General features: G+C 47.2%; 1 protein-coding gene across 1 annotated transcript; it reads left to right on the top strand.

Annotated features, from left to right (window-relative positions):
* Window positions 1-21,543: 21,543 nt before the first annotated feature.
* LOC103190780 (LIM/homeobox protein LMX-1.2) lies at window positions 21,544-57,144 on the top strand. Its single transcript, XM_007911669.2, has 7 exons — window positions 21,544-21,584; window positions 51,878-52,110; window positions 53,145-53,323; window positions 53,970-54,047; window positions 54,384-54,450; window positions 55,144-55,302; window positions 56,694-57,144. The coding sequence occupies exons 1-7, from the start codon at window positions 21,544-21,546 to the stop codon at window positions 56,849-56,851; spliced, it is 915 nt and encodes a 304-aa protein (XP_007909860.2). The 3' UTR covers window positions 56,852-57,144.
* The last annotated feature ends 14,781 nt before the right edge of the window (window positions 57,145-71,925 follow it).

The raw sequence follows: 71,925 nt of genomic DNA, 5'->3' as shown, positions 1-71,925 counted from the left end.
GAAGAGAGAGAGAGGGAAAGGGTGAGAGAGGAAGAGAGAGAGAGGGAGAGATTGAGAGTGAGAGAGGGAGGGGGAGTGAGAGAGGGAGAGAGAAAGAAAGAAAGAAAAAGAATCTTGCAAGTTTGGGTAGATGTTAGGAAAAGAGAGCTAATTGATGGGCAGTGGACAGCAGTGTGTTTGCTTTAACTACTACCCACTTTAAGGAGCTGTCTGCTTCCTTGGCCTACACTGTTTATAAGGACCTGCTGTCCTCCGAAAAGACTAATTGGTGCAGAGTTTAAGAAGAAACCGAGTGATTGTTGGCAACGCTCCACAATGTGTTTTTATCTTCCAGGCTTGCGATCCGTCTGGACACTTAAACAGGGAAATATCGGATAAACACTTAGCCGTTGCGATCTCGTGCGTACAAAGTTGAACTCAACCATTTTTACACATGTGAGTGGCGTGTGGCTTTTATTGTTTGTTCTGTTGTTTTTATGATGATAATAACAATGAAAATAATAATCCGTGCGCATTTGATTCAGCGCCTTTCACAACAAAAAACCTCAACACGCTTTGCAGGACTTATTATAAAGTCCTGTGCAATGCTTTGAGACGTTTTGAGATGAAAGTGCAGTGGTTGTATTTTGGAGGCCAACAAGGCAGCCAATTTGCACGTAGCAACATCCTACAAACAGCCAGGAAGCAAATGAACGTTTTTTCTCTGGAGTTTTGTCGGCCAGAACACTGGGAGAGAGAAACTCCCTTCTCTTTTCACACAGTCTTTAACGTTCGTCTGAAATGTATTCAGTTCTTTATATTTTAATTTGTCATGACTCTCAAAATCACTGGAGGCATGTTCAAAAACGTCTTGGCTCTCACCAACCTGCGCCTAATACTTTCCGGAATTAGGTAAGCAGGGTGCGTCCCTCCAGGGGGAGAGAGAGAGAGAGAGCATTCCATTCCAACAATCTATCTCTGGGGTTTCTATGTGTAGGTGGGTTGCATGGAAATCTCAGTTGGGTTTGGAGACTCTTAAGCACCGGTGATGGGTTTCCGTGCGTGCCAGACCCATGGCTGACCCCCCCCCACCGCAAAAATCTCTCGGGATGAATTCGGTTGGTTTCTGAATCCACGGTTTCAGTAAATTTGGAAGCTCCATCCTTTTGCTGTGTAACGAGGCTCAAAGCGTTTACAGTGCAAAGCGCAAAGCACTTGGAGTTGGCATGAGCCAGTTTTGCCTCCAGTGCAAAGCAGCGTAATATAAAATAAACCTGTCCTGATCTGTATCGGGAATGGATTCTCTTTGTGTGGAAAAAACACATTCATTGCAATTTTGCTTCAATAATCCTATCAGGAAACAATTGTCATTGCGACCTGATTTAACAGCACAAAGCCAATTGACCTAAATACAGCGGGTGGGGGGTTTGTGGGGGGGTGGAATGGGTCGGGGGGATGTGGGGGGGAGGGTCAGAGGGGTGGGGTGGGGGAGGGCTGGAATTTAACACCATTTTCGAAACTTTCGGAAAGGTTTTGGCCGTATCCCAGGATCGCCATCAAAAAAAAAAGGGCTTTAAGATCGAGTTCTCTTTATTTGAATTTGTCATCAATCTCCCAATTCGCTGGGTGTGCGGTTTATTTTTAAGAAAAAAAGAAGAAAAAACAAATCAGTTTGAGGAAGCAGAACAGGTGTCTCTCTTGTAGAAAGTGAAACGGCATATGGATGGACGGGAAAGTATAATAGGAGCCGAGCAATTCAACTTAACTTTTCCATATAAAAGGGACTTTAGTCTTTTATCCCCCTAATAAGATTATGTCACCAACACAAGTACCTAAGAGAAATGTGATTGACAGTGCCCTGTACTTTTATCAGTAACTGTGACACTAAACCTCCCCAGGCCCTTTGTGCAGTCTGGTGAGCTGACGGAAGCATGCCACGATAATCCTCTTATTTGTGTCAAGAGAAAGAAAAGAAGGTTGGCTCTCATTCAGATGGCACCAGACAATCATCTAACACCCAGCGGCCAAATGAACAGTGGACAGATTTCACCCTGTGTAGGAGGGTGACATTGTCTGTGTGTTTCTCTCTCTCTCTCTTTAACCCTATCATTTAACCCTTTCGCTGCCTGCACGTTCATCGCTCCTCTGCCCAGAAAATGTACAGTCACTACACTTTACAGTATGTTCTGTGAAGGCCTTTGAGAACGTCTCGAAGACCTGATAAGGCGCTGTATCAAATGCGAGGATTATTATTGTTATTATAAAAGGCAAATTCTTAACCTTAACCGTAATTCTCAGTTTGGTTTGGAGACTCTTAAGCACGGTGATGCGTTTCCGCATGTGTCCGATGTACGGCTGAACCTCCCCCCACCCCAAAAACAACAAATTTCATCCCTGTGGGTTCCAAAAAAATCAAACCACTAATTACAACTTCTGTTGGCACTGGATTTCCGCATTGGCGCTGGTGCTATCTGTGCCCACTGGCACCGTCTCTCCTCACCGCTGTAATGCCCTGACCCACTGTCAAATGGAAGCTTTAGGATCAAAGTGAGAGGTGGTGAGGGGTGGTGGGGGATGGTTGAGGAGGGGGTGAGGGGAATGCGAGCCAGGTAGGGTATCATATATCAATAACTTGCATTTATATAGCGCCCCTCATTCAGGGTAGCGTCCCAGAGTCCTTGAGGGGAGGTAACCGTAGGCACGGTCGAATAGGAAGGACTTCAGGCACGACCTGAAGATGGACAAGGCAGAGGGATAGAGGAAGAGTGTTCCATAGCTTAGGGGCATAGTGGCTGAACGGAGGGTGTGAGGGACACGCAGGAGGCATTATATCAGAGATATCAGAATTTGTGTGTGGGTGTGTTTGGGAAATGTGAATAAGTTATCTTTAACTCTTATGGGTGTGGTGGGGGGTGATCTATTTGAAAAAGATTAAAAGGTTAAGCAGGCTTCTTTCTAATGCTGTTGGACTTGTGTGTGTGTTTGTGTGTGTGTGTGTGTGAGAAGAGAGTTTCATTCAGTTAAAAAAAATTATTTCGGGAGTGAATAAAGTTAACTCCTTGCTGCAAAAAAAAACCCTCTGTCCTGTTCAACACGGTCACAGTAATTCACAAAGTGTCGCCCAGTAAAAACTTAACAGCTCTGCTTTATTGGTAACCAGACCAGACTGTATGTAGCACATCTATCAAAGTGCAAAAAAAAACCTTTAGGCTGATGTCAGGAGCCTTGGCGCTGGGGGTGGGGGTGGGCTGTGGGGGGCTGTGTGGGGAGTTTGGGGGTGGGGTCCGTGGGTATGTGCCCTGCACACAGTCTGTGTCCCCAAGAGGTTTTGTAAACTGAAAGAACCTTGATTTCCACATCGTCTGACTGGTAACTCGCTCTGTCTCGCTGTCTCTCTCTCTCTCTTGGAAAGAAAAATAATAAGTCATTGCTAAAGCTTTTTGGGGTTGGATTTCAGAGGCTTCTCCTGCCTGTCCCCAACCCCCACCGGGAATCAGGATGATTTGTGCTCCGGGGTCCCTGACCCAGGCAAGCATCAAACACAAGCCAGGGCAGCGCTTAGCAAGTGGCTCTGACCAGCGTAAGACAATGCAGATGTTTCACATCAGAAGCAATGGGCAGCCACACCACTGAACCACTCGCTCACTCACTCGCTCACTCAATCTCTCACTCACTTACTCACTTACTCACTCACTCGCTCACTCTCTCACTCACTTACTCTCTCGATCACTCACTCACTCTCTTATTCACTTACTCTCTCACTCACTCGCTCACTCACTCACTCACTCACTCTCTCGCTCACTCACTCACTCTCTCACTCACTCGCTCACTGGCTCGCTCACTCTCTCACTCACTCACTTACTCTCTCGATCACTCACTCACTCTCTTATTCACTTACTCTCTCACTCACTCGCTCGCTCACTCACTCTCTCGCTCACTCACTCTCTCTCTCAGTCACTCGCTCACTGACTCGTTCACTCACTCTCTTACTCACTCACTCGCTTACTCGCTCACTCGCTCACTCTCTCACTCGCTCACTTACTCTCTCTCACTGACATGCTCACTCACTCTCACTCACTCTCTCTCTCGCTCGCTCATTCGCTCGCTCACTTACTCACTCACTCACTTGCTCGCTCGCTCGCTCACTCATTCTCCCGCTCACTCGCTCGCTCGCTCACTCACTCACTCACTCACTAACTCACTTCCTCACTTGCTCGCTCACTCTTTCATTCTCTCGCTCACTCACATACTTACTCACTTGCTCGCTCGCTCACTTACTCACTCACTCACTCACTCAGGCACTCACTCTCTCGCTCACTCACTCAGTCACACACTCAGTCACTCACACACAAACACACCCTCTGAGCAGCCCTCTGCAAGACAGACTGTAGCGGCCCTCGCCACCCCCTCCCCCCCCCCCCCCACCCATTGTCACAATGCTTTCTCCTCTCTGCATAAAGATATATACTGCACTAGTATAATAATCCTTGCGTTTAATACAGCACCTTATAAGGTCGATGAGATGTCTTAAAGCTTTTCACAGAATAAAGTGATTTGACCGTGTATTTTGTGGGCGAAATGGATATGTAACTGAAACTGTAAACTGTAAAGAATATTCAGTACAGTGTTTTTTTTGTGTGGGAGAAAAATGACGGTGGATTTTACAGTAAATCCCGTGAAGAGCTTTGAAATCTCTCAGCGGATCAATCTTGTCTTTGGTGACCTTCCCCATCGAGACTAAATCCCCTCATTAGTCTATTAGTGATGGTGAGGGGAGCGCATTGGTAACCTGAGCCGCTCTCCATGGCCTGGACTTGTTTTGGGGAAGTTATACACCCTCTTCCCCCACCCCCGTCCGCCTGCCATGCTTTTAACGGGAAGGGGGTGGATTATCAGCCAGCGCCGTGAGATCTTTAGCGTCCACCTGAACAAGGCACAGATGGGGAACTTAAAGGACGATGCCTCCGACATTGCAACGTTACCCCCCTACTCCTAGCACTGCACTGCACGAGTTCAAAGCACGGTCAGAGCGGGGATGGGGGGGGGTATTTCTTAACAAAAACTTGTCTAGGCCGCAGAGGTATCCAGGTGCTAAATTTTTCTAACGGTTGGCAAAGCTATGGAGGAGGTCTACCCTTACAGGAAACAGCACTTGCGTTCCACAAATTAGCCACTCGTACACTTTATTCATATTTTATTAACAAAAAAACACTCACTGGAGAATTAATGAATATAAACTTGAACTTTGCTCGTTAATAAGGACTAGGATATTACCAACGCCTTGTTAAGAGAACTTACTTTACTTTGCCAGTTCCCCGCAGAACGCCACTGTGTATCCGCGAGTTATGGTGAAGCCTCACTAATAAAAATCTCAGCTTTTAAATATTGCGTCCCCCCCCCCCAGTGAGCGCTTACTAATGAGGTGTTGTGCTGCCAGAGCAAGGCATCGCTTCATATTATCACAACACGTTTGCCGGGGAGCGAGAGCCTAACGCATGCCAAAACTTAAACAACAACTGATTGAGTCTTGCTTGTTTCGTCTAGGATGATTGATTCATTATTCAGAGGCTGCTGTCAACATGCGCTGTGTGTGTCGATATCACCATTAATCTACATCAATCCGGAAATCTCTGGCACGTAATAGTAATCATAATAATATTTGATGTAATGCCCTAATCATGTCCTTGAGACGTCTCAAAACGCTTCACAGAATGTATTGTAAAGCGGATCAACTGTGTTTTGTGGGCGAAAACAGTAAAGTACGGAGGGATCTAAACATTCAGGCCAAATATAGAGGAATATTTTCTGGCAGGGAGGAGGATGTTTGGCGACCGCTTGCTCCTACTTTTCAAACTGGCTTGTTTTTATAATTAATCCCATTCTCCAGTTCTCTCTCTCTCTCCGCCCACATCCGCAGTGTTTTGCTGCTCGGCTGCTTATCCTGTTCCCTTTTGAACTATTCGATCGATCCGGTCTGCGTAGTCGCTCATGGGCTCTCCAGCAACCTTTCCCGCTGCTTGTCCAGTTAGGACCACCCAACCCGTTAGGGCTTTGGTTTGCAGGGTTAGCAGGAGCTGAGCGGGATGACTCCCCGCCCCCTAGTGACTGGTCGGCCCTTCCAGGTCCTGCCGATGAGCCAGACCGGGCTGTGCTGCCATCAGCAGCGAGTGCCCTGGAACACTGCAGACCCTCCTGGCTCAGGACCCGGGCCAGAGACCGGCACAGAGGAATCACTAGTCCCAAACCCTGACGCGTCTCTGAGTGAAGACATTCCTTCTAACCCCTCCTCTTGATTTTCCTGCTAACAATCTCGAGACTCTTGTTACCTCTTCCCCCAAAACCCCTCCCCACCACTTCCCTCCCCGTTACCAACTGAAGGAAATAGCTTTGCCCTGTTTACCTGGTCGGGAATGTGCCGCTTAATATCCTTAACGGCCTTTGATGTGGAGGTTGTGCTATTTCTTGCATCATTCAGCTGTGAAGTGGTATTTCTGCTGTAAGTTTCTTGAGTTAGTAATCGGTTCACTGGGTTCATTCATCTCCAGATTGGTCGAATGTTTTCAATGTGACTTGGGGTTCCTGGCTTCCCCCCCCCCCCCCCCCACTTTGCGGTGACGCACAGTCTTTTGCACAGAGTGGTTGTTAGCATGTGGAACCCGTTATCACCACTCGTGGTGGTTGAAGCCGATCTGAGTTGCGTCATTGGAAAAGGAATTGGCCAAATGCTCGAAGAGCGAAGATATCAAAGAGTGTGGAAAGAGAGAAAGTGGATTAGAAAATCCACACGAATGGACAAAACAATAATAACCATCCTTGCCTTTGATTATATTAATAATAATAATTCTTGCATTCGACATAGCGCCTTATCACGTCGGAAGGATGTCTCTCAAAGCGCTTCACAGGTTTATTGTGAAATGGAGTGACTGTGTATTTTGCCTCCAAACGAGGCAGCAGAACTGCACACAGCGACGTCCCACAAACAGCCATGAAACGAGCCACCAATTTTATTTGGGGGATTGTCAGACAGGACACTGGGAGAGAAAGAGAAACTCACTTCTCTTTATGAATAGCGCCCAGTGGGATCTTTAATGTCCACCTGAACAGGCAGACGGGACCTTGAAGGATGAATTGATACCACATGTTGCCTTTCACCTCAGGAGGATGTCTTGAAGCGTCTTCCCAGTATATAATCTACAGTGTAGTGACTGTGTGTGTTGTAGATGAATGTAGCAGGCCCCTTGCCTCACAGAGATGTCCCACCAACAGCCATCTGTCACTGTTATGCAGAACGGATACCGGGAAGTATTTCTTCAGACAAACAGACAATAAATAGCTGGGAGAGGTGACTGGGAAAGGTGGGGTAGATCAGGACACTCCATAAAGATGCTATGATGGAGGGGGTGGGTGGGAGGGGTCGGGGTGGATCTTGGGAGAAGGAAACCAAATGAGTCGAAGGGCCTTCTTCTTCCGAATCTCTGTCGTTCTCTTGTGATCAAAGGGCTATAATTTAATCTCTGGTTCAGACAATGTAATAAATAATAATAATGCCAGCAAACGTAAAGGAGCACACGTTTTATGGTCTTTCTTTGAACTCCTCGTTAAATAACAGCCGCTTTATTTGCCACCAGGGTCTCGAGCTCAAATTAAGATTTGGTATCAATTGCAGCTTTTTATTGCACATCACCACTCGCGGTTGGTCCTTTTTGTACTAAGTAGCTTTTAGCCCCGAGTCTCCGTACATTAATTAGAGACCTCTCTGTGTGTATTTGTTGTAGGCGATCACAGGAAATACTCCGACCGTTGGCCTCTGTCCGAGAAGGAACCTGCACTGTTATTACATTGGGAGTCCCATAGCGTAATGGTTACCGCACTCGCCTCGCAAGCGAGGGGACCCTGGTTCAATTCCCGGGAGGGTGGTGGTGGGGGGCGTGAAATCTGAGGCAAGTTTACAAGAACACTAATCTTTGCATTTGATACCGCGCCTTATGACATCTTCGAGACATCTCAAAGCGCTTCACAGGATACTCTGTAAAGTGAATTAACTATATTTTGTACGATCCGGATGCCTTCAGCCAGACATCACCTAGTTTGCTTATTGAGGGCTTTATACAGTGGGATAGGGTGCAGCCTCTCTGAGCTCTAGGGTGGATCGTTTGCTCTTATCATTGCGCAGAGTATAAGTGATTTTCTGTTGTTTCACCCCTTCTCCCCAACCCTCTCACCCACCAATTATGTTGTTTGCTCAGTGAAGCTGGTGCTTCGTCTCCCCCAAGTCTGGTTCCCGCTCACTGGTAACCCAAGTTGACAGTTCGAAGACTCACGCCAAGGCCTGGGCGTGTATGTCAGAAAGCTGATGTGGCTTTCTGTAAACACATCCTCACTGAATCAGCTGATTCCTTCACCAGTTTGATGCTTCTCCTCTGTGGAAATGCACAAAACATCTGCTTTCCATATGGATAAGTACATGCCTTGTGGAGACGGTGATTGAAATCTCAGACGATGTAGATGGCTCCCCCCCCCCCACCCAAAAAAAAATATTAACTTTGTATAACTGCTCATATCGTTGAGACGTCTCAAAGTGCTTCACAGAATATACTGTGTAGTGGGTTGACCGGGTGTTTTGTGGGCAAAACGTGGCAGCCAATTGCACACAGCAGTGTCCCACAAACAGCTTGAGTCACCACTTTTTTTTGAGGTATTATTATCCCCGGAAAGCAATCGATTAATAACCAGGTTCCTACTTACTGCTGGGTAAACAGAGGCGAGTGGAGTAAGGAAACTTGCCTAAGGTTTCGTCCTGCCCGGGAATCAAACCCAGGTCCTCTCGCTTGTGAGGCGAGTGCTCTAACCACTACGATGTACAAAGGAACGTAGGAATTGCTAGACGAAAAGAGACCAAGGTCCATCTAGTTTGCCTTCTACCATCCTGGTAGTCGCGCTGTGACAATAATGGATGTCCTATGGAAGTTGATGTATTTCTTATACAGTTCTGCCAATCTCTGGTTCAGTCCCCAAACCCACAGCTTGGCCAGTCTCTGGGTAGTCGTGGTATCGGAATGCTACAAATGGGGAGAAAAAAATCTTTTGGCAGCTTGTGGGATGGGATATTATTTGTGGGGTTTTTTTACAAAGAAAAGGCTGAAGTTAATAAATAATATACAGATTTGAACTTCTTTTAAGCAAACTAATTCACTGCCAGCCTACATGTGTGAAACCGGATCAATATTCTCAAAAATCCTGGATAAAGTTAAGCTTCTGAATCAGAATGCAGATTGCGCATTCCTCTCTCTCTCTCTCTCTCTTTCTCTCCTCACTCTCTATCTCTCTCTCTCTCTCTAAGTATATGCTACCCTAACTGCTGTTCATTATTCTATAGGTTTTAAGTTACCCCCACAACCTCAAAGCAGAACAAGCAAAAAGAAAACACCCAGCACATCATTCTTGCTCAAAAACTCACAAATTGCCTCTGATTTTTTTTCACTTTGAACGGTTTCTGCATGTTGTTCTTATTACGAGACCCAATATATTTTCTTTCGATAATGTCTTCAATTAAGTTTTTTTTCTTGCAGAATATACACAGTATATAAATATATATAATGTCTATCTTAAAAGGTTCTTTCTGTCGATGGCGCTCTCAGTGAAAATAGTTCCTGTAATTACTGTCAAAGCTGTTTCTGGTAAAGGGGCAGAAACCACAGCACTGCGTTTCTTTTCATTTTGCCCCCCCCCCACCCACAAAAAACATTTTATTTTTATTTTCCTAACATTTCCATCAATCGTCTCCATGGATCTGTCTCCCCTTGAACTATGTGCACAGCTGGAGAGTGAACAGGATTCCAAACCATTCACTTTATAATCGCCCCCAAATACACACAACTCCTTAGAAACTCCCAAAAAAGTATATGTATATGTGAAAAGAAACATTTTTCTTATATCTATATAAAACGTTTCTTCAAAAAAAATTCCCCCTTCCCCCAAAAAGTATTTTAAGTTACAACCCGACAACCTCACAGCAGCAAAAAATAATCCAGCAGATCATTCTTGCTCACAAACTCACAAATTGCAATCTGATTATTTCACTTTGAATGGTTTCCGCACGTTGTTCTTATTAATATATATATTTTCTTTCGAGAATGTTGAGGAAGAAAGCTTTCTTTTTCTAGGGGGAAAAGTCAGCCGTGACCCAAATCAACGAACAAAAAAAAAAGTTCATTTCAGTTGACTTTACTTCAAATGGAGAATGGGTGGATCGTTTGGAGGTCGTTTAGGCTTTGAAGGGAGCGAGCTACACAGTGAGGAACTGTTTGACTCTGTCACTTTGAACTAATAGTTGAATCTCCCATGGAGATGTCCACCTCCCCCTTTATCCCCCCCTCCTGTCTCCTCCCCTCCCTCCCTGTGTAGGATCTGATTCCAGTCTGAGATCCTTGGAGCCAGGGTTTGCAGTCTGGCCAGGTAGCCCTACTGTGAGATGGGAGTCCTGATAAGTGGCAAGTACACACTTTATCAGTAAAGATCAAGTATACGCCACATGAACTCCACGTGTTTGAGCACCAGCCAGAGATCAGAGTCAGCACTTTGTGTTGCCAGGGGTAGCTTAAATCATTTGATGTTCATACAGCGCCTTATCACGTCGTGGAGACGACTCAAAGCGCTTCACGGAATATACTGTAAAGCGGAGTGACTGTTGCGTACCTGTGGGCGAATCGCGGAAGCCAATTGACGCACAGCGGGTTCCCACAAACACTCGTGGATTGAGTGACCACATCTTTTTTGGAAGTATTATTTTTTCCTTTGAGGTTGGGATTGGAGGAGGGGGAGTGGGACGGTGGGAGGGGTTAGGTTTAGGAATCTAAAGCAACATTTCGCTCTGTGGCTCTCTTCCTTTTATGAAGGAAATGTCGTCGTTTCTCAAGCTAACCACAGATCAGAGCGTGTGGCCTCGGAGAGTGCAGGGGCAGAATGTTGTTCCTTGAGTGACTGTGATAAAGCCACAAACCACAGACTGTGTGCTGGGAGACCTGCTCACACTGACCTCGCACTGAAGCCTCGTCCATCTCCCAAAGCAGTTTTTGGGACTGGGGGATGTCCGCTGTGCATTGTGTAACCCACACCGATGAACCTTACTTATTTTCGCACGATTGAGTATTTTGAGTCCCATCAAAACATTCCTGAAATCGCTGCTATCCGATCCTTCGGAATAAGGCTTCAATTTGCGATATTTCTTTCCCGGGATTCCTCAATAGGAAATCCAGTTAAGAAATACCGCAAATTACACCCATTCCCACTGCCACACAATGTAAGGCGGTCAGCTCCAGGGTTAAAACAAGGAAGGTTTGTGATTATTTTTCTATTAAACTGTGTTAGGCCGGACTTAATTCCATTGCGCCATTTAATATCACACATTAATTTGTACCCGTGATCATTGCTGAGATTTTAACAATAAACAGGAGCATTTATAGTTTAAGTGGTAGATCTATATCCCTCCGGATGGAACATTTCTTTTCATTTCAGGATTAAATGACTTTCAAAACTAACCTCGGCTTCGAGTACACACCAGTCGTGTGGTGGTTTAGATTTTCTGGAGGTGGGGGGAAGGAAGACAGAGAGAGAGAGAGAGAGAGGAAAGGGGCAAGAAAGAAAGAAGAAAGTGGGAGTAGATAGAGACAGAGAAAGAGAGCGAGAGAAGAAAGGGGGAGAGAGAGAAAGAGAGAGAGACAGAGAGAGAGAAGAAAGGATGAGAGAGAGAAGAGAGAGGAATCTTGTTTTTTAGATTTAATGGTAAAACATTCAGGAGTTTGTGCTGTTTCTCACATGTTGAAAGTGGAGTCTGGTTTCAATTAGTCAGTCAGATTCCCAGTAATAAACCCATTCCCGTGGTCCTCATTCTGATAGAAGGGGTTTGACTCACTCCGCAGTGACCCAGGCTGGGAATATTGTCACGTACTGGGTTGCTATCCAGTAATGGATTCCGGGTTCTTTGTTCAGCGTCTATACCGGATGAACTCGATTTAATCCTGATCTATGCGGAGTCACTCAGCAGTAAACAGTCTACCGACCGCCGCTGCAGTGGGAGGACAGTAAAGTGTAGTGACTGTGTATTTTGTGGGTGAAACGCGGCAGCCAATTGCACACAAACGTTCGTGGATTGGGTGACCACATTTTTTTTGGAGGGATTGTTACCCCAGGCAAGCGATCTGCCAATCAACCAACAATCAGCTCCCTATTTACTGCTGGGTAAACAGAGGCGTGTGTGTGGAGTAATTAAACTTGGCTAAGGTTTCGCCCCGCCCGGGAATCGAACCCAGATCCTCTCGCTTGCGAGGCGAGCGCGCTAACCGCTACACTACAGGGACTCCACACATTTTACGCGTTGGTGCAAAGCCGCGATCCCCTGCTTTCAGCTCAGGCGTCAGAACCTTTGGGGGAAAAAAAGCCGATTAAAGCCAGAGCGATCTCTCCAGGTTCCCAGTCTGTCGCGGTGACGGGGGTGGTGGGGGAGCCAGAAAGTTACGTTACAGGATTATGGTTTCAGAGCAAAAATTCCTCTCTTGACTCTCAAACCCCCAAAAATGTACCAACCGTAATATACAGTACATTGCACTCATGTTGTCTTTTTAACTTACTGCGTTCCATTCACAAGTGGGAAACTAATAGCTTTCAGGAATGGGGGACAAATGGGATGGTTTATTCTCCAAAGTATTTGGACAGTGAACGCAGGGGGTTGGGTGGGGAGGGAGGAATGGGAGAATGAAATCCGAGTAACAGAAACGCAGCATTTTGATAAGCAAAGTGTTGTGGTTCAGTGTTACCGTAAGAGCTCGGTGGCATTCCTGCGCTCTTGTTTTTTTACTCAAATATAAAATGTTCCTTTCGTTATATGGTTTCCAGTATTGCTGAAATGAAATGTTGTTGTAGCCAGAGAGAGAGAGAGAAGTGGGGGGGGGGGAGCGAGGGGGAGAGAGATGGGAGGCGGGGTGTGGGGGGGAATGGGGAGGGGCGGAATTGAGCGCTCTTTTTCCTCTCTTACACTTGTGGTCGGCGGGTTGTTGGCAGTGCAGGAAGTGGTTGGGACCTGGTGCATAACTGGGAAGGCAGAAAGGCGTTGTGGTTAACTGCCCCCTCCCCCCTCCCCCTCTCTCCCCCCCTCCCCTCCCCCACCCACTCCCCCACGCTCCCCAGTGCTCCATAAACTATGTGGCTTGTACAGTATTCAGTACTTAGAGCGGAGCCGGCTGGGGATAAGGAAAGTCACCGGTTACGGGGGGGGGGAGTTTGGAATAATAATAATAATAATTAATAATATTAATAATAATCCTCGCATTTGATATAGCGCCCTATCACATCTTCGAGATGTCTCAAAGCGCTTCACAGAATCTACTGTGTATTTGTGGGCAGAACACGGCAGCCAATTTCGCACAGCAGCGTCCCACAAGCAGTCGTGAATTGAGTGCCCAAATTATTATTTTGTTTCCTTAAATTTTTTAAAGGGATTATTACCCCCGGAAAAGCGATCCGCCAATCGACTAAAAACCGGGATCCTATTTACTGTTGGGTAAACAGAGGCGTGTGGAGTAAGGAAACTTGCTTAACATTTCGACCTGTCCAGGAATCTAACCCAGGTCGTCTCGCTTGAAATGGACAATCAAATTAGTTTTTTTATTTTATTGGTATTTTCTTCCCTGACAAAAAGTCAAAGGAACTCTGCGAGAGGGAGGAGGGGGAAAGAGAGACATAGGAGGGGGGCTACAGAGACAGAGGAGTGGGAGAGAGAAACTTAGTCTGACACAGTGAGCGGGAGAAAGCTTCAAATCCGCACACAGATAAAATGTGCTTGAGAGTAAGTATCACAAAGGGTTAAGTGACTGCGTCCTGTGGGTTTGACTTTATTTGATTTTTTTTGTTCACAGCAAGTCTGTCTGACGCACCCCCTCTCCCACCCCCCCTTTCACCCCCCTACACGCAGGATGAGCAACCTTTGATTTCTCCTGTTTATTAAAGCTACTTATAAACAGGGAAGAGACCTGAGTGTTTGATGTGTGTTAATTAATGTTGTTTCTCCTCTTGGCTGTCAAACCACGGAAAGGAAATTTGCAGTAGCTGGTGTGTGTCTGTGTGTGTCTGTGTCTGTGGAACTGAACTTATCATCCCTGCTGCCATTTAATGCTCTCGGCTACATCTCTGCTCTGGGGAGAAATTCCCCTCAGGACCTGATTTACTCTCCTTATGAAGCTTTTATATAGCAAAAGTGTTCAGTCGTTCCACTTTACAATATATTCTGATAAACGCTTTGAGATGTCTCAATGACGTGATAAGGCTCCATATCAAATGCAAGGATTATTGTTATTTTTATTATTATTTCAGAAGCTCCACAAAACAGGAACGTTTCTGAGCACGGCCTTAATTCTGAAGCCGTTAATTTTCTACAACTCTCTTTTAAAAACAGCAGAAACCCAACTTATTACTGTCATTAGCAATGATACCTGCATTCGACACAGTGCCTTTCACGTCAGCGGGAAGACTCAAAACGCTCACGATTCGCTGTCAAGTGTAGTGACTGTGTGTTTTGTGGGCTAACACTAGTTCTTTGCTCGCTCCAAGTTGTTGGATAGGATGTGCGGGGCGGTGGGGGGGAGGGGTGGCGGGAGAGCATCTTAGAGCTATTGATAACTTCATTAGGTTTGGTCATTTCAGCAAGTTTGCTAAAAGGTACTGGGAACCTTTAAGCGCTGTGATTTCTCAGGGTTTGCTTTGCTGGAAGCTGCAGTGAGTAACTGATCGCCTCGCCTACAGCGTGAGAGTCTCCGGCTGGTCACCAGCTACACAGGGCAGCTGTGTGCGTGTGACAACACAGCGGATAATCAATCCTCCTCTGTTAGGGCAGGTGGTCGTTGGTGTCTGCTCTTGCTTTGGAGAGGGCAGACAGCACATTGTCAGGGCAAAGACAGCCACAGTCCTTCGGATGATACGTTAAATCCAGCTCCCGTCTGTCTGTCTGTCTGTTCAGGTGAATGTTAAAGGTCCTGTGTCTCTATTGGAAAAGAGAAGAGAGTTTCTCTCTCACTATGTCCTGGCCAACAATCCCCAAATAAGATTGGTTACTCACTCCATGGTTGTTTGAACGTAAATTGGCAGTTGAGCTTGCATTTGATATAGAGCCTTATCACGTTGTTGAGACGTCTCAAAGAGTTATATTGTAAAGTTATATTGTAAAGTGGAGTGACTGTGTATTTTGTGGGCGAAACACGGCAGCCAATTGCGCACAGCAGCGTCGCACAAACAGTCATGGATTCAGCGACTAAATTATTTATTTATTGCTTGAAGGGATTATTACTCCCGGAAAGCGATCCTCCAATTGACTCACAACCAGGTGTACCTACTTACCGCTAGGTAAACCGAGACATGTGTGGAGTAAGTTAAACTTATCGAAGGTTTCACCCTGCCGAACCCGGGTCTTCTCGCTTGCGAGCGCGCTAACCACTGATGTTCCGGGACTCCACAAATTGTGACGATGTGATTTACAAGGTTTGCTATTCTGGGGCCCCAGAGCACGGTTGTTTTATCTGCTAATCAACAGCAGAGGAACAATAAAGGCTGGTTGAGCGACGGACTGAAACGATTTGGCATGGATTCACCAATCTGGTGCTCAGATTTGAGAGGCTCTAATTTGGTTACAGGACTGGAAGCTGCCAAAGTGGATAAATCCGCAGGATTAGCCTCACAAAAAAGGATTTCAACAAGTTAAGTGCCTATATTAGCGCACTAGGCACAGCGCTGATCTCTTGGAAATCTAAAACCACTCTCACTTGCACTAATACTATTTTTTTTGACGCTGGAGAAGATTGCGGATTCTCAGCTTCGAAGTGTTAAATGATTATCGCTTCCTCCCTCCTATCCCGGTTATCCATCCCGTTAACAATCCGAAGGGTTCCCGAGATATTGGTGGTCACTTTCAGTCCCTACGCTCCCTCCCTCCAGGCCCCTCTCCCCTCGCCCCGTGCCTGTCTTAAATCCCATCTTAAAATCTACCTCTTCAACCGCGCCTATGATCATCTCCCCCTCGCCCTGGCTGAAGGACGGTGCGTAAATGTAAGTTGTTGTTGTTGTTGATGTTGTTGCTGGGAGCAAATTAACCGTGGAGTTTGCCTAAGAACACACAGTCACTTATTTTTCGTTTAACTCCCCTGTGAAGCACTTTGAGACATTTTGACCTGATGGGTCCTGTGAGGATGGTCATTTGTGTTTGTAGCCTTGTCACACTGAAAATATATTATTATACTATTATTATATTGTAAAGTGCTCCACTAGTGATCACTCTGGGGAAGTAAAATCCTGCCAAGTGCTTTGAGACGTCCTCCCGACGTGGAAGGCTCTGTATCAAACACAGGGAATATTATGACTGGGATACAGCCGATAGAATCCTCTTCCAAGTCAAGGGATGAAGGCAGAGTCCATTGTGGTTTCAGGAGGGAAGTAGATGGGTATAAATAGGGTCGGATGCTTGGAAGAAACAGACAACTTTCAGTCCACATCGTTTTCCTCTTTTGCTCTCTTTCCTCTCTCCTCTTCTCCTTTGGTCCCTTCTCTCCCTCTCTATCTCGCTCTCTTTCTCTCTCTTTTCCTCCTCTATTTCTCTTTATTTCTCTCCGCTCTTTCTGCCACTCTTCTCTTCCCTCTCCCCCGCACCCCCCCCCCCCTTTCTTTCTTCCTTCTCCCCTTCCTTTCCTCCTCCTCATCTCTCTCTCTATCTCTCTCTCCCTCTCTTTCTCTTTCTCTCACTCCTCCCTCTTTCTCTTTTCTCACTCTCTTTCTTCCCTCCCTCCTCCCTCTCTCTGTGCACGCACTGTCAGTCAGTCCAATGATTACTTGTCCAGATCTGGCAGTTTTTAATCATTTTATCTGTCTCTCTCTCCCGGGAGATGGGCAGTAGTGTTTAGCAGTCGGCCACAAAGACCTTAGGGCGATTTTAAGCGGTGGTAGCTCATAGCTTACATTATTAGGTTTGCTGTGAGGGGAACTGCTTCCCATCTCCCACAGGGAGTGGTGTGAGAAATTAACAGCAACTGTAATTACTCCATTGATATTCTCCACACTTATAGCTCTGGCTTCGGTCATTTGCATACACTTTCTACGTGAAAAAGCCCATATACATAATCCCTTAAAAAATAATAATGATTCGGCCACTCAGTCCACGACTGTTTGTGGGACGCTGCTGTGCGCAATTGGCTGCCGCGTTTCGCCCACAAAACACACAGTCAATTCACTTTACAGCATATTCTGTGAAGCGCTTTGAGACGTCTCAAAGAGGTGAAAAGGCGCTTTATCAATTGCAAGGATTATTATACTGTCGTACGACTGTGGGTATAACCCTCACCTCACAGTGTGTACATTACTTACTGCTGCAAAAATTGTCAGCTACAGTGAAATGCAAAAAAAAGTTAAAAAAAAACTAACAATATATATTTTTTTCATTAAATATTTTTTGACAATTGTTTTTTAGTTGTTTTATTTAATTTTTATAAAGTATCGATCGCTCTGATACCTGGTCGGAACACCGAAAGGCTGATGGTTTTTAATATTTTTAATTTTATTTTTTAAGGTTAAAAAAAGAGAAGTATTTCTCGCCGACAAAATGCAGTCAGAATACAGTCATTTGGTACAGAACAAAATACTTTGTGTGTCCATTTAGATAAATCAAAGCTCTTTTCAACGAAGCGAAAAATTCAACACACCCCAAGTCTGGGCAAACCTTAGAAATAAAACGCGCACCTTTCGCTATTCACTCGCTCCTCTCTTTCTCTGCTCAAGACATTCACTGACCCACTCCTGTTCGAAATTATATTCATATCTCACCAGTAACTTTAATTTTAGGGGAGAGTTTACCTCTTTTTGTGTGTGTGAGAGTCTGTGTGTAGTTTGTTACAGAAGAGGAGAGAAATATTATTGTTGCGCTTTTTTGAATGAAGCAACATTAATTCTCAATAATTTATTTGTATATATATATATTCTCCTCCTTGGCTCCTACTCCCTCTCTCTCTCTCTCTCTCTGTGATTGCTTTTAGTATTGGTCTGACACCCAGTCAGAACCCCAAGGGTGATTATTTTTAAGTCTCCAAAAGAAATTAAATGAATAAAATAAGTAGTCGTTCACCTAACAAAATCCACAGTCACTGCACCTCGTGGTAAATCGTGTGAAGCGCTTTCAGACGTACAAGGGCATTGCATTAAATCTTGATAATCATGAGTATTATTATTAACTATTAAGATTTTTTTATTATTATTATCTTTTAACTACAATCGTCAGCTGTATGTAATATCTTAGAGTCGACAGTCTCTTAAAATGTCTCTCCATTGGTATATAATAACTGGTGACTTTATGGCCGGGCGAGGGATAACATTATTATTTGTCACAATAAAAAACCTTGTGAACAAATCTTGTATTTATACGCAGATATGTATATGTGTGTATGTGTGTGTCAGTAAGTGCATATATGTGTGTCTGTATATGTGTGTGTGTGCGTGCATGTATATGTGTGTATAAGTGTATGATGTGTATGGAGGTGTGTGCATGTATGTGTGGGTGTATGTGAGTATATGTATATTTATGTGTGTGTATGTATGTGTGTATGTATGTGTGTGCATGTATGTGTGTATGTATATGTGTGTATATGTATATTTGTGTGTGTGTGTGTGCATGTATGTGTGTGTGCATGTATGTGTGCATGTGTGTGTGTAAGTGTATGGAGACTTTAGTCAAATTTCAGCTGTTGAATATTTCATGTTGATTTGCTCCTCCTTTATAGTTCTGTCAATACTTGTTCATCTGAGACCAAACCCCCCCCAGGAGCTCAATGTCACTCCACTATTTATGCTCCAATTTCTCTTGATATTTCCCCCTGATCTAATTTGCAATATGGGAGGTTATCATTTAGCATTTTAAAAGCAGAACCTCTTTATATATATATAAAATCTATATCATTTAAAAATAAATTGCAACCTGTGCAAACCTTAGAAATAAAACGCGCACTTTCGTTATGTTATTTGCACCCCCTCCTCTCTCTGTATGTATATATATATATTTACACATACATATTTATATTTAAACATCACAACAACACAAATGCGACACAATTAATAAAACATATAATTTCCCAAAATGTATATATATTATTTTTTAACTACGAAAAGGTATTTAACTGTTTGGACGGAAATAAGCAAATGTTTTATTGTTTTATTGTTAATCCCGATGCTTTGCTTTTCTCTCCCCCCCCCCCCCACCCCACTAACAAACCATCCACAACACAAGAAAATACACCCTTATTTCCCACTGATTCGCAGGCAATAATTATTCGAATAATCCCTCTCTTTTTTTTATTATTATTAACACTGAGTTTGCTCAGAACTGCTTTTTATAATGTGTTTTATTTATTATATGTATTTCTTTGGCGAAAGATGTCGAGGGAATGTGTGTGTGTGTGAAAAGTGTCGATTGTAAAATGCGCTATTATTCACATTAATTTTAATCCCAAAAAGGCTTGTTTAAATGAAACAAACGCGTGTGTTTATTTCTGTTCGACCAATACATTTTCGTATTTTCAAATAACATATAGTATATGTTTAAAAAATATATATTTTTAATAGTATTTGATTATATTTTTATTTATAGTATACATATATTAAAAACATATTTTTATTAATAGTGTATATATATTAATATATTTATTAATAGTGTATATATTAAAAATATATATTTATTGGTGTATATATATATTAAAATATATGTTTATTAATAGTACCACACTTTTTTGTTGTGATGTTTAACTCTTACAAAATGTAATGTGTAATGTAACTGAGGCAAACTAAACCCATTTGGAAATATCTTACTTTGCAAGATATATATTTTACAAAAACAGCGAATTTGGGTTTTTTGACCTCACCCCCNACTCCTCCCCAATTTCTCACTCTGAAACCTACAAAAAACAGGGGTGAAAAAAAAACCCCTGGACTATCTGACTGAGTTGGAATCACTTTAACGACTTTAGACATTAAAACTTTGGAAGTAATAATCTTTGCATTTGACACAGCGCTTTATCACGTCTTCAAGACGTCTCAAAGTGCTTCACAGGATACACTGTAAAGTGAATTGTCTGTATATTTTGTGGACGAATATTGCAAATGAATGTTTAGTCCCTAACATACAGAGAATTAGTAGCGAGTTTTGTGGGCGAAACAAAATAGAAAGAGAAAGAGAGAGAGAGAGAGCCTAAATTTGACATCAAAATTGTCTTTAAAATGCCGGGAGATTTCCTTCCTCTCCTTTGGAAATTGACAATAATTCACATTAGCTTCTGGTGATGTGTGTGAGAGTGTGTGAGAGAGAGAGAGAAATCCTTGGCTTTTTTGCACTGTCTTGAGCATCCCCTTAGCTGCGACATTGCAGACGTAGTTTAGTTTGTTTTGGGCCAGATTTGAGTGGGGTGGGGAGGGGGGGAGGGAGTTGGGGTGAGGTGGGGGATGCGGGGGAGAGGTTATTAACTCGGGATAAACTGGTAACTGTGACTGACTGAGAAGAACCTGCATCCCCAACAAGAATAACTTGGCAGTTACACAGCACCCCTCACGCAGGGTAATGTCCCAGAACACTTAAGCGCTTAACACTGGCTTCCAGTTAAGGCGTTCTGGGGCACTGTATGGGGATAAGAGAAGCTCTCTCTCCCCACCCCCTCTCTCTCCTTCTCACCCCCTCTCCTCTCTCTTTTTCTCTCTTCCTCTCTCTCCCAGTCTCTCTCTCGATACCCCTTTCTCTTCCTCTCGCTCCCTCTCCACCTCTCTCTCCCTCTCCATATCTCTCTCCCCTCTCCATTTTTCTCTTTCTCTCTCTCCCCTCTCTCCCTCTCTATCTCTCCTCTTTCTCTTATTTCTCTCTGTCTCTGTCTGTCTGTCTGTCTGTCTGTCTCTCTCTCTCTCTCTCTCTCCCACCAGTCAGTCTTGTCCCATTCTCCAATATCTGTCAAGACGCTAAGTGGCCACTACCATTGCCCAGTGAAACAAGACCTTTGTAATTTGATGTTCCACTTTAGAAAGGAAAACAACATTCCTGCCACTTAACGTGGGACTTTACACCGGTCATCAACACACACACAGCAACCCCCACCCCCCCCCAACCCCCCACCCCTTCCCCTCCCCTCCCAGTGCATTCATTCCAGAGAGCAGAGAAATTTCATTAAAAACAAATCCCTACCCCTCCTTGTTGCATGTATTTATCGTTGCCCAGGCTAACGTATCTATATTTTTATGCGGTCACTGTCTGTCCGCCACTTTGAAGCACTCCGGGACGCTACCCCACGTGAGGGGCACCATATAAATGCCAGTTGTTGTCGTTAGATTAATTAGAATTAGAATCCGTGCATTTTTAATTTGAGAAGCCATTTTCTTTATCGGTGGGGGTGGGGGGAGCACGTTGGGGGGCTGTGGGGTGGGGGGGCTGTGGGTGGGGAGGGGGCAAACCATGCTGTAGCATGGCACGAAGTTACATTCGGAGACGCTGGCCTTATGGCTGAGACCATGGCGAATCGATCGGGTGTCGTGAGTGATGTTTGGAAAAGGTAACCTGTGACCTGAGATGGAGAACAGATGAAAGATGATCTTACAAAAAACAACACCACGCCTGTCGCTTTTTATAACAGAGTCCTCTAGCTCAGTGGTTAGAGCTCTCGCCTCTCAAACGAGAGGGCCCGGGTTCGATTCCCGGGCAGGGCGAAACCTGAGGCAAGTTTCCTTACTCCACACGCCTCTGTTTACCCAGCAGTAAGTAGGTTCCCGTTTGTTAGTCGTTTGGCAGATCGCTTTCCGGGTGTAATAATCCCTTCAAATAATAAATAAATAAATATTTTAGTCTTTGAATCCACGTCTATTTGTGGGGTCGCTGCTGCGCACAATTGGCTGCTGCGTTTCGCCCACAAAATACACAGTCAGTCCAGTCTACGGTATGTTCCGTGAAGCATCTTGAGACGTGATAAGGCGCTGTATCAGATGCGAGGATAACTATTATTATTATGATTATTATTTCCCACCCGACCTGATTTTCAGAACCGAGGAGGCTCTGTGCGCATGGGCTCCTGCCCGCTCACGATCAGATGTTCCCCCACCCCCACCCGCTCCCCTTCCCCTCACCCCACCCACTCAAGTCACCCCAGATTCCTACTTCACATTTCAGAGAGGATTAGGAACCTGTAATCGCTTGCTCCGCACGGTGTTTAAGGGGTTGAGAGAAAGGGGAGAAGAAGTCAAGAGTCAAGCAGGGAATGTGCCATTGGCCTCATTAGGACAGCGACATGGCTCTCTAACACCAGAGACCGAGGCTAGGAATGTGGAGGGATGGAGGTTAGCCACCCGCCCGCTACACATCAGACACACTGAATTCCTTCCTCTAATCCAATAGAACTACAAAAAAAGACGGAAGGTTTGTTTTGGGTTTTCCCTGTTTAAAAAACAAACATTTCTCATGCTGTTCCCATTAAACGGGGGAGACTTCATTTCGGACCGATTTTCAAGGTATTTATGCACGGGTATTTCAAGTGATTTGGAGAGAGGATTATGTGGTTACAACGTCAAAGGGAGTTGGGGTGGTGGGGGGTGGGGGGGAACGTACAGCAGAGGTTATAGCCGCCACAGATCTGTGTCTGTGAAATTGTAAGGCAACAGTTTAATAAAAAAATAAATGAAAGTGTTGGATAAAAGACCACACTGCTCAGTGCACGGCCTGCATTCCAGGAAACACACAGTCACTCTTAAGGCATTGTTCAACGTTAGAAAAGCTTTCTCATAGACTGACCGCACAGGGGCTGCCGTTGTTTGCTTGTTGTGTTGCGGGATTGTAGCTGTCGGCCCGTGGGCTCAGTCCGTCGCGCACTCGCCTCTCAAGTCAAGATTTTGTTTCTAGTTACTCCCTCCCAGTGTCCTGGCCGACATTCCTCCACATAAAATCGATCACTCACTTCACGGCTGTTTGTGGGACACTGCTGTGCGCAACTGGCTGCCACGTTTCGCCCACAAAATACACAGTCACTGCACTTTACAGCGTATGCTGTGAAGTGCTTTGAGACGTCTCTACGACGTGATGAGGCGCTGTATCAAATGCAAGGATTATTACCTCATAGCTGTTTGTAGGACGTTGCTATGTGCAAATTGACGGCTGCGTTTTCCTGTTAACACACAGTCACTACACTTTACAGTGATTCCTGTGAAGTTCTCTGAGACGTCCCCCTCATGTGTAAGCCGCTATTTCTACTGAGGTTCATCACCATTCTCCACAGTGACAGCACGACTGTACCCAGCAAAACAAAGCCATTCAACTAACTTATTTCCTCGTTGAGCTACTGTTCACCATCTTCCTGTATGTTATTTTTTGCCACAGCAATAATAGTCCCACCCGTGTGTTTGATGTATCGCCTGATGTCAAAACATCGCAAAGTGCTTTGTGGTGTAACACAGTCAGGTTACAGGGATTGTTGTAGGCAAAAGTGGCAGCAAAGTCACACATGCAAAGATTTAACGTGACACCACAATTCGTGTCCCGTTAGCTGCTCTCTCCTCACACCGTCACACGTTCTCTCCGAGACTTGAGAACCCTCGATTGTGGAGTCCTGGAGCTCAGAGATTAGAGCACTCGCCTCGCAAGCGAGAGGACCTGGGTTCGATTCCTGGGCAGGACAACACCTTAGGCAAGTTTCCTTTCTCCACACGCCTCTGCTTTTACCAGCAGTAAGTAGGAACCCGGTTGTTAGCCGATTGGAGGATTGCTTTTCCGGGAGGTAATAATCCCTTCAAAATAAATAAATAATAATAATTTGATCACTCGATCCATGACTGTTTGTGAGACACTGCTGGGCGCAATTTTGCCCACGAAATACACAGTCAATCCATTTACAGGGTATCCTGTGAAGCGCTTGGAGACGTCTCGAAGACGTGATAAGGCGCTGTATTAAACGCAAGGATTATTATTATGATCCGTGAGTCTCAACGTTGGCATCCATTGCTCGCGCACTAACTTGTCTTCATTAAACAAGCGAAACCCCACCTCATGATATTGAGGGTGTGAAAGTTCGGCTGTTTTTTCTCAGAAAAGATTTTTTCATTCAAAAGCCGAGTCTCGGGATCTGACCTGTCAGATTGGTCACTGGCTACACGGTTGTTTGCGAGATGTCACCGTGAGCGCGAATTGACTGCCGTCGCATCGCTTTACAGTAAAATCCTTTGAGACGTCCTCCTGATGTGACCTATTTGTTAGGTTGGGGTATTAAAGGATATGGGGAAAGGACAGGTAACGGGACTTGAGGTACAGATCAGCCATGATCTTATAACCTGGTGGAACAGGCTTGAGGGGCTGAATGGCCTCCTCCTGTTTCTATGTTTCCACGTAAAGGCACTGGGTCAAAATTGTAAGGATTATTATTATTGCCCTCGTTAAGGAATCCGATACCATCTAACTTTGATTCCTTTAGAAATTTAGTAAATTGTGTTTTTTTTAAAATAAAATAATAATAATAAATAAATGAATGTGCTCTACCTTAGGGCCTGTGTCACCTGTTAAGACACAGCCTTGCAAGAAGTGGCTAAATAGCAGGCGTGTGGTTTTAGAAGGCTTTTTGTCATATTCACCCATAAAGTGGCTGCGTGGAGTCCTGTAACATATTGGTTAGCAAGCGAGAGGACCCAGGTTTGATTCCCAGCAGGACAAAACATTGGGCAAGTTTCTTTACTCCACACATCTCTGTTTACCTAGTCAGTAAGTAGGAACCTGGTTGTTAGTCGATTTGCAGATCGCTTTCCCGGGGATAATAACCCCTCCAAAAAAAATGTGGTCACTCAATCCACGACTGTTTGTGGGACGCTGCTGTGCGCAATTGCCACATTTCGCCCACAAAATGCACAGTCAATTCACTTTGCAGTATATTCTGTGAAGCGCTTTGAGACGTCTTGAAGACACAATAAGGCGCTATATCAAATGCAAGGATTAATATTATTATTGACGTTCACTGGGCTGGGTTAGGAATCTTGTGGAGAGCAGAGTTATTTCCGTTCAGCTACTGGAGCTGTAGAAAGGAACCTTCGTTGCATTTATCATCTCATTTACCCCTTGTGGGTTTCATTGACCTCCCGAGACTTACCCCAACGCCCACCCTGCCAACATTTTGAAAAGGATTAAATAAAACCTCTTTTTTTTTACGTTTAATCGGAGATCGTATGAATTTATATAAAATGTAAAAAGAAACACTTTGATGCTATAAACATACATCTGTCGTACTGTATTTGTAAAACTCAGCACTGTTAAAGCACGGCTGAATAATATTTATAGAAGTGTTTAATATTGTCAGAAGGCTTTTAAAAGACCGAGGCTATTTTCGAGAACGTTACTTAAGTTGGCTGTCAACTACTTGAAATGGCCAAACACTGGGCAAGGTGGTGATTTAAAAAAAAATCTATAATAAAAATAACCCTTGCATTTGATATAACGCCTTATCACGTCGTTGAGACGTCTCAAAGCCCTTTGCAGGATATATTGTAAAATGGTTTGACTGTGTGTTTTTGCAGAACAAAATCTACATGAGAAAATACATTAAGGAACTGCATCAATTCATTGTTTTTTTTATCACCCTTTCGTCATAAAAATATTTATTATTTTTACACTCCATTCATTCAAAGACACTCCGAGTCTTATTTTCACCCCTTTTCCAAAAAAAAGGCCTTCGGTCAGTCCACTTTAAATCTTTTTATTTTTGCACCTTATAGTAAGTAATGAGGAATGACAATTAAAGTAAGCCCAGGGAATAGGAATCAAAGGGGTGAAATTCCCTTCGGCAAAGGTTTCACTGTTTGAACACAGCCACCCAAACTCAAACCAGATGTTGGGAGTTCATTTACTGTGAGCACCATTGCCAAAACTCTACACAGCCCCTGAGCTCGCTCACTCTGTCTCTCTCTCTCTCGCTCTTTCTACCTCCTCCCTATTTAACTAAGATTGAAATCTGTGCGGCACAGATCACGCTAATGAAAATAGTCAGTTTCTTAAGTGCTGGAACTCTGTAAACCCTGCTCTGCGATAATTACTGCCACTCCCAATCAGCCTTCCCGAGAGATGGCCAGTACGTTTTAAAGAGAGTTGCACTCGGAGAGAGAGAGAAAAAAACGAAACAAATTTATCATTACCCCACTCACTGCTTGTTCCCTCATTGTTACCCAATATCTCACGCAACCCTGGACATAATTTAGCTGCAGAGAAAGTTTGAGCGCAACTACGCAGGCTGTGTGGGACACCGCTGTTTATTGACGGCTGGGTTAGGAGATGGAGAAGAGGTTTCTCTGAATGTCTATATTTTTTTCATTGCGATCATATACAACACTAACAAATTGCAGTTATATAGCGGCCTTCACGTGGGAGGACGTCTCAAGGGGCTGGACAGTGAGGGGTTTGCACCCGAGCTGGGGGTTGGGATCAGAGAGGGGTGGCGGGCAGGTGGGGTGGGGGGTGATTGGAGTGGAGGAAGATGACCGAAGGCGTCGTCCATCAAAAAGGTCTTGAGACCGGCCTTGAAGGAGGTAAGGGAAGGAGTGAGGCGGAGGGGCTCCAGAGGGTGGGGGCAGAGAGGCTGAAAGCCTGACCTGTGATGGTGGAGCGGGCAGAGCAGGGGATATGGTATCGGCAGTATGGAGGGAATGGACAGGTTGGTGAATTTAAAGGGGATTGAAGGATGTTCCCTTTCAGTACAAATGTGCAAATAACCCCCTCCCCACTCAACCCCTTTATCAAAATAACAGGTGAACATATCGAGAGCCGTTTATTGGGATGCAAATATTATACCTTCGATAATTCACTACCCCAGAAGGCTGTAGATGCTCAGTCCTTGAACATTTTCAAGGCTGAGACTGATAGATTCTTGAAAAATAGAGGGATTAGGGGATATGGGGATAGGGCAGGTAATCAGAGTTAGGTGAGAAGATCAGCCATGATCTTATTGAATGGCGGAGCAGGCACGAAGGGCCGAATGGCCTTCTCCTGCTCTGAATTCTTATGTTCTTATGTTCTTATTAAAAGCAGAGGAGCCTGAATTTCCCTCGGAATCCAATGGCAGCCATGGTACCAAGAGGGAGATAGCGTGAACTTGACACTCCATAGTCTGGTAGTTACAGACGGTGTGCATTGGAACTCAATGTACTTGTGTGTGTGTGTTTGGGGTGGGGCAGGTGTAACTCAATCTCTTTTCCCTTTTTTTTCCTCTCTTTTTATCCTCTCTCCTTGTGATCCTCTGGACAGTAGAAGAAAATCACTGAGTGGCATCAAAGGGCAACCAACAGCTTTGGGGGGAGCCGGGTTTGGCTGTGCTGTGTGTGTATCAAATACCAGGCTCTGTCTCTACCCTGCTCTGGGCAGGAATGGCTTAAATGGGAGGGGGAGTGTATATTTGTGTGTGTGTGTGTGTGGGTGGGGGGAGCGCGTGTGTATAGGGTCTGTGTGTGGGGGGGAGTTTGGGTGGGTGAGTGGGGTTGGGGAGGAGGGTGTGTGTATTGCGGGAGACATTTTGGGTTTGATATTGTAGTCGTCTATTTTGTTATTTTGCAGTTACAGTAAAACTCGCATCACAAGTCTGATCTGTATCGATCGTATAATTGACTAAGTGAGTCGTACATCTGACCAAGTCCCGTTCCAGAGTTTATATTCTATGCAAGTTTGACATAACTCATAGTTTGCATAAGTCGTATTTTAAGCACTCTGAGACGCTGCCTGGTGTCGAGGGCACTGTATGAGTGCAAGTTGTTGTTGTTGTAGGTGTATGGTCCCGTCTGATACGTCTTATGTGTGAGGTTCACTGTCCTAGCATAGGGATGTACGTGTCTGTGTTTGTGTGTGAGTTGTGTGAGATTGAGTGTGGGGGAGGTGAGTGCATGTTTGTAAGTATGTGTTTGAGTGTGTGTGTTAGAGTGAGTGTGTGAGTATGTGTTAAGAGTGAGTGTGTGAGTATGTGCTAAGAGTGAGTGTGTGAGTATGTTAGAGTGAGTGTGTGAGTGTGTGTTAGAGTGAGTGTGTGTTTGTTAGAGTGAGTGTTAGAGTGAGTGTGTGTTAGAGTGTGTGAGTATGTGTGAGAGTGAGTGTGTGAGTATGTTAGAGTGAGTGTGTGTTAGAGTGAGTGTGTGAGTATGTGTGAGTGTGTGTTAGAGTGAGTGTGTGAGTATGTTAGAGTGAGTGTGTGTTAGAGTGAGTGTGTGAGTATGTTAGAGTGAGTGTGTGTTAGAGTGAGTGTGTGAGTATGTGTGAGAGTGAGTGTGTGTTAGAGTGAGTGTGTGAGTATGTGTGAGAGTCAGTGTGTGTTAGAGTGTGTGAGTATGTTAGAGTGAGTGTGTGTTAGAGTGAGTGTGTGAGTATGTGTGAGAGTGAGTGTGTGTTAGAGTGAGTGTGTGAGTATGTGTTAGAGTGAGTGTGTGTTAGAGTGAGTGTATGTGGAGGTGGAGGGGTGAATGTTGCCTTTTCTGAAAATACTTACTCAGCAACTGTCTGGAATTTCAATGCACTTTCACTGCAGGGAATGAGAGAGTCTGTATGAGTAGTGGTGGTGGGGGGGAGATAGGGAATTAATTATAAAGGGAGGAAAATAAAATACAATAGTTACCAACATGGATAGGGCACATTTCCCCATTGCTGTTTGCAACGACTCCGCCACACAGCGTCTCAACTCCCGCAGGGAGAGAGACTGGGGCTCTTAAGTTTTGCCTGTTTTGCCGCACAAATAAATGGCTTTATTTTAGGCCAAGGTTCAAAACTAAAACGAGGGGAAGGAGGAAGGGGAAGAAATCTGAATATAAAATAGTGAATGGAAAACGCATCAAGTAGCTTAATTTAAACACAGGAGAAAAGCTTTGAGTGGCCTTAGAGGGTTAATTATCAAACGTTGGATGGTTGGGCTGTTTGCAGCCCTGTGTCTCATGGGTAAGCTTAACAGAAGGGTAATATATATACTCTGATGTCTTGTAGGCAATTTAGTTAATGATTCTGATAAACTGAAATGTGTATTGTAGGTAATTGGAGACTTAAGTGCTGACCAACACTGCAGTCAGATATCAGTGACACTTGTGAAAGCTAAGGACGTCAATGAACTGAACCAAGCTTTGTGGTTTTACCTGGTTAAACTCCAGCAGTTACCTCCCCCACTTATCCTCCACCACCCCACTTACTCTCTCCCCCCACCCCCCATCCTCCCCGACACACACTCCAGGGTCTCTCTCCCCCCTCCACTTTCCCCAGCCTCTCGCCAGTTTGCGCCTCAGGTATCTGGGATTATGTGAGCAGGTGCGTCTCTCGGGGTAGACAGTGCGCATTGCATTTCCAACACTGGGAGATCCACATATTGGGGAACTCTGTCTGATTCGGAGACTCTTAAACACGAGGTGTAGTGTCTCGGAGCGCACAAGCCGGAGTCCGTGGGGGGTCAAGGGGGGAGCTGACCGTCAGCACGGTCGAAAAGGATGGTCTTCAGGTGTGATCTGAATATGGGGGAAGAAGGGGGCGATTGGAAATGTTTTTGTCTTTTAAAACAAACGCAAAGTTACTGCGAAAAGTCTCAGCGTTAGCATTGCATAAGTCGCTGGATGAACCTCATCCGACAACTAACAACTTCATCCTGTGAGAAGCTGCCGAGAGAGAGGGGATGGGGATGGGTGGGGGAGAGAGGATGGGAGGGAGAGGGGGAGAGAGAGGAGAGAGAGACAGGGGGGTAAGAGGGAGGGAGAGAGAGGGGGGGGCGTAAGTGAGGTGGGGGGGGGTAAGAGAAAGAGAGAGGTAGGAGGATAAGAGAGGAGAGAGAGAGGGGGCGTAAGAGAGGGGAAAAGAGAGACACAGGGGGGTAAGAGAGAGGGGGTGAGAAAGGGAGACAGAGAGAGTGGGGGGAGAGAGAGGGCGGGGGAGTCAGAGGGGGGAGCGTCAGAGAGGTGGGGTAGGGGACAGTTGGGGTAGTGGAGATGGGGGGTAGGAGAGCAAGAGAGAGGGAGGGGGGGTGGGGAAGAGAATGAGAGGGGATGGGGTGGTGGGGGGGGAGAGAGAGAGAGAGAGAAAAGAGGAGAGAACTGGGAGGGGGGGAGAAAGGGAAAAGAAAAATGAAGTGTGTCACAGGAACGCCTGGGGAAGATTCACGATTTGGAGAGAGAGAGAGATCACCTCCCGGACACCAGCAGAGCAGGACATTAGATCACTCCCTATAGTAGATTATCTCTCTGGAGATAAAGATGAAAGCCCTTTACTGTCTCAAGTGCGGAATGGTGTCCTGGCCTATTAGGATGTAACAAGATGCAGTGTGCTCTCTCTTTCCCTCTCTCTCTTGCCCAGTGTCTATCAATCACTTGGTGAAATAACCCCTAATTATCCTTTAATTGCAGCCTTCAGCTCAAGTGTCTATCTTCACACCGAGATTAGTTGGGTTAGATGTGAGAGTGTGCGGTGTGGGTGGGGGTTGGGGTGCCACATTCCCTGGGTGGCTAAATTAATGACCCTGCGATTTTCTTTTCTTCCCCTTTCGCTGATGGGCGAGTTTTTACACCTCTTAGGCTATGAAGATGGATTGACTATGACCCAGATAATGGGGGGAATATTCAGCTAACGTGTCTGGTCATCAGGAGAGAAGCGGGCTTCGCTGATCTTTTTCCCCAAAAGTCTGAAAAGCTCCCAACAGTAGATCACTGGTGCATCGGATTAAAAAAACAATAACTTGGTCACTCAATCCATGACTGTTTGTGGGACGCTGCTGCCCTATTTCGCCCGCAAAATACACAGTCACTTCACTTTACAGTATATCCTGTGAAGCGCTTTGAGACGTCTCGAAGACGTGATACGGCGCTATATCAAATGCAGGGATTATTATTATTATCAAACTGGGATTTAATAAGGGTGTTTGGCTCGTGACTTCACTTTATAACCAAACCAACATATGGAGGTAGTGCTGAGATCCGAGATTTGCAACGTGTGGCTATGTATAATGTGTTTGTGTGGGTGTCTGTATCCTCACAGAGTCCTATAGCTCAGTGGTTAGAGCGTTCGCCTTGCAATCGAGCGGATCCGGGTTTGATTCCCGGGTCAGGGCGAAACCTTAGGCAAGTTTCCTTACTCCACGCGCCTCTGTTTACCCCGCAGTAAGTAGGAACCCGGTTGTTAGTTGATTGGCGGATCGCTCTCCGGGGATAGTAATCCCTCCGAAAACAAAATTTGGTCACTCAATCCACGACTGTTTGTGGGACACTTCTGTGCGCAATAGGCTGCTGCGTTTTACCCGCAAAATATGTACAGTCAATTCACTTTAGAATATATCCTGTGAAGCGCTTTGAAACGTCGCGACGATGTGATCAGACGCTATTTCAAATGCAAGGATTATTATTACAATTCTTCTTATTATTATTATTTGGGGAGCAGCGTTCCCGCGGGGATGGCTGGGAATTCTAACGGGATCCCCTTCCTGAGAAGCTCCCGTTTAAGGAAATAGCGCGAGTTGGAGTGTGGCAAAGCCCTGCTATTGATGTGTTGTCGCTGCGGTGATCGGGCTGAGCTCTCTGGCAGAAGCTAACCTGCTTATAATGCGATTATTTTTCCTGCACTTTATCTTTAAGCAAAAAAGACTGACAAATAAGGCCGACCCTAATGAGATAAAAGCTACACGTATCAGGGGCTTTGCCCAGGGACCCTGCCCTTAACTAGTGATGACAAGGTAATGATGTGGCCTGACTCCTGCTCTTGATGTTAAATTGGTTTGTTAAAAACATGATGGATGAGGCCAGCGTTAACCTTATTTCCAAAGGCAGCTCTCGTGAATTTTTTTTAAATCTTATTTTGGACGTATAATGAATTATATTTAATCAGGGAGTGTGGAGGGGGTGGGTGGTGGTGGGGGGGGAGAGACAGAATTTGAACTGTGTAGGTGTCACTTCAGAGCAGATTGTTATTCTTATTGATTTATTTGGTGACCGAACCCGTGACTCAGTCCCTAGTGGCTCGTGCCCCCGAGTCAGGAGATTGTGGGGTTCAAACTCCCCTAGCATCGGGGGGAGGGGGACTTTGAATTCACGGAGTCCAGCTTCTGATGCTCCAGGGATGGGCAATGCCTGAGGTTTTCCTCAATGTCGGAGGTGTTGTGCTTCGGGAGAGATGTCAAATCTTAGTTCACCATCTCTCTCTCTCTCTCTCTCTCTCTCTGTGTGTCTGTCCCTCTCTCACTCTCTCTCTGGTCTCCCGGTTGTTTGAGGGGCCATCGCTGTGTGCAAAGGGGCTGCTGCTTTCGCCCACAAAACCCACACTGGCTACGTTACACATTTAAAATTCCACGAAGTGCTTTGAGCCCTCCTCCTGAGGCGAAAGGTCCTCTATCAAATGCGAGGGTGATTACTTTACCGCCCAATGATGCCGTGAGCTGCGATCTGCGATTAACATAAGAGCTTTATCAAGAAGAGTTCCGCTGTACGTAAACTGGCTGTCGCGTTTCGCCCACAGAAAATACAGTCGATCCACTTGGCGTATTTTTCATAGAGACGTCTCGATGACATGATAGGGTGTTATATCAATCGCAAGGATTATTATTATTATTATTATTAAAAATTGATTGGGTCACTCAATCCGCGACTGTTTGTGTGGGGACGCTGCCGTGCGCAATCAGCTGCCGTGTTTCGCCCGCACAATGTACAGTCACTCCACTTTACAGTACATTCTTTGAAGCGCTTCGAGACGCCTTGACGACGTGATAAGGCGCTGTATCAAAGGCAAGGATTATTATTATTTTATTATTCTGGCACGAGGTTGAGGTGGTTTTTTGAGGGCGGAGGTGGGGCAGGGGGAAGGTGGTGGGTGAGGATTGGTGACCAGTAACACTTTGGCTGTGCTGTGCTGTACGAGGTGAGTGGGCAGTCCTGGGTTGCGAGTGTGTGTTGGGCCTTTTCAAGCTGAAATTACGATTTCACGCCTTCTGTCACTGTGTGTGCTGTGGTGTCAGCCCAGGAGGCTCGATAGAATTTGCCACAATCTGAGGGTGGAAGGTTTGGGATGAATGAACATTCCCGATATCTGTCTCATCAGGAACTAACGAGCTCTCACACCAGCTCCCGAGTAAATCGGTCGCCCATCATCTTAGTCCACGACTGCTTCTCCCGACCAACAATAATATTAATAACAATGATAATCCTTGCATTTGATACAGCGCCTTATCACGTCTCCGAGACGTCTCAAAAAGCTTCACAGGATACACTGTAAAGTGCAGTGACTGTGTGTTTTGTGGGCGAAATGAGGCAGCCAATTGTGCACAGCAGCGTCTCAGAAACAGTCGTGGGTTGAGTTAAGCAAATTTTTTTTGGGGGGGATTATTATCCCCGGGAAAGCGATCCGCCAATCGACTAACAACCGGGTATTTACTGCCTAAGGTTTTGCACTGCCTGGGAATTGAACCCGGGTCCACTCACTTGTGAGGGGAGGGCTCTAACCCCTGAGCTGCAGGACTCCAGTTGAGCAGTGGCGACTATGTAGAGATGTTGGAGGGGGAGGACAGTGTTGGAGGGGTAAGTGTTGTGAGGTGGGGGGTGGTGGGGGGAGGTGTGGGGTGGTGGTGGGGGAGTGGGGGCTGGGAGAGGGGCTGCCGGCTGGAGTGAGGCTGAGGGTCTGAATTCAGCTGCGCAGTTTATGGAGCAAAAGTGAACAATGTGGAGCGTGGCGGAGAGCGGGAGCCTTTTATGCTGCACATTATGGCCGCGACTTGCAGAGGGACATGTGCAGCTGCAAATGGGCAGCGAGCGACAGCCAGACAATCTCTGTCAATCGCCCCAAAGTGGTCATGAATCTCAACATTTCACGCCCCACAATAGCCCATTGTCAGTCGTTGGCGTTTTCCCCCCCCTCCCCCCAATTCCCCCAACTCCCCCTGCCCCACCCCCCCACTCCCATCCCCCCTCCCCCGCCTCACGTACCCGCCCCCTCCCGCTAACACACCTTGCAACACAGCTGGTTGTGCACGTGTGGCTATTGAGAGGGTGGGATTGACGGCCAGACGGGGGGCGGGTTGGGGGGGGGGGGGGTGGGGTGCGTGGTGGCCTTCGTATCATCTCCTCCCTATTCCCCGGGGTGACAGAGGTTTGGTTCCAGGGCAGGGAGCCCCCAGGCCCTGGCCCATATCTCCCCCCTCACCTCCCCTCTTCTCTCCCGCCCCCAAGGCTAACAAAAGCTACCCAGGTGCTGGGTGGGTGGGTGGTTCCATTTCCTAACTCATCCAATTCAGTTGCTGGGCTGTTGAAATGGACGCAGAACAAAAAAAAACACATGACCCCACCAGCATCTCACCAAGACAGTGGCTGTAACAGTGACAAGCCCTCCAGCTAAACCACCTCTCCCCCACCCTCCACCTATTCATTGCTGACTGAGGACGAGATGTCAAACCCAGGCCCCGTCTGTGCCCGATCGGGTGGACGTTAAAAGATCCCTGGGCAATCTCTCTCTCCCACAGACCCCCCTGCCACCCCACCACCCCCATACACAGTCACTCCGCTTTACAGTGTATCCTGTGAAGCGCTTTGAGACGTCCTGATGGTGTGATAAGGCGCTACACCAAATGCAAGGATTATTCTTATTCTTATTCTGTGCTGTAAATCTCTATGAGATGGATCTCGCTAATCACTGTCCACCTCATCCCGAGTCCAGGCAATTTTAGGAAAGCCCCCCAAAAAGTCCTTTCGAGGTCGGCTGAACCGATGATAATCGGGGGGTGGGGAGGAACCCTGAGCAACTAACGTTATTTCAACGACTCGCTTCACGCCAAGCTTCTGAGCTGAGCAGAGAGTCAACGTGAGAGCCCAGTGCAGAGCTGCTGTGTTAAGGGGGTGGTGGGGGTAGGGGGGGTTTGCTTGTTATCACGGGAGCTGGTATTTTATTTTATTAGCGGACAAACGGTGATTGATTGTAAGACGCCAGCAATTATTTAATAGGATTTGATGATCCTTATTTTCCCCAACGATTAGCGAATTATCAAATTGTTTGGGAGCCAAACCAGTGCGATTGCATTCCTGATTGATTGCTCTCCCTGTCTTCTCTCCCTCTCTATGTGTGCCTCTCTCACTCATACTCTCTCTCTCTGTCTCTATCTCACCCCCTCTCTCTCTCTCTCTCTTTCTCGCTGTCTCATGTGCTCTCTCTCTTACACTTTCTCTCTCTCTAGCTCTCTATCTGTCTCATACTCTCTTTCTCTCGCTCTCTCTGTCTCACGCTCTCTCTCTGTCTCACGCTCTCTGTCTCACGCTCTCTCTCTGTCTCACGCTCTCTCTCTGACTCACGCTCTCTCTCTCTGTCTCTCGTTCTTTCTCTCTCTCTCTCTCGCTCACTCGCTGCACACTGAATGCCCCATTTTATTTTTCAATAACCCTCAAGTTATTTGTTTTAAAAAAAAGATTTTTGGTGTGTTTTTTCTTAAAAGAAATGCAGACTTGAGAGGTAAAGACATGAGGTGTTATCAGCCCCCAAAGTGTTCAACTCACATAAAATATTTCTCCAGAAATCGGTCACTCACCCCACGACCGTTTCTGGGACATTGCCGTGCGCAAATTGGCTGCGGCGTTTCGCTCACAAAATACGCAGTCATTAACACTTTACAGCGTGTCCTGCGAAGTGCTTTGAGACGTAAATTAAATGGGAGGGAGGGAGGGGTGTCAATCGATAAGCAAAAAGTTTTAACGAGACAAAAACACTTTAAAAATAACCTTTACAGCACAATGGGGATAGGGGTGAGGGGGGGGGTAGGGGTGGTGGGGGGTGGGCAATATATTTTTTTCTGTGGGTCAGACACAGTCTGGTCGAGAGGAGATGAGGGGTTGAGTTGAACCCGCTGCTGTGTTTGTGTGAGAGGCCACATGGCTCAGTGCTTGCTAAACTTCCATGGCAACTCTCACAGATTCCTATCCAGCTCATCAAAGCCAGAGACATGTTTGTTTTGCCGGCGTAACTTTGCGGCACAAAAGCTCTCTCCGCATAACACCTGCTAATCTCCAGTCAGCCCGTGTGGTGTGGTGGGTGGGGGGGGAAAGGGAGTGGGGGGGGTGGGGGCTGGTCACAGATTCAAATACATTTTTCATGCTAATCTCCCCACTAATCCCTTCCCTCTTGCTCCCTTCACATCCTGTCAGTGAACCTGCGTTCTCTATAAATCACCCCGTTAGACCCCACTGGCCTGAGGTTCCGTGCCGGTGGTGGGAGCATTTGTGTGGGCGGGCGGGTGGGGGGAGAAAAAGAATCCCCATTTCAAAACCTTTCCTGTTGATGTTTTGTTTCCCCCTTCCCCCCACTTTTTTTTTTGGATGGACGGCATCAACACCCACAGCTGGGGGGGGGTTGGGGGTTAGGAGTGGGTGGGCAACACTGTCATGTCAGACACTTGAGACACGACCTATTAGCTGGGTGACACCTGCACCCCTCCCACCCACCCTGCACCCCTCCCACCCACCCCACCCCCTCCCCCACGAACCGAACACCTACTCCATCACGAGGAAAAGAAGGTTCAAGATACAGTCACTCCACTTTAACAATAATAATAAGCATAATAACCCTTGCAGTTGACACAGCGCCTTATCACGTCTTCGAGACGTCTCAAAGCGCTTCACAGGATACACTGTAAGCTGTAGTGACTGTGTATTTTGTGGGTGAAACATGGCAGCCAATTGCGCACAGCGTCCCATAAACAGTCGTGGATTGAATACCCACATTTTTTTTTGCACTATGTCAAATACAAGGATTATTATTTTTATTATTATTGTATTGTAAAGTGGAGTGACTGTGCATTTTACAATATATTTTGTGAAGCTCTTTGAGAGACGCCTCGGTGATGAGGTGCGATATCAAGTGCAAGAAATATTATTATTAGTATTATTATTATTAGGTCCCCAAACCTTGTTCCCGTGTGGTTTGTCTCCCCCCCCCGCCCCTGTGAGGATGTATGTTTTATGGAGATCATGTGTAATTGGGAACAGATGGGAGTGTGACAAATTCATTTCACGGAGAGACAGCCAAATCCAATTTGTTGGTCATTATGGTTTGAATGGCGATGTCATATTTCCATCGGCCCTCGCTTGCGTTTGATTGTTTTGCTGCGGACAGTATGTAAATGGGACCCCCACATCCCCCCTCCCCACTTCCCCCCTCCCTCCCCACTCACCCCGAGGCTCCCCAGACCTCAATGACAGCCTGTGGCCTTATCACATGGTTGCGACGTCTCAAAGAGCTTCACAAAATATGCTGTGAAGTGAATTGGCCGTGTGTGTTTTCTCGTGGGCAAAACGCGGCAGCCAATTGCGCACAGCAGTGTCCCCCAAACAGTCATGGGTTGAGCGAGTGTATTTCTAGATGAGCCTTTAAACTGGTGTCTTGGGTCTGCCTGTTCTTGGTGCTGGATGTTAAAGATCCTGCGGCAAGACAGGAAAGGCGGACATGGATGGGTTGGAGTCCGCAGGAGAACTTACCAGAGGTGATTCAAATCCTAAATGGTTTAGAAACAATAATAATAATAATAATCCTCACACACATTTGACATGGCACCTTTCACGGTAGGAGGAAGTCTCAAAGCGCTTCACAGAATTCACTGTCAAATGTAGTGACTGTGTGTTTTGTACGCGCGCACACACACCATCCGTTCCCCCGAGATCGTGGCACTGCTACGGAAACGCAGTGTTTTTGTCAGGAATCCCTCTGCGCATCAGCACTTTGTCGCCAAGCAGAAGAAAAAGAGAAATGGTCAATAGTCTGTGTTACAGACTGCAAAGCGCCCGGGACTCACTTTATTACCGAGGCCAAAGTGCGAGTGTGACTGCACTGCCCCCAAAACAACAACAACAGCAACTTGCACTTAGATGGTGCCCTCCATTGCAGGTTAGCGTCTCAGAGCGCTCTCCCCCAGCAAGGCACTGGAGTGTCAGCCGAGACTGGGACCTCAATGTGTATCTGGAACCCAAACCCTCCGACTTGGAAGCATGTCTGTGGGATGTAACATCTGCGTGCAAATTGGCTGCCGAGTTTGTCTACCAAACTCAGTGGCAGCATTTTACAGTAATATCCCTGCGAAGCGCTTTGAGGTGTTGCGATGAGCTGAAATGATGAGAATAATATTAATAATCATTGCATTTGATACAGCACCTTATCACACCGTTGAGACGTCCCAAAGCGCTTCTCAGGATGCACTGTAAAGTGTAGTGACTATGTGTGTTGTGGGGGAAACAGGCGCTGTATCAAATGTCGGGAATATTATTCTTATCATCAACATCCACCTGAACTCATGACGAAGCTTCACAGTAATTTGACAACAGAGATATATGTATTTGCTTCGGTTAAAACAAGGTGCGTATTGTGTCTAAACAGCGCGTAAAAAAAAACATAATTTACAAAAAATTGTTTTAGTTAAAAAAACTGAAAGGATTACCCCACCCCCAGGTCTGTGGACCCTCTTCCCCCCCCCCCCCTCCACCCCACCCCACACAGACATATTTGTGCTCCCCCCTGCCCCTCGTGCCAGAGCACAGAATCAAGGGGGGAGAGGAAAGCAATGCTCCCAGCCTCCCTCCTCACTTCCCCCACCCCCCACCCCCATCCACCACCTCCCCATCCACCACCCCCCCATCCACCACCCACACAAGCCGCACATCCTGGAGAGAGTTTCTAGGCGCTCTCCCTGCCTCAGAGCAAGCAGCCTCTGTACACAGTCACAGCTGGTGTCTGCCGTTCCCACATCCCCCGCCTCTAACTTTAACACCGCTTTACATTACAAACACCCCGTAACCCCCCACCCCGTAACCCCCCACCTCACCCCAGCACACCCGTCAACGTCCCCCCTCCTGAATAATCGTGCACCTTGTGAAAGCCAAATATCCCAGAGCACCAAAGGGCAGTGTGTGCGAGTTTGCTTTAAAACTCTACGACTCTATGTTCCTTCATCCGAGCCCTCGCTCCCTCCTCACCCTCCTCCTGCATCCAAGTTTATCTCGACTTTTGTGGAAGATAAGAAGAAGAAGAATCCTTTGACACAGCCCCCCCCACCCCCCACCCCCCCCATCACGTTGTTGAGACGTCTCAAAGCGCTTCCCGGGATATATTGTAAAGTGTAGTGACTGTGTATTTTGTAGGTGAAACACGGCAGCCAATTGCGCACAGCAGCGACCCCCACAAACAGCCGCGGATTGAGTGATCACGTTAATTTTTTTTGCAGGGCGGGCGGTGGGGGGGGGGTGGGGTCGGAGGGCGGAGAGATTATTACACCCCGGAAGATAGCATTTGCTGTGAGTTCATTTCACATTGTTTCTCTAGCCTGGGGCCAGCTCTGGTTTTATTTGCTGGAGGGAGGGAGTGGGTGGCTGTGAAAATAAAATGGGTTTTCAAGTCTTTTCAGCGGAGAGAAAACGAGCAATGGATATTTGTCAAAGACTTGGAGATGTCTCAGACTGTAGTTAAACAGAGCGCCCACGTCTGGGTACACTGAGCCAGCGAGCGAGCACGCTGGGGGTGTTTACAATAGCCTCTCAGCACTTTGTGCTTCGTGTGAACACAGGATAGAAGAATGAGAAACTGAATAAGAAACCGACTGAGTCAAAGGGGAGAAAATATCTCCCATGGCACTATCGGAAAAGAGAAGGGAGTTTCTCTCTCTCTCTCTCTCTCTCCTGGTGCCTGCCCGACAAATTCCCCCAAGTTGGTCCACGCCTTGTTTGTGGAACGTTGCTGTGTGCATACCAGCTGCTGCATTTCGCCCACAAAACACACAGTCACTGCACCGTACAGTGAAGCGCTTTGATACATCTGACGCCTTGATGATGTGATAAGATGCCGTGTCAAATGCAAAGGTTATTAGTATTATTTCGAAGCGTTTTACAGCTTTGAAGCGTCTCAACGAAGTGATAAGGTGCTATGTTATACAGAGTGCATGCGTGTCAGCATGCACGTGTGTGCATGTGTGTGTTTTGTGTATGTGCGCGGGTGAGCGTGTTGTGTAAGCGTGTGTTATGGGAACTGTTAATTTCCCATCACATTTATTGCCCATTAGCCTCTGTTCACCGGGGAATTTTTTTATTATTGAATAAACGGTGCAGATGGGCTCTGGCCTCATGTTATAATAATAATAATAATAATAATAATAATAATAATAATAATAATAATAATAATAATACAGCACCTTATCACTTAGTTGAGACATTTCAATGCGCTTCACAGGAAATATTGTAAAGTGTAGTGACTGTATAGTTTGTGGGATGAAACGCGGCCATCAAATGAATGCAGTAGTGTCCCTCAAACAGTCGTGGATTGAGCGACCAAAGATTTTTTTTCATGAAAGGATTATTACCCCCGGAAAAACAATCCGCCAATCGACTAACAAGCGGGTTCCTATTTACTGCAGTGTAAACAGAGGCGGGTGGAGTAAGGAAACTTGCGTAAGGTTTCGCTTTGCTGGGGAATCGAACCCAGATCCTCTCGCTTACGAGGCGAGCTTGCAAACCACTACGCTACGGGATTCCAGATTCCTTCCCCCCGCTAACTGTCTGTATGTCTAAAACCTAGGCACCGTCTCAGCGACTGTAACCTTTTCAGTTCCAGGAGGTCATGTTTCTTGCCCAACGATGGAATTTTCCAATAAAGGGGAGCTGAGTCACAGTGAACACAAAAGCTGCAGTAATAACCCGTGGGCTCGCACTGAACCACACAAAACACACACACACACACACACAATCAGGGGCTTCATAAGACCCACCAGCCCTGAGATATTCCGTCTCCATGTAGCAACGCAGGCTTTACTCTACCGCTATTTCTTCATTTTAATCTGGTTTTAATCCTTTGAAATCCTGAGATATTGTTTTAAAGCCATCTGCGGCTCTTAATCATAAAGGGATTGATTTTTTTTGTGTGTGTTTTCAAATTTAGGATAAACAATGGTGTGTGTGTGTTGGCTGGGCATGTGTGTGTACACGTGTGTGTGTGTGTGCGCGCGCGCGAGAGAGAGAGTGCATGCGTGTCAGCATGCACGTGTATGCATGTGTGTGTTTTGTGTATGTGCGCGGGTGAGCGTGTTGTGTAAGCGTGTGTTATGGGTACTGTTAATTTCCCATCACATTTATTGCCCATTAGCCTCTGTTCACCGGGGAATTTTTTTATTATTGAATGAACGGTGCAGAAGGGCTCTGGCCTCATGTTATAATGATAATAATAATAATAAAATAATCCTTGCTTTTAATATTGCTTCTTATCACATCGTTGAGACGGCTCAGAACATATTGTTAATTGGAGTGACTATATTTTGTGGGCGAATCGCAGCAGTCAATTGCGCACAGCAGCGAGTCGTGGATTGAGTGACCAACATTTTTTTTTGGAAGGTTATTACCCCCGGAAAGCGATGCGCCAATCGACTAACAACCGAGTTCCTACTTACTGCTGGGTAAACAGAGGCGAGCGTGTGCAGTAGTTAAACTTGGCTAAGGTTTCGTCCTGCCCCGGGAATCAAACCCAGATCCTCTCGCTTGCGAGGCGAGTGCTCTAATCACTACAGGACTCCAAATGATTTAAGGATGGGGACGCGAGAGACACTCCTATCCACCCCCACCTCCCCCCCTCCCACCACACATCACCCCCACCCTCAGGAAAATGCTTATGACAAGGTTACAACAGTGAAAGCAATCGCCATGGAAATGCCATTAACATGACTCTCGATGTCAGGCTTCTACCTGATGAGATGCTGCACCGAGGAACAATGTGAAATATTTTGCTTTCTAAAGGAGAAACCCACAGGATTTCCTGTTTATTTTGAATTCAGAGCCTCAGACGCTTCCAATCTGAGGGTCAGCTCCCAGCACAAAGCCTCCAGCTGAGGTAGCAGGTATCCAGGCTACAAACGGTAACTTGTGGAGGAATCCACTGATATGTAGGAAGGAACCTCCTGTGAGGAGCATCGAAAGGGAAGTGAAACAGTCTCGAGGGTGAATTATCATCCAGTGCACAGAGAGAGAGAGAGAGAGAGACTCTCTTCTCTTTTCGAATCATGGCACAGGAATCTTTAAAGGTCTGGGACAATAATAATTAGCAACAGTGACTTTTCACCCACAAAATATACAGTCAAATTCACTATTACGCGCTTTGGGACGTCTCGAAGACGTGATAAGGCGCTGTATCAAATGCAAGGATTATTATTTTTATTATTTACACAAACACACAACTCGCCGCTCCTGATAACTCATCATTGAGCCCTTTTACCCTTGGAGTGACGAGTTATCAGGAATTTCCTGTGTATAGATTTAATAATAACAGTCCTTGCATTTGATATAACGCCGTATCACGTCGTCGAGACGCCTCAAAGCGCTTCACAGGATCAAGTGGAGTGACTGTGCGTTTTTATAGTATCTCCTGTGAAGCCAATTAATTGCGCACGGCAGTCGTGGATTGAGAGAGCAAATTATTATTAGTATTATTATTTTTATTTTTTGGAGGGATTATTTAGACAGAGGAGAGGGAGGAGGATTGGCTCTCAGGGTGCGTGGGATCCGAGATATTCCAACATTTTGGAAAGTGATCCTTCAGTGCACTTCCTGCCTGGGAACCCAGCGCAGGGCGCTGAAATGTGCTGTGTGTGTGCTTTGCCCGAGCGAGAATAAACAGTCGGGTTATCTGGATACCAGGTAACGGACACACACTGTTTACACAGCTGGATTCACAAGCTACAGATGTTACAATGGCGCTGGTTTGGGAGCTGGTTGTCGCATTCTATCCCCCCTCTCCCTTCCTCCTCTCCACCCCCCCCCCCACTCGCCCCAGCCCGAAAACAGATTAATGGGGCAAAGATGAATCGTTATCAAGCATTCTTCCCTTGGAGTCAACAACAACAACGACGACGACTAATTGCATTTACACAGCGGCTTTCACATCGGGAGGATGTCCCAAGACGCTGGACAATGAGGGGTTGCCCCCGAGCTGGGGGTTGGGATCAGAGAGAGGGTGGAGGGCTAAGGGTGGGGGCATTGGAAGATGACCTTAATAAAGGGGTTTGCGCTGTTGAGTGCTGTCTCCTGCATGCGTCTCTCTCAGAGCCGTTATTAAATGGATATTAATCGCCACAGCAGCTCTGCCAATGCAGTCTGCCCTGCACAGCACTGCACTGGAGAGTCAGCGTAGACTGTCTGTGGGGGTCGCCGCTGTGCGCAATTGGCTGCTGCGTTTCACCCACAAAGTATACAGTGACTCCACTTTACAGTATATCCTGTGAAGCGCTTTGAGACGTCTCAACAACGTGATAAGACGCCATTATCATCAGTATTATTACACTGTGTGCTCACGTCCCGATGCAGGAGGTGAGGAGCACAAGCGACTGAGGCCGGAAGGACGTTAATTCCCCCCAAATAAAAGCGCTCACTTGCTAGCTTAACGGCCGGTTGCAGGGAACGTTGCTGTGCGTAAAACCGGCTGCCGCTTTTCGCCCGCAAACCGCACAGTCACTGCGCTTCACGGTGAGCCCTGCGAAGCGCTTTGGAACGGGACACCCTCTCGACGTGAAAGGCCCCGTCCCAAAACGCCGTCAGGGTGAGCATTAATTCGACAGCAGACAGAGAATGTTCCGGCTGCGTTTTATTGTCTAATAGAGGAAACGGTGGGGAAGAGAGAAAGAGAGAGCAAGAGAGAGAGAGAGAGAGAGAGAATGAATAACGTATCGTTTTTCGGCTGTAATGCAAAAGAGATGATTAAGGATATAATAAGGGACAGATTTGAAATGTGATTATTGGACGCGTTGCTGTGGGCCAGAGTAACTGGGTGTTTCAGTCAGATCGGGCTGATTTACACCTGCTGGGATCTTAATTGGAAAAACAAAGCACCACAATTTGAGGCTCATTAATATGTAAACGTATGTTAATTCAGTAAGAACCAGGCAGTGATTAAGTATAATTCAGCTTTGTGCTTTTAAGAGAGCAGGAGGGGCCTTCGAGGCTGTTTTCTGACCTGTCTGCGAGGTATCATCGGAAAGTCTGACTTTCACAGAGAAAATAATACTAATAATAAATGATATAATGCTCGCACTTGATATAACGCTGTATCAGGTCGTTGAGGTGTCTCAAAGCACTTCACGGGACCTACTGTAAAGTGAGTTGACTGTATATTTCATCGGTGAAACACGGCAGCCAATTAATGAAAACCATTTAACATCAACTTGTGTTGATGCAACGCACTTCACACAGGACAGCGGGTGGGGTGGGTGGTGGAGGGGGTAGAGAAGGAAGGTCCAGAGGTTGGGGTGTCGTGACTGAAAGCTCACCCCCTGGGTGCTGGCCTGTGTATGGGGTGTGTGGGTGGGAGGGTCTCAGCGTGAAGTTTGCCTTTGGTTGGGTCCTCGCTGTGTGAGTTTCAGCGACTCGCAGCGACTGGCTTCAGGAGAGAGAGGGAGAGAGGGGGAGACAGAGAGAGAGAGAGCGAGAGAAGGAGATAGAAAGGGAGAGCCAGGGAGAGAGGTAGAGCGAGAGAGCAGAAGAGAGTGGGAGAGAGACAGAGCGAGATCAAGAGAGGTAGCGAGCGAGCGAGAGAGAGAGAGAGAGAGCAGGAGCGAGGGAGAGAGAAAGAGGAGATAAAGAGGGAGAGAGACACGGGGAGAGAGAGAGAGAGAGAGAGAATGAAATAGGAGAAAGAGTGAGACAAAGGCAGAGACAGAGAGAGAGAGAGAGAGAGCATGCGAGCGAGCGAGCGAGTCAGAGAGAGAGAGAGAGAGAGAAACCCCTCAGAACTCAAGCAGTGCCATCTTGTGTGTCAGCAGCCGGGACTCCGGCTTAAGGCTAGCCAGAGAGGTGCCTGGGCAGGCCAAAGGTCAGGAGGCGATATAGCCTGTAAATGCTGAGTCCCACAAGCCATGCTGTGCTCCCCGGGACCCCCAAGGCCTTTGATATGGCCAGTGGCCTTCCACTGACCCTGTATACACCTTACATTCTTCCCTTAATGATTGACACACAGTGGGTTTGCGCCCGCAGGCATCGCTCAGGCTTCTGTCTGTCCGTCCGTCCTTCCTTCATCAAAGCAAAATGTTTACAGCTGTTTCTGCTTTCATACGAATAAACAGTATATTTTTTTTTTACTCTCCCCCCCAACTCTTTCTTCTCCTGTTTCACTCTCGGAGTATGAAGCGCTTTTAATCCCTCTAATAATGCAGGTCGTGGTGTGTGCAGACAGTGGGGAAATTCAAATTAATAAAGAGGATCAGGCATACAGACAGAGAGACAGAGAGAGAGAGAGGGAGAGAGAAAGAGAGAGAGAAGAAAACAAGGTGATGGGTTATCAAATCAAAATATTTGTATGGATATTTTTAAAGAGTACGGCTATCTCAACCCACGACTGTTTGTGGTACACTGCTGTGCGCAAATGGCTGCCACGTTTCACCCACAGTACACAGTCAATCCACTTTACAGTATATGGAGTCCTGTAGGTGAGTGCTTAGAGCTCTCGCCTCGAAAGTGGCGAGAGACCCGGGTTCGTTTCCTGGGCAGGACAAAGCGTTGAGCACGTTTCCTCACTCCACACGCCTCTGTTTACCCAGCAGTAAGTAGGTAACCCGATTGACGGATTGCTTTCCAGGTGTAATAATCCCTTGAAAAAATAATAATATTAATTTGGTCATGAAATCCACAGTGTTTGTAGGACGCAGCTTTGCACAATTGGCTGCCACGTTTCGCCCACAAAGTATACAGTCACTTCACTTTACAGTATATTCTGTGAAACACTCTGAGACATCTCGAAGACGTGATAAGGCGCTGTATCAAATGCAAGGATTCTTATTATTATTAACATGGATGATGTGATGAGGAAGTTACTGGCATTAGACTCATCCCCGTCTCCCCAGCTGTTCTCTTCTCTAGGAGGGTGAGAAGAATGTTCTCTCTATCTCTCCCATCTTGTTCTGATTGCTGAGAGAGATTATGGCCGCCTCCTCTCTCTCTCTCTCTCTCTCTCTCACACTCTCACACTCACTCACTCAGTGCCTGGGAAACCAGAGAATCAACATTTGTGCTTTCCAGTGAAAGGCCACCTTGGCTGGTGTCGGCTTATCTGCAGATCTGTAGATACAGGTGTGAAGAGCATCATTCACTCCATCCACACCACAAACACAGAGACACAAATGACCTGCTCAGAGGCAAACCTGGGGGATGTCTTATCTGCTTTATCTAATCACACGCCAGCAGGCTACTTGTGTGTGTGTGTGAGGGGGTGGGGGCGTGTAATGCGGGAGATGGAATTATCTACTTGATAGGGACAAAGTAGGCATTTTAATTGTGGATTTATTGTGGAGTTCTGTAGTCCTGGTTAGCTCACTCGCCTCGCAAGCGAGAGGATCCGGGTTCATTTCCCGGGTCAGGGTGAAACCTTCGGCAAGTTTCCTTACTCCGCGCGCCTCTGCTTACCCAGCAGTAAGCAGAAACCCGGTTGTTAGTCGATTGGTGGATCGCTTTCGGGTATAATAATGCCTCCAAAAGAATGTTTGGTCACTCACTCATCGACTGTTTGGGGGACACTGCTGGGCACAAATGGCTGTCGCGTTTCGCCCACAAAACACACATTGGGGGATTGTTGACCAGGACACTGGGAGAGAGAGAGCCATGGGATCTCTAGCATCCACTTGAACAGGCAGACAGGACCTTGGTTTAATGTCTCATTCGAAGCATGGCACCTCCGACATTGCAAAACACCCCCAGGGCTGCATTGGACTATATGATTCCGAGTCCCAACGGCTTGAACCCACAACTGCCAGACTGACACATGAAAGGGGGTAGAAGGGGAAAGATGAGAGTGGGAGAAAGGGGGGGGAGAGGAGGAGAGAAGTATTGAATGCACAACAGACTTTGCAGAACAACAAGCCTCATCATTCACAAGGTGCTGTGGTTAACTGTCCACAAGGGCAGGATGTGAATCATTTGGAGCTGGGATTGGGGGTTGTGGTTGGGGCTGGGGGTTTTGTTTGGTGGTTTGGAGTTGGGGGCTGGGGGTTGAGGGTTGGGAGTTGGGGTTGGGGATTGAGGCTGGGTTTGGGGGTTGGGGCCTCAGGGTTGGGGCTGGGGGTTGAGGGTTGGGGATTGGGGTTGCGGGGTGGCGCTGGGGGTTGGGGGTTGGGGCTCCAGGTCAGTGATTACTGCTGGCTAATCCCTCTTGTTGGGTTGGAGGAGGATTTACAGCGTGTGAAAGGCTGCAGAGGGAGGGGAGGTGGAGGGAGATTGTTCCAAACGCCAGTGTGTGTGACGGGGTTGGGGGAACAGAGAGCGGGATTAGGCAACGGGACAATGGGAAACAGGAAGATAGGAGACAGGCCAAATGGGAATTACAACAGGAAAAATAATGACATGTTGAAAAGAGGAAATGGAGTATAACCGATCAGAAAGGTGGAGAGGGGGAGGGCAGGGGGGTGAGTGAGGGGGAGCAGGCGAGGGGGAGCAGGCGAGGGGGAGGGGGGGAGGGACTGAGAGGTTCTCAGACAAGACGAAGGGAGGGGAACACTTGCATTGTAAAAGCACATTCACGGCTACAGTTACTGAGCTTTTCTGAGTAAATTAATTTATTGTGTGTCAGCCGAGCTGGTGGCTCAGTGGTAGTTTTGTCAGAGGTGCCGGCCTTCGGATGAGACGTTAAACTGAGGTCCTCGTCTGCCTGTTCAGGTGGACATTAAGTGTGGTGGACATTAAAGATCTCATGCCACGACTGCAGTAAATTTGTTGGCCCAGATTCCCATTGTGCTAACTGTAACATACATAGTAAGAATAATAACCCTAACAATGACCCCTTTATTTGGTATTGGGTCTTTCACGTCAAGGGGAGCATCTCCAACTGCTCCACACGGTTTCACTATCAAGTGTAGTGACAGTACATTTGCTGTCACCCACAAACAGCCATGAAGATGAATGACCATTTCTTGAGGGTGTGTGGGGGTTGGGGGAGAGGATTGTCGGGCAGGAAACCAGCCGAGGAACTCTCTAACGTAACAATCTAGCGCAGTGTGGCTTTCTCTGTGTGATCAGCCTCTGACACAGTCTCCACCACAATCAACAGCAAGTTGCATTTATATATAGCTACCTTCAGGCAGGATAGCATCTCTGAGCACTGAAGCTGTGTGTGTGTCTGTCTTCAAATTGTCACCAGCTCCGGGTGGGGGCTGTTCTTCTTCTGTGGGGTTGGGGGTAAAATCATGAGCAAAAGCAGAACCATCTGTTTCGAGGCTGTGTTCAAACACACACACAGAGTTAATGAGTTGTGGTGTCTGTTTAGTTGCTGCGTCCGTCCGCTGTTCAACGCTGGGGACCAGTCGGTTAGGTTAACAAACCTCCGCCTATCTGAATACAGCAGATTATTAGTCCTTTGTTTTTTTACAACCAATTCGTTCATCGAAAAAGCCCTGAAAACTCGCTTAGTGTGAGCAGCAAAACCTTACACAACTCCGCACCCAAACCCAATCCGAACGTCAATTCATTAGTTATAATAAAACTATTAGCACAACAGCAAACAAAGGAGTAGAGTCAGTGCAGGACAGCGTAGAAGCAAACGGCAGAGCCCCTATCTGTAACAAAACCCCCTCTCTCCACCCCCCCTCTCACCCCGAGCGAGCTTCCAAACCCCAGGTAAAGATAAGCCCCTCCTCCGATAAATAATAAAACTCTACATATTAACCAACAGATGTTTTTGACCCGAGCAGGAAGAGTGGTAGATGTCCGCTGTTATGTTCACTGATTGCTGAATCGGACTCAACATCAGAGGAAAATCTCAGTACATAAAAGGTTTACAGTCAGTTTTATTACTAATGCACATCAGAACCCCCCACTCACCCCCACCCCCCGACTGCCTCTCTCTCTCTCTCTCTCTCTCTCTCTCTCGGGGGCTCCTAACATCTGGTATCTCCTTAAAACTTTATGGCGTTGAATTGAAACTGCCCAGTGAAGCTCTCTGCATATCGCCCACCAGTAATCGCCACTGTGTGCAATGTTATATTAGACACGACCCAAAAGACTTTTATTACTGACTGCTTATGATGTTTATTCCACTCCGTGGTTATATCTTAGTTGCCTTGCAAATAGGCTCAACTTAATGGGTTCCCCCAACCGCCCTTAGAAAATCTGTGGCGTTTTACTAACATTGTCAGGAAAAGACTTGATGATAATAATAATCCTCGCATTTGATACAGCGCCTTATCACGTCGTTGAGACGTCTCAAAGCGCTTCACAGGATATATTGAAAAGTGGATTGACTATATGTTTTGTGGACAAAACGCAGGAGCCAATTGCGCACACGAGTTAGAGGGTTAAAGAGTTAGCGAGTCAACGAGTTAGAGAGTTAGTGAGTTAATGAGTTAGAGAGTTAATGAGTTAGAGAGTTAGCGAGTTAGAGAGTTAATGAGTTAGTGAGTTAGAGAGTTAGTGAGTTTGAGAGTTAGAGAGTTAATGAGTTAGAGAGTTAATGAGTTAGAGAGTTAGTGAGTTAGCGAGTTAGAGAGTTAGAGAGTTAATGAGTTAGTGAGTTAGAGAGTTAATGAGTTAGAGAGTTAGTGAGTTAGAGAGTTAGCGAGTTAAAGAGGGGCTTAGCTTAGGAGAAGTGCGAAAACGAACTCATTTATTTTCTCATGTTCGTCACACAGATCCAATTGAAGGATAAATTGCGGAATTAAATTGTTTTATTTTATTTGAAAAGAAGGGGGGGCGGGGAATAACCCCACCCTGAAATCAGGAAATCATCACTGTTTAATTAAAGCCTAGAATTGGGTCGAAAAGACGCAGTTTTGTTTGGGACCTGCGGAGTGAATATTCACAATGTCTGCACTAAACACTCCCCGACACTTAGAAATGGTCTCCCCTCACCCCTCCTCCCCACCCCTTCCCTTTCTCCCCAACCCAACACCACCACCCCAACCGCCCCGCCCCCCCCCCCCCCCAGGTTATCTCTGGTGTGGTTACAGATGACTTGCTGTCAAAGGGCAGTTCAGATGCCTTCACACCACATCCACTGAAGCTAAAGAACTCCAAATCACTTAACTTTCCACCGTAACAACGGCAGTATTTAAACAACAGCCCCCAGGCGTAATTAAATTGAGCAAAGAGGTTAGTTTACAGCTTATTGTGAGTGGGAAGTCACAGGTGGCTCCCTGACAATGCCAGCAGTAAGCTTAAGGTCTCCCAGTGTAATCCTCAAGGCTTCTGTCCTCGACCACAAAGCTTCCCCGACATCAGCTGTGACTGAAAGTGACCGGCGCGATACACCTGCGCTCTCCCCAAACAGGGATCTGTGGGGGCAACGGGCTTCTTGTTGTGTGAACCCCTTTACACCCTCATTACCCAACGGCTCAGTACAATGAGTACAAGTTATCTAACAATGCTACACGTCCATACTGTGGGGATATGACATACAGCCTGTGTGTAAATCGTGTATATACTGTATGTAATAATAATAATAACCGTAATGATCCTTGCATTTGATATAGCGCTTCATCACCTTGTTGAGACGTCTCAAAGTGCTTCACAGGATATACTGCAAAGTGGAGTGACTGTATTTTGTGGGCGAAACGCAGCAGCCAATTGCAGACAGCAGCGTCCCCACAAACAGTCGTTTTTCTTTCCTAGGAGGGATTATTACCCTCGGAAAGCGATCCGACAATCAACTAACAGCCGGGTTCCGACTTACTGCTGAGTAAACAGAGCTGCGTGTGTGGAGTAACCAAACTTGCCTAAGGTTTCGTCCCGCTGGGGAATCGAACCCGGTATTTGCGCACACTGCTATTTGCAATTGGCTGCTGTGTTTCGTCCGCAAAATACACAGTTAGTAAACGTTACAATATATATTCTGTGCGGCGCTTTGAGACGTCTCAACCACGCGATAAAGCACTATATCAAATGCAAGGATTATTATTATTTTTATTATCTCGTTATTGAAGAGTGGAGAGAGAGAGAGAGAGAGAGCGGGTTCTGTTCCAACAAATCTATCTCTGGGAATCTCCATGTGGAGGTGGGAAGCATGGAATCCTCAGTCTGGTTTGGAGACTCTTAAGCAACGGTGATGGGTTTCCGCGTGTGTCAGACTCTCGACTGACCCCCCCCAAAAAAAACACAAGGATAGTACAGGATGACCAAAAAGTCGTGATATCTACTCTATTATCTAAAAAAACCCAAATATCATCACTTCTTTAAGACTTATTAGAAATTGTAATGGTATCACTCCTTTTTGGTCACCCTGTAGAGAGGGTCAATCTATCCACTGAAGATCGAGGCTTTTGCGTTCGAACGATACCGGGGGAAAGAGATCTCCATGTTATGTTAATTGTGTTAATTAATTAAGAACTCCGTCGCCAGGATTCTCACCTGCACAAACCTCCCGACACCCACCACCCCAGTCCTCGCCAGGCTCCACTGACTCCCAATTTCCGAACGGATCGACTTCAAGATCCTCTCTCTCGTTTTCAAATCCCTTTGTGCCCTCGCGCCTCCCCACCCCAACCGACTTGCTCAGTCCCCCCCACTCCCACTTCACCACCCGCTCGGCTGACTCCGGCCTCCTGCTCGTCCCTCTCCCCCACTCCTCTCCCCCATCGGCGGCCGTGCCTTCAGCCGCTACACCCCGAAATTCTGGAACCCTCACCCTCAATCCCTCCGCCTTGCCCCCCTCCCTCGCTCCCCATTTTCAAATCCTGCCTAAAGACCTTCCTTTTTTGATCGTGCTTACAGTCAACTCCCCCACTCCTCCCGTCTCCCGCCTGGCTCGGGGTCGGACTCCGCCACTGTCAAGCGCTCCGGGACACTACCCCGCACGAAGGGCACTGCGTAAATGCAAGTTGTTGCTGTGGTTGTGTTGAAGGTATGGCGTTTTCTTTCCCTTTCGCCGCAGGCTGTTTGCCACCAAGTGCAGCGGTTGTGGGGAGAAGATCTCGGCCAGCGAGTTTGTGATGCGAGCCCTGGAGAGCGTGTTCCACCTGAGCTGCTTCTGCTGCTGTGTGTGCGATCGGCAGCTGCGAAAGGGCGATGAGTACGTACTGAAGGAAGGCCAGCTCCTCTGTAAGAGCGACTACGAGAAGGAAAAGGAGCTCCTGAGCTCTGTCAGCCCCGACGACTCGGACTCAGGTGAACTACACTGCTTCAGTCAGCGAGCAGTAATAATAATAATAATAATAATAATCCTTGCGTTTGATGTAGCGCCTTATCACGTCTTCGAGACGTCTCAAAGGATACACTGCAAAGTGACTTGGCTGTGTGTTTTGTGGGCGAAACGCGGCAGCCAATTGCGCACAGCAGCGTCCCCACAAACAGTCGTGGATTGAGTGATTCGGGAGGGATTATTACCCTCGGAAAACGATTCGCCAATCGACTAACAACCGGGTTCCTATCCCCTCTGGTTACGGTATGGAGTAAGGAAACTTGCCCGAGCGAAACCTTGGGCAAGTTTCCTTATTAAATGTTGGCCAAACTTCCTTATGGAACAGGTTCCCTAGCGAGACGGTGGAAGCAGACAGTGTTGTTTGTTTCAAGAACAAATTAGATAGATTTCTGTTAGACAATAATATCTGGGGATACAGTGTATAGTTTGCGACACGACATGTCAAGCGACTGCCAGGATGGTGGAAGGGGAAATAGATGGACCTTGCTCTTCTTTTGCCAGCGAATTATTATATTCTTATGTAATATTATGTCGGAGTGTGTTTGGGGAGGACAAGTTTATAGGGCTATGGGGAGAGTGGGATTGATTTGGAAGCTCTTTTCAAAGAGCTGACATAGACACGATGGGCTGAATGGCCTCCTACTGTGCTGTATAATTCTATGATTCTATGATTACACGTGTTTTTTGAAGAAATAATGATATCACACGCACACACACACACACAGATAGGACCTCTGCAAATTCAATTGCAGAGGTTCTATCTGAGGGTATGTGATTGTGTGTATGAGTGAGGGTGAGTGTGTGTGCAGTGAGAGTGAGTAGGTGTGCCTGTGTGTGTATGAGTGTGTGTGCGTGCCAAAGTGTGTGAGAGTGAGTGTCAGGGAGGGTGTATATATGTGTGTGTGTGTGAGTGTCAGTATAAGTGTTTGTGTGTGTGTTTATTGTACCTGTGTGTGCGTTTGTGTTGCTAGTACTAAACCCGTCTCTAACCTGTTTGCAGTGAAGAGTGATGACGAGGACTGTGATATTAAACCCAGTAAATGCCCGGGGGGGCAGGGCAAGGCTTCCGAGGATGGCAAAGACCCCCGGCGACCCAAACGTCCCAGGACCATCCTCACAACACAGCAACGGAGAGCGTTCAAGGCCTCGTTCGAGGTTTCTTCCAAACCATGTAGAAAGGTGATCGCCTGCCCTGCCCTTCTCTGCCCTGCCCTGCCCTGCCCTTCCCTGCCCTTCTCTGCCCTTCTCTGCCCTGCCCTGCCCTGCCCCCGCTCTACTCTATGTCTCTAACAACCCTCGAATTTACCCTCAACATTAATTTACCCTCAGTCATTAATTCTTTACCAGGTTCCCCTGTTGTTGTTGTTGTTGTTTTGGAGGCATTTTTTACATTACAACCAACAAACAATCTATTTCTCTCCTTTTTCTTATTTGGGAAAGTCCGAGGAGATTCCCAAAGGGTGGTTGTTTGTTAGGCAGAGTCTCCCGGCGTTGTGGAAACGCTCCAGATGATTTTCCTGTTATCTCGACTGAGATTGCGGGATTCCTTCCCGAATCCTTATCATATCGGAGTGGGAGGGAGGGAGAGGGAATGGCCTTCAGGAAAGGCAGCTGTTATAGCTGGCGCTTTCCTTCCCAATCTTTTCCTGGGTTTCTTTAACCTTTTTCCTGGGAATTTTCAGCCCGCTTCCCAGGAAACCTTGGCCCTATTTCCGGGCCGAGGAATGTGGCGAGGGCGAGCGGCGGGAGGTTTTGGGACCGTGCGCGCACGGATGGCAGCCTGCGGGAATGTTAGGAATAATTGTCTCGTTCCTCGTCCGTGCAGGTGAGAGAGACGCTGGCGGCGGAGACTGGGCTGAGCGTGCGAGTGGTTCAGGTCTGGTTCCAGAACCAAAGGGCGAAGGTAATGTTTATTATTATAATAATATAATAATAATATGATCATTATAATAATATAACAAATATGATAATATTCATATATTAATAATATAATTATAACAATATATTATTTATAATATCAATGCAATAATATAATAATTATAATAATGTAATATTAATAATAATATTAATGCAATATATAGTAATTATAATAATATTAATATCATAATAATATAATTATAATAATCCTTGCATTTGATACAGCACTTTATCACGTTGTTGAGACGTCTCAAAGCGCTTCACAGGATATAGTGTAAAGTGGATTTTCTTCCCTTTGTTTTCTCGTTCTGTCTCTCTTAAGATGAAGAAACTCGCCCGACGACAACAGCAGCAGCAGGAGCAGCAGAACGGACAGCGTCTGGGACAAGGTGAGGCCCTGTCGAGAGGGAGTGCGAGGAGAGAAGGCAAAGTGGGAATGCATCGATATCCCTGTCTGGCAAGCTGCTTGTCCAGCGAGGACCACCCTACCCATCAGGGCCTTGGCTTGCAGGGGCAGGGATATGGTATCAATGGCAACCCATTGCGGTTTTAGCTGGTTAGATTCCTAGCTAGCTAGTTACCCCCAACCAACATACACTCTGGGGTTCCCCCACCACCCCCCAAGCCTTAGCTCTCACCAACCTGCACCTAATACTCACCGGAATTAGGTAAGCAGGATGTGTCCCTCCAGAGAGAGAGAGAGAGAGAGAGCGCAATCCATTTCAACCATCTATCTCTGGGATTTCCAGGTGTCGGTGGGATGATGGAATTCTCAGTTGGGTTTGGATACTCTTAAGCAACGGAGACGGGTTTCCGCGTGTATCTGACACCCGGCTGAGCAAAACAAATACAGAGTAGGGTTAGTGGATAGGGTTAATCTTTCTACTAAAGATCGAAGCTTTTCTGTCTGACAGATACCCGGGGAAGAGAGATCTCCGTGTTTTGTTGAACGTATCGGTGATGGTGTTTGTCCGATAGGCTGACCTATGTGTGCGTGTTTGCCGCACAGGGGTGTTTGGCTGACCTGTGTGTGTGTTTGTCACGGAGGGTGTTTGGCTGACCTGTGTGTGTGTTTGTCACAGAGGTGATGTCTACCCGGATGGATGGGATGTTGACCTCCTACACGCCCCTGGCTCCTCCGCAACAACTCGTGTCCATGGAGCAGAACGGTTACAACTCCGATCCCTTCCAGCAGGGCCTCACTCCGCCACAGATGCCAGGCGACCACATGAACCCATACGGTGAGTGCCCCCCGGCCCCCCCTCCGCTCGCCTGCCTGCCCGCCCGCTTGCCAATCCACGCTCACCGTCCCCGAGGCTCGGCTCCTGACCACACTGAGCGGCCGGCAGGAACATGGCCCTATCTGCCCGGGCTCTCCTGAAAAGGAATGTTAGACTGACCGACGCTCAGGAAAGAGGCCATGGCACTCGCTCGCTCGCTCGCTCACTCGCTTGTGTGGAGAGGAGGAGAAGCAGCTCATTACACAGAGATACACAGAGCAATACAGCACCCAAACAGTCCAGCAAAAACAACAGCTTGCATTTCTATAGCGCCCTTCATACGTGGCAGCCTCCAGGAGCGCTTAAAACAGTGCACCTGTCTGTCTGTCTGTTTGTCTGTCGGTGTGTACATCTCTCTGTCTGCCTACCTGTACATCTCTGCCTGCCTGCCTGTCTGTCTGTCTGTGTCTCTCTCTCTCTCTCTGCCAGTCTCTCTCTCCGCCTGTCCGCTTGTCTCTCTATCTATCTAAGGTTGAAGAATTCCCAGTGTTTCTGGTTTTATGTCCGAGGTTATTAAATATTTACGCGGCAGTTCCAGGATCGCTCTATTTTACGATTACCAGCGGAGCGGAGCGAGGCGTGTGTGCAAAACTCATTAAAAATGGAAACTTCATTGTGGGTTGCCTGTTAAATGATTCATCGACATGGATTTATTTAAAGGCTCCCTCTGTGCTCTCTCTCTGCCATTCAAATTTACAAACTGAGGTGGAGAGATGTTTGTTAGGTCAGAGTATCGAGGGATATGGGGTAAAGGCGGGTAATTGGACTTGAGGTACAGATCAGCTGTGATTTTATAGAGTGGCAGAACAGGCTCAAGGGGCTGAATGACTCCTGTTCCTATGTTCCTATATGTGGAAACATAGAAACTGTGGAGTCCTGTAGCTCAGTGGTTAGATCACTCGCCTCGCAAGCGACAGGACCTGGGTTCGATTCCCGGCCAGAGAGAAACCTTGGGCAAGTTTCCTTACTCCACACGCCTCTGCTTACACAGTCGTAAGTAGGAACCCGGTTGTTAGTCGATTGGCGGATCGCTTTTCCGGGGATAATAATCCCTTCCACAAAAGAAAAAAATTGGCCACTCAATCCACGACTGTTTGTGTGGGAAGCTGCTGTGCGCAATTGGCTGCTGCGTTTCGCCCGCAAAATATACAGTCACTACACTTTACGGTATGTTCTATGAAGCGCTTTGAGATGTCTCGAAAGAGGCAATAAGGCGCTGTATCAAATGCAAGGATTATTATTATATATTACGTATTCATATTATTAATATTATTATTGTATATTAATATAATTTTTATTATTGTATATTATTGTTGCATATTAATATTATTATTATTATTGTATATTTGCAGGTAACGACTCCCTGTTTCACGACATTGACAGTGACACGTCGCTCACCAGCCTCAGTGACTGCTTTCTCGCCTCGTCTGAAGTCAACCCTCTGCAAGCCCGGGTGGGTAACCCCATCGACAGGCTTTACTCCATGCAGAACTCCTATTTCTCCTCCTGAAAAGAAAACACAGAGCAAAACAAAGCAATGAAGCAACACAGCGAGCCAGCCAGTCGCACACAGCCCAGCCCAGCCCAGCCCAGCCCAGGGGGTTTACAAACCGACCGACCGATACATCAATCGCAGTGACTTGGAGTGGAACAGAAGGAGAGGACAGGAGGATATATATATATATAAATATATATATGTATAAATATATAAAACTGTGCAACCACACATTACTACCCGAGAAGGAACAATGAACGTTTTGCCCGCAAACTATACGGTCAATTCGCTTTACAGCGTATCCTGCGAAGCGCTTTGAGACGTCTCAACCTCGTGATACGGCGCTGTATCAAATGCACAGACTATTTTTATTATTAATGAACTCAACCGCTGTCTCTCACGTGGCTGTGATGAGTTAGTGGAAGTTCTATTGTCGCCCCAGAGAGAGAGAGAGAGAGAGACGGACACAAGGATTGGGGTGAAGCACAAACAACAGACAGACCCCTGTGTAGCGATCCGGTTCCATTTGCCCCCTTCTCCCCCTTCCCCCCCCCAGGTCTCCTCTCCACCCCCCGAGACATGGATAGTGTGACAGTGCTCCCCACTTTCCCTTTGTCTGTCTCCCTTGCCCCAGAGTTTGAGTCCATTTGTCGTCTCAGATTCACATCTGTGTAATGTACGTATGTGTGTGTGTGTAATGTCTGTGTAATGTGTGTGTATGTGTAGTGAATGTGTGTAATTTGTAGTGCGTGTGTATGTGCAGTGTGTACGGGTAGTGTGTATGTAGTGTGTGTGTGTAATGTGTGTGTATGTGTAGGGTGTGTGTATGTGTAGTGTATGTGTGGTGTGTATATGTGTAGTGTGTGTAATGTGTGCGTGTGGTGTGCGCGTGTAGTCTACATGTTTGTGTGTAATGTATGTGTAGTGTGTTTGTAATTGTTGAATTTGGTCTTAAGTGATTTCTCTCTCTCTCTCTCTCTTGCTCTCATTCTTTCTCTCTGCAGTTCTTAAAAGAAACTTACCAGAAACAAAACGGCTTGAAAAAATGTGACCCTGAGTTTAGGAACTTACCCAATTCCAGACATTCTGCAATGCTGAGCAAATTTCGCCCACAAAATGTACAGTCAATTCACTTTACAGTGAATAAGAGCTTTGAGACGTCTCGAAGACGTGACAAGGCGCTGTGTCGAAGGCAAGGATTATTATTATTAAAATAGCGCAAATCTAGACTGGGGTGGAATTGTCTCGATCAGGAGAGTGTTTGGCAAAGTATATAGACATCACTAGGGCAAGGGATGTGCCAAACAGGGTTCTTCCTGGTGTAAGTTGAGTTCCAATAAATGGAGACTATGTTAGGTAAGACCCCTGGACACATTCTTAGTCATTTTTCGCCAAGAAGTCTTCACGTTTAGTTGGTGTTTGAACGCTTTGTAGATAGGGCTCAAATTCCCCACATAAAGCGGGAAATTGTTGAGTCTGGTCTTAAATTGGATGCTGTGAAGGGGTGGGGGGGGGGAAGGGGGGAGAGAGGGGGGCAGTGGGGGAGGTCTGACCCACACGGAAACCCATCACTCAGCTTCACCGTATCCGAACTGGATTGAGAGTTCCACGCATCCCACCTACGCGTGGGAGTTCCGTGCTTTGGAATGGAATGCGCTCTCTCTCTCTCTCTCTCTCAATCTCTCTGGAAGGAAGTGCCCTACTCTCCTAATTCCGGAGAGTGTTGGGCGCAGGTGGGCGAGAGTCGAGGGTGGGAGGTGAGGGGAGGGAATCCAGAGGGGGTTATATATTCTCCAAACATGGCGCCGAGGGCAGAAAGCAGGCTAACCCTGAGAAGACTCAAACAACCCCTTCGCTCTCTCTCTCTCTCTCTCTCTCTCTTTCTCTCTCGCTCTCCTTCGCCTACTTCCATTGCTTAGTCACACTGAACATTTAGGGGGGTGGCGGGAAGTGGGGGGGATGAACGGGAGCGTGAGCGGGAACGGTATACCTCTACAGCTGGAAGCAGTGACTTGAGGCCGGCAGACAGTGAAAAGCGTCGGAGATTAAACACCGAAGGAAACGTTCTTGACTAACCTCGTCGTTGTACCTTTTTGAGGAAACAAAGAGTAAACAACAACGTGTACACAGCCCCTTTCTCGTCGGGAGGACGTCCCAAGGCGCTGGACAGTCAGGGATTTGGACCCGAGCTGTGGGGGTTGGGGATCAGGAGGGGGTGGAGGGCAGAGAGGGTAGGGGGTTAGGAGGGTGACTGAAGGCGCAGTCGAAGAGGAGGGTCTTGAGATGTGCCTTGAAGGAGGGGAGGGAGGGGGCGAGGAGAAGGGACTGTGGGATGTAAAGTTAGTAGGCGACTGGCTGGCTGGGACGGAGGGCGAGTAAAGTTATGGACCACAGATGGAGGTCAAAAGTGTCAGGAAAGTAAAGTTGAAAGTGATGTTGTTATCACTGATACCGTTATTTATCTCGTAACATTAATTGCTTGGCTTTGACCTGTGCGTTTCACAATAGCCTTTGACTTCTGTGATATATTTTTGTTTTATCATACCACCTTTTCTCACTGGCTAGGGACGGTGCATGATTGCTTAATCCCAGGAAGGGAAGGGTAATAATATGCTTTACGGGAGCAATACTTTAAAGGGGAAATAAATTGACAGCTTCCGCCCTCCCCCCCCACCCCCCACCCCCCCCCCCCACTCCCTCGTACAGGGACCCTCAATGTTTGATGTGCTGCCTCACACAGCCACCGACCTGCCGATGCGATTGGGAGCTGTAAGGTTACGGGTCAGGGTGGACAGTGGTTTATTTATCTCACTGCTTAATGACGGCCTTCTGATGGCTACCAGGGGAAGCCATCAGTCTCTTTACTGTAACGCAGGCATCAAATTATAAAGTCATTCCAGCCTTTGTCTTTCAAAATGAGTTTTCTATTGAGCACAGCACGAAAGCACCACTTTGCAGAATGGTGATGGATTGAAGCAATAAATTAAGTGAGTGATGTGTATCCACATCAGCCATCATATGAGGGGCATTTTTTCTGGGAGGGGAGAGAGGGATATATGTGTGTGTGTGTGTGTGCGTTGGGGTGGGAGGTGGGGGGTGTTGGGGGAAGGAGATGGGTGAGCTTTGGACGGTGAACCCACCTTTAAAAGTTGTACCTAAACCATAACCATTTAGGGATATTCAATTGGCCTTTAATCTGCTTAGTGTCGAGGGGGAAAAAATTAATTGTTTGGAGTCGGGAGATTAGAAGAAAAGGGAGTTTCTCTCTCTCTCTCTCTCTCTCTCCCGGTGTCCTGGCCAACAATCCCCACGGCCAGCAAATAAAATCGGTCACTCACCCCCATGGCTGTTTGTGGGGACGCTGCTGTGTGCAAATTACCTGTTGCGTTTCGCCCACAAAATACAGAGTCAACCCACTTTACAGTGTGTTCTGTGAAGCGCTTTGAGACGTCTCGAAGACGTGATAAGGCGCTGTATCAAACGCAAGGATTATTATTATTATTATTATTCTCTGATGGAGATTCTCAGTTCTCTGTGACCAATATGTATGACCAAACAAAAAAGTCTGTGTATAGATCTGGGCAGCAGAATTCTCCCCCCCACCCCACCTTTTCTTGCTCCTGCCCCCACACTCCTCCGCACCCCCATTTTGTTATCCAAATGCAGTAGCTTAGAACAAAAAATGATCCGAACTTCTGTCTCATTAAAGCCACCTCCACGATTGCAGTCTGGCTGTATGTGATTGTACATTTATATATTCTGTATTTATGTTGGACCAAATGTCGATTTCTTTTTACACTCTTAATTGTCACCGGCTCTTAAACCAACCCACGCGCTGTTTCGTGTATCGTCCGAGGCTTGTATTTACAACTTTATGTGGTATCCTCTGACCTCTCCCCTCCCTGCTTCCCCACGCTTGTGTGTGTGTGCGTCTGTGTGTGCGTGTGTGTATCTGTCTGTGTACGTGTGTGTGTGTGTGTGTGCGTGTGTGTGTGCGTGTGTGTACCTGTCTGTGTACGTGTGTGTGTGTGTGTGTGCGTGTGTGTGCATGTCAGGCAGAAACACCTCTCTCCCGACATGCGAGCAACATATTATTGTTATTTAAATTACTTATTATTTTTTACAATTATTTATTAGCGTCTCTCAGTTTCATTTCTGTACCATTGTAACCTCCCGCCCTCCCACTCCCGCGCCCCCACGCCGACTCCCTTTGGTGAACAGGTTCGATCCCCAGCTTTCCTTCCTCCCCCACATCCAGTCCCACTTTCCTCCACCTCTGTCACATCGCCCGCCTCCGACTGTACCTCACGCCAAACTCACCCGAAACCCCAACCTCTGGAACTCTCTCCCTCAGTCCCTTCGCTTTGCCCCCTCCTTCCCCTTTTTCGAGATCAGGCTTGACATCGGGCTCCGCCACTGTTACGAGACACTGCCCTGTGTGAAGGGTGCTGTGTAAATGCAAGTTGTTGTTGTGAACAGCCCCCCCCCTACACACACACACAGACACACGCTCACACCCGCACACACGCACGCACTCCCCACCGTTAACAACTTGAAACTAAGCGTTAAACTGGCTCGCATTCCCTCCCTTAGCAAACCACACACACGCTCACGCACACACACGCACACACACGCTCACACACACACCCTCACACACACACGCTCACACACACACTGTTAACGTAGCCAAGTCTGAGCTCTGTGTAGATCTCTGTGTGGTGGTTTCACGGCTTTATCCGCCTTTAACACAATGATAAAGCGGAGCCAGGAAGATCAAAATGTATTTATAAATAAAAGGAAAAAAAATTCAAATTAGTTTGAACATCACAGTGTCAATCACGGTAAATGTATTATAATAACAATAAAAGAACACTTTACACCGTGTACAGAGTCATTTGTATGTGGAGATGGAATGAATTAACTCAGTTTAATTTTGAGGCTGGGGGGAGGGGATTGGTGGGTAATTTTAATGATAAAAAAAACAGATTAAATGATCCAAATCCTTAAGTGAAGCAGATCTGACATTACACTGTTTTGCTGCAACTTGTGTGTGTGTTAGGGTTAGTGTGTATGTGTGTTAGGGTCAGTGTGTGTGTGTGTGTCAGGGTTAGTGTGTATGTGTGTGTTAGGGTCAGTGTGTGTGTGGGTGTTAGGGTTAGTGTGTATGTGTGTGTTAGGGTCTATGTGTATGTGTGTGTTAGGGTCAGTGTGTGTGTGTGTGTTAGGGTTAGTGTGTATGTGTGTGTTAGGGTCAGTGTGTATGTGTGTGTTAGGGTCAGTGTGTGTGTGTGTGTTAGGGTTAGTGTGTATGTGTGTGTTAGGGTCAGTGTGTGTGTGTGTGTTAGGGTCAGTGTGTATGTGTGTGTTAGGGACGGTGTGTATGTGTGTGTTGGGGTCAGTGTGTATGTGTGTGTTGGGGTCAGTGTGTATGTGTGTGTTAGGGTCAGTGTGTATGTGTGTGTTAGGGTCAGTGTGTATGTGTGTGTTAGGGTCAGTGTGTATGTGTGTGTTAGGGTCAGTGTGTATGTGTGTGTTAGGGTCAGTGTGTATGTGTGTGTTAGGGTCAGTGTGTATGTGTGTGTTAGGGTCAGTGTGTGTGTCTGCGTTAGGGTCAGTATGTGTGTGTGTTAGGGTCAGTGTAAGGATCAGTGTGTGTGTGTGTTAGCATCAGTGTGTGTGTGTTAGGGTCAGTGTGTGTGTGTCTGCGTTAGGGTCAATGTCTGTGTGTGTTAGGGTCAGTGTACGGATCAGTGTGTGTGTAGCGAGGAACAGTTGGAATTAGAGGGCAATCCCAATCAACTCCACTTTGCTGACAGATCTACTCAAGATCCAATCTCCAATAAATGCAGCCGACCTTAACCCTCTCCCCCAGGGTGGGGCATCGAAAACTCAGGGTACAATATTCAGTGGGGGCAGCGCTCAAATGTGCTTTGGGGTCTTGGCTGGTGGTCAGGTTTGGAGACAGCAGATGAAACACAATTTTGTGAAGACTGTTCTCACAGAAAGGCCTTGAGGTTCCGCAGTATTATACCTGAGCAAACCCTGGGCAAACTGTGGGCAAACCCTGGGCAAACCCTGGGCAAACCCGAGGTCAAACTGTTGGCAAACCCTGGGCAAATCCTGGACAAACCCTGGGCAGGAGGAATGATCTTAATTACATAATTAAGGGCATCAAACCTTTAATTATGTAACCAATTATGTAACAGAAATACAGTCACTCCACTTTACGGTATATTCTGTGACGAGCTTTGAGACGTGATAAAATGCTAAATCAAATGCAAGTATTGTTATTATTAGCATTAATCAGCTATTAGTTACATAATAAATGACATAATAAATCCTTTACAGGGATTATTAATTGCAGTAACTCCAGATGGTGCGTGATATACGTGGGCTTTGCACGTGGTTTTCATTTCACCCACAAAATACACAGTCACTACACTTTCAGCGCCTTGGGATGTCCTCCCGACATGAAAGGCGCTATACAAATGTAATCCTGTTGTTGTTGTAAAGTGCTTGGAGATGTCTCCAAGACGTGATAAGGTGCTCCATCAAATGCCAGGATTATTATTATCGTTATTATACAGTGTGTATAATAGTCCTCAGTGGGATTGAGACGCTGTGAAAAGCAGGGTTGCATTAACACATCTTTACACACAAAACACAGTGAGATGTCATGTTTCATCATGGGTAGCATGTTCGTGCCGTGACTTGCAAAATACCAACTCTCAGCAAAACCGCGTCAGAGATCAAAGGAACACGGAGAAAACCTGTGAATGCTGGAACACGGCTGAATAATGGGGTTGGAGTAGAGAGCTCCAGTGGGGGAGTGAGCACCAGCACAGACACCATGGGGTGAGGGGTGGGGGGGTGAGGGGTGGGGGTGGGGGGGTGGCGGTGGGGGAGAGAGAGCAAGAGCAGGGAATGGGGTTAGAGTAGAGAGCTCCAGTGGAGTCATCTGATGTCCAAGGTATCATCTGATGTCAGAGCATGACACACACAGCGGTGGGGTTGGCTGGCAAACTAGTGGGGGGGGGGGGGGGGGTTGAATCATGGAAAATTCTTAAACCCAGATTGAACGAGAGAGAGAGAGAGAGAGAGAAAGAGAGAGGGAGACCGCAGTTAAGGTTCATTACAAGTCCTTTGATGCTCAGATGTGGAGCTATTATGGACAGGCACTTTGTAAACACTCCGGGGGTGGGTGGGGGGAGCTGAAACCACCTTGTGCTGGGGGCCATGTGCCAGCCACCTGGCCCTCTGAACGTCCACAGACCCTTCCCCACCCCCCACCCACTCCGATCGCCCGAGGGCAGCCCTCTCCTTCCCACCTCCCTGCCTCGCCTCTGTCAATCTGGAGGCTCAAGGAACAGCGCTGTACTGATCACGTGCCTCGGTTTGAGATGTTGTTAATGTTTCCGAGGTTTATGGGATGTACTTAGGAGTTTCCTTCCTTTCTAATAATAATAATAATAACAATCCTTGCATTTGATGTAGTGCTTCATTACAGCATCGAGAAAACAACAGCAACAAAATTACATGTGTATAGCGCCTTTCACGTCACTGGATGGACGTCTCAAATCGCTTCACCAGAAGATACTGCTGCACAGCGGAGTGACTGTGTATTTGGCGGTAGCAGTAGCCAAATACACAGTCACTTCACTGTACAGCAGTATATTGGATCTATTTCAGGTTGTGTAACTGGTGTAAGCAGAGACTCTGTCGGTCAGGCTCACGCTGTCTCCGATGGCTGTTTGCGTCGATATCCCAGAGCGCTGTCAGTGTTTGGTGGATGTCCTCGTGCCTCGCTCTGCCGGGTCGCTGCCCGGCTGACGGCTTTGATCTACGGCGGGCAGAACACTCAGGACAGACAGTCTGTCTGACCAGCGTTGGGGAAGAAAGCAGCCGCTCGCTCCTGCTTTGGGCTCAGGGGTAGTAGGGTGGAGGAGGTGGTGGGTGGACAGGTGGGGGTAAGGAGTGGGGGGATGATGAGTGGGAGTGGGGGTACGGTGAGGGGGAGTGGGGGGATGGTGAGGAGGAGTGGGGGGGTGGTGAAGGGGAGTGGGGTGGGGGAGGGTCTCTGGGGCTGGGGGAGGGGGGGCACAGTTAGGGGGAGTGGGTTGGGGACGGGGGAGCGGTTGGGGTCGGGGGAGGCAGTGCAATGTGGGGCGACACTGTAGGATGACTTTGGTCTGTTCCTCGATGTTCCTCTGACACCTTTGCTTTAACCTCTGGAGATTTCTGTTTGAAACTCAACACCTTTGCCCAGGGCTTGAATGACTGAATGAAGGGAAGGCCTGGCTGGCTGGGGGGTGGGTGGGTGGGGGGTGGGTGGGTGTGAAGTTTGTGGGAAGCTCAATTGATTGTGGTAAATAAACCGGTTCTCAAGATGTGTCTTGCGATGGTGTCTCATATGCAGAGCCAGTTGTTCAATAATAATAACAATAATTGGTCCAATGCCTTAACACGTCCAAATGACGCCACAAACTTCAGAGGATTGGTAGACAAACACAGGCAGGAATGACATTAATGATGACTCTCTCAAATCTTTATCGAGGGAGGGAAATTGTCGACCAGACACGGAGAAAAAAAACATTCCCTTTTTTTGTAAATAGCGCCATGGGATTTTAATAATAATACTACTACTTGTATTTGGTACAAGTATTATTGTATCCCCCAACTCTATCTCTCTGCCTCTACCCTCAACTCCAGGAACACTGCTGTCCTGACAGACTGCCTGTCGGACATCAAGTTCTGGATGAGAGCTAACTTTCTACAGTTGAACGTCAACAAGACCGAGGCTCTCCTGACTGACTCCCATCAGCGCCTCCTCACCTCAGGCGCTGAGAGCATCACCATCCATGGCTGCACACTCCACCTCACCGAGCCAGTCCGGATCCTTGGGGTCGTGTTTGACCCTCAACTATTCTTTCTCCCCCACATTCGTGCCATGACCCGCTCTGCCTTCTCCCACCTCCGCAACATTACCCGACTCCGCCACTGCTTCACCCCTCAGGCCGCTGAAGCCCCCGTACAACTATGCCAACGCCCTGCTTGTCGGCCTCCCCAACTCTTCCCTCCACAATCTGCAGATCATCCAGAGCTCTGCAGCTCGTGTCCTCTCCCGCACCAGGCTTCGTGACCCCATCACCCCCACCCTCGCCCGGCTTATCAACCTGTCCGCTCCCTCCGCTCAGCAGGCCCCAGCCTGCTCCGTGTTCCCTGCCCGGCCCTCCCCACCATCTGCAGTTGGGCTTTCAGCCTCTCTGCTCCCACCCTCTGCCACTCCATCCCACATTCCCTTCGCCTCCCTCCCTCCCTCCCTCCCTTGCCCCTTCAAGGCACGCCTCAAGATCCTCCTCTTTAACCATGCCTTCAGCCACCCTCCTACCCTCTCTGCCCTTTCTCATCCACCCCCTTCCCCCACCCCACTCGGGTCCTAATCCCTGACTGTTCAGCGTCTTGGGACATCCGACCGATGTGAAATGCGCTTTACCAATGTATTTTTGTATTATATTGATACAGAGCTTTAGAGCATCACTGAGACGTCTAAAATCACTTCGCAGGATATACTGTAAAGGGCATTGACTGTTGTACATTTTGTGGGTGAAACTGGCAGCCAATTGCCCACAGTAGTGACCCCCAAACAGTAAGTAGGAACCAGCTTGTTAGTCGATTGGCGGATCGCTTTCCAGGGGCAATAATCCCTCCAAAAGGAAATAAGTAAAAAATAATAATAATTTGGTCACTCGATTCACAACTGTTTGTGAGACGCTGCTGCGTGAAATTGTCTGCCTTGTTTCGCCCAGAAATATACAATCAATTCACTATACAGTGTATCCTGTGAAGGGCTTTGAGACGTCTCGAAAACGTGATAAGGAGCTATATCAAAGGCAAGGATTATTATTATTATTATTAAGGAGGGAGCGAGTCAGAGTCGGGGGGAGGAAAGGAGTCAGTGGGAGAGAGGGAGGGAGTCAGTGGGAGGGAGGGAGGGAGGGTGTCAGAGGGCGGTGGGGGGAGATGGGATGGGGTGTGGGGGGTGGAAGAATAGCTGGAATCCCACCCGTCGACACGCGTTTGTCAATCAATGCTGGAGACTAGCTCTCGCCATATGGCCATCTCTTTTTTTTCTTTTTCCTCTTCAATTAAAAAGCAGTGAAAGATTTATTTTCTGTGGAACAGTGCTTGATGTCATCTAATCTGACTGGTGCTGGGTTATTGCTCTGTCGAGGGTTCCCTGACCCCTGTCTCTCTAGGATGTCTTGAAAGGATTAACTGCCCGCGATCAATACAGCAATGAAAGCCAAATAACCAATATGTTCACCGCTTAATTATTTAAAGTCTTCAGTAATTCCCACCGGCGTTTAGCTCCACTTGTCTCCAGCGGGGCTGAATGTTTTAGCGTTTAACTCGGTATCTCGGGGATCAAAGACTCACGATAATAACAATAATTAATATAATATAATCATAGTAATCCTTGTATTTGATAGAGCGTCTTATCACATCGTCGAGACGTCTCAAAGCACCACACTGTAAAGTGGATTGACTGTGTGTTTTGTGGGCGAAACGTGGCAGCCTATTGCGCCCAACGGCGTCCCCACAAACAGGGGTGGGTTGAGTCACCAATTTTTTTTTGAGGTATTGCTACACCCGGAAAAGCGATCCGCCAATCAATTAACAACCGGGTTCCTACTTACTGCTGGTAAACAGAGGCGTGTGGAGTAAGGGAACTTGCCTAAGGTTTTGCCCTGACCCAGGAATCGAACCCCGGTCCTCTCGCTTGCGAGGCGAGGGCTCTAACCACTGAGCTACAGATCATAATCCATCACTGCTCAGCTCCCACCCCACCACCATTGCCAGCACAGAGTCACGTTACTGCTGTCTGCCAAAGCTGCCTTGTGGCCGGCTTCTGTCAGGCGTTATGGCTTTAGACCAGAAAAAATGAAGTTTGTGAGCGGGCGGGTGGGAGGGAGGGAGAGGGAGAGGAGGGGGTGGGTGGGAGTTGGAGGGGAGGAGGGAGAGGAACGGTGAATGTAAATTGCAGGTTACGGAAACCACATGAAGACTGATTTCACGTCATCTCGGAGTCTTTTCCACTTGGGTCTGCAGAACATTAATATTATATTGCGACAGTCTCTCTCTCTCTCTCTCTCTCTCACTCTCTCTCTCCTTGAAGTATTTTGCTGCAGAAATTAACAGACACAAGCGGAGCGGGGAGCAGGGGCGGGGGGAAGGGGAGCGGGGGTGGAGGGGGGGAGTGGGTTAGGGCGATATTTTACGTGTCTCTCTGTAGGTTCTTCACTGCGGTTTCAGCTTCTCGCAAACCCATGTACCACTCGCATTGGGTGTAAAACTTGAGAGTTGGTTAAACCTTTTACTTCTGAAGGGTTTCTTTTTTTCTCTATTGTATCTCTCCGCGGGGAGAGTGTGTGTTTGGCCGGTCACCGGGTTCGGTTCGGATGACGAAGGTCCTTCGAGGCCCACTCGAGCACCTCCTAGAACGCATACGCTCCCCACCTTCTAGAACATACACACACACACACTCCCCTCTCTCCCGTCACAGCATCAAGCCATTTCCCCGATGAGTTCAGTGTCCTGACCTCAACCACGTTGTTCGTTTGAAGGTGAGGAGGGAATGAGCAAAGGCGAGGAGATTTTGAGTGAGAGAGAGAACGAGAGAGAGGGAGACAGACAGACAGACAGACAGACAGACAGACAGAGAGCGAGACAGAGATGGACAGACAGAGCAGGGATGTAGTTACGGCTAAAAGTTTGGCCTCTGATGATGCAGCAGGAGGGAGGGGTGAAGGGAGCCCCAGACCACGGTTGGTTGTAGCCGCTCTGGGCGCCAGGCTTCACGCCCTTTCGTACCCACGCTAAGTGTAATTGCACGTCTCGGCGCGAGGTCACATCGCTGGCCGAGGGAGGCGCAAGCAGAGCTGGGTCTGAGGCTGGGATTGTGGTCAGTGTTAGTGCGGTGTCGCTGGTCTCCCTGGAGCCTGGACCCTCACCGCCTCCAGCTCTAATTGCAGGTTTCGGCGGCCACCAAAACCAGCCCTGATCTGGAACTGCTTACACCCCATTCATCAGCCTCTCAGCCAGGGAAAGGAACCAGAAACAGGGGGAGGGAGGGGGCGGGGGCGGGCGGTAATGGAGTGTGGGTGGGGTGGGGGAGCAAGTTACAAATCGAGCAGAAAATACTGGGAAACGATGAGAGAGATATAGAGGGAAATAGAGAGAGGGAGGAGAGGGAGAGAGAGATAGAGAAGGGGTTAGAGAGAGGATAGAGAAAGTGAGAGAGAGGGGAGAGAGAGGGAGAGAGAGAGAGCGCAGAAACTTTGAAATTAATAATAATCCTTTCATTCGGTACAGTGGCTTATCATGTGGTTGAGAGATGTCTCAGGAAACACTGTAGAGTGGAGTGACTGTGCATTTTGCGGGCGAAACGCAGCAGCCTGGAGTTGACTCTGGAGTTGGGAGGCGATAATCTCCGCTGTATTTTTGGTGTCTCGTGGGGAGAATTTTAAATGCACCAAAAAAAAACCTCGGTGACCTTTTTGTCGTTGAGATTTTTCCAGGCCACGATCTCAGCCAACGCTCCAGGCCAGACTTAGCTGTTCCTTGGCGTTCCCGATGGCTCCCGTTCTGCTCCTGTGCTGACAGTAAGAACGTAACTGGGATCTCGGCCCCCCTCCCTCCCCTATAACCCCCCCACCCCCCCCCCCATCCCACCCACCCCATTCCGCCAGCATTCCACTGCAGAGTTCCTGGGAGTGCGTGAGGGAAGGGAAGTCTGAAATCTAATTTAACGTTTGTTTTCTTGACTTTCCATTAATCTCTTTCCTGTAAGTCTCCAGGTTCTGAGCCCCCCCCCCACCCCCCCACTGCTAGTCCTATCCGGTAGATCCAGGCCGTTTTACCGGGTGGGGGGAGAGGGGGGAAATGGCCTGAGCTGTGTGGGAGATGTTAGTGATAATAATCATAATAATATTTGTGTTTGATATAGTGTCAGGAGGACGTCTCATAGCGCTTCACAGGATTCACTGTAAAGTGCAGTGAATACTGGATGTCTTTTGTAGGTGAATTGCCTACACGATAGTTGGGGAGTGGGGTGGAAGTGGGAGGGGGGAGAGAGAGTGGGGGGGGGGGGGGCGGGAAATCAGTCAGTAGTTATTGTCTGGTCTCGTAGACGGGATTTATCAACCATATGATAACGATCACCAGAGTTGATCGACAGATCACACAGTGCAATTTTCAGCTCCCAGTCTTACGAAAGTAAGAGAGACCAGAGAGAGTGAGAGGTCAGGAGAATATCAATAATAATAATAATAATAATAATAAGCCTCGCATTTGATACAGCGCCTTATCACGTCGTCGAGACGTCTCAAAGCGCTTCACAGGATACACTGTAAAATGGATTTTGTGGGCGAAACGTTTGCATGAAACTCACCCCCCCCCATCCCCTCAACTGTCCCCACCCCTTCTCTCCCCCCCACTCTGGCTCTCCGCCCCCACCCCCACCCCAAGCACCATCAGTCACGGTTACAAATAAAGAATGAAACAAATCAAAGGGGAATAATCAGGAGGACGAAGGGGGAATGATTTAGCCTAACATTTCTCTGGACAGTGCGGAGTTGTGGGAGAGTGGGGGAGTGGGGGACGGAGTGGGAGGGATGGTGGTTTTTTTTCTAGAGACAGACACGGGTCAGTTTAATCAGTGGATGTCTGACCGCTCGGGCCATGTTGATCTGTTTATCTGCTCGGTGTCTGCGGTGTCCCTGGACACAGCACCGCCTGGTGGGCAAGTGGTGGGAGTGTTTGCCAACGGTCTGGGCTCATTTGGGACGGATGGGTTGGTGGCTCGTTGATGGGGAAATTTCCACGTTGGCAAATCCCGTAGCGTACCGGTTAGCGCCCTCGCCTCCCAAGCGAGAAGACCTGGGTTCGTTTCTTTCCCGGGGAAAAAACCTCAGCCAAGTTTCCTTACGCCACGCACTTCTGTTTACCTAGCAGGACGTAGGAAGTCGGTTGTTACTCCATTGGAGTTTCGGGGGTAATAATCCCTCTCCTCTTGATAAATTTGGCCACTCAATCCACGACTGTTTCTGGGACACGGCTGTGCGCAATTGGCTGCCGCGTTTCGCCCACGAAACACACGGTCACTCCACTTTACAGTAAATTGTGTGAAGCGCTTTGAGACGTCTAAATGACGCGATAAGGCACTGTATCAAATGCAAGGATTGATATTAATATTATTATTAACATTAGATCATTATTATAAATCCACTCCACGTTTCACATTGACAGCCCCCACCCAAGGAGAATCAATTGGATCAAAAATCAACACAATACAGTATAAACTGACTTGATCACTACAATTTATTTCATCGATTATGCTATCAATATCCCAGCCACATTTAGCTGTGTATTGATGCACACACCTGACTCACTGCTCCTGATAACTCGCCCCTTTTCCCCCCTCGAAGTGATGAGGTATCAGTTTATTGTACTTTATCGATAACCATGAAGGCCATCTATATGTTTGATATACAGCACCTGTCAACAAGGTGGTCAACAAGGATCATCTTGCGTTTACGTACTGAACGTAGAATAGTTTCTTGCAGGCCGTGTGCAATTTATCACATTTTTTTGTTCCTGAAAATTAATAATATATAATAACTAGTCTTAACTGTTCAGCCTCATAACGCCTTTCGGATCAGGAGGACGTTTCGAAGCGCTTCACAGGATTTACCGTAAAGTGTAATGACTGTAGTGTAGCTTTATCTCTGAAAAGTGATTTTATTTTTAAAATCCAATTGCAATTTACGCCTTCACAGCCTTTCACTTTCACACTGTGAGTGCGTGCATGTGTGAGCGTACTTGAGTGTGCATGCACGTGTGTGTGCGTGCGCGCGTGTGTGAGAGAGGGTATTCATGTGAGTGTGCATTTGATCGCGTGTTTGTGTGTGAGAAAGAGTATGTGTGTGCGTATAAGTGAGAGGAGGCGTGTGTGTGTGAGAGAGTGTCTGTGTGAGTGTGCGGTTTGCGTGAGTGTCTGTCTGTGTGTGTGAGAGAGGTATGAATTCCAG

The sequence above is a fragment of the Callorhinchus milii genome, unplaced genomic scaffold (genome assembly GCF_018977255.1).
Source record: "Callorhinchus milii isolate IMCB2004 unplaced genomic scaffold, IMCB_Cmil_1.0 Scaffold8, whole genome shotgun sequence".
Classification (NCBI taxonomy): Eukaryota; Metazoa; Chordata; class Chondrichthyes; order Chimaeriformes; family Callorhinchidae; genus Callorhinchus; species Callorhinchus milii.
The sequence above is the reverse complement of the archived record's forward strand: the minus strand, read 5'-3'. Positions and strand labels throughout refer to the sequence as shown.

Bases quoted from the DNA above. Each gene is read 5' to 3' on its own strand.
- LOC103190780 (XM_007911669.2), top strand. From the start codon at position 21,544: ATGGCGAATCGATCGGGTGTCGTGAGTGATGTTTGGAAAAG. The intron at 53,324-53,969 runs GTGATCGCCTGC...TCGTCCGTGCAG, and splicing joins CTTCCAAACCATGTAGAAAG to GTGAGAGAGACGCTGGCGGC. The intron at 55,303-56,693 runs GTGAGTGCCCCC...GTATATTTGCAG, and splicing joins CGACCACATGAACCCATACG to GTAACGACTCCCTGTTTCAC.